The sequence below is a fragment of the Wolffia australiana genome, chromosome 5, assembly GCF_029677425.1.
Source record: "Wolffia australiana isolate 7733 chromosome 5, ASM2967742v1".
In the NCBI taxonomy this organism is placed as follows: Eukaryota; Viridiplantae; Streptophyta; class Magnoliopsida; order Alismatales; family Araceae; genus Wolffia; species Wolffia australiana.
Window position 1 is genome coordinate 1,628,972 of NC_135839.1, and position 72,089 is coordinate 1,701,060.

General features: G+C 39.8%; 2 protein-coding genes across 9 annotated transcripts; both read left to right on the forward strand.

The window, feature by feature from the left end:
• Nucleotides 1-7,683: 7,683 nt before the first annotated feature.
• LOC144702869 (forkhead-associated domain protein) lies at nucleotides 7,684-22,894 on the forward strand. Of its 7 annotated transcripts, none has more exons than XM_078574864.1 (5): nucleotides 7,684-13,048; nucleotides 13,184-13,561; nucleotides 17,666-17,860; nucleotides 19,202-20,316; nucleotides 21,039-21,279. In XM_078574864.1, exons 2-5 carry the CDS (start codon nucleotides 13,448-13,450, stop codon nucleotides 21,136-21,138), a joined length of 1,524 nt encoding a protein of 507 aa, XP_078430990.1. In that variant the 5' UTR covers nucleotides 7,684-13,048; nucleotides 13,184-13,447; the 3' UTR covers nucleotides 21,139-21,279. The 7 variants fall into 7 exon arrangements, with proteins under 7 accessions (XP_078430990.1, XP_078430992.1, XP_078430989.1 ...); XM_078574866.1 differs by having other exon boundaries at nucleotides 7,685-13,048; nucleotides 17,661-17,860; XM_078574863.1 differs by lacking the exons at nucleotides 7,684-13,048; nucleotides 13,184-13,561 and adding exons at nucleotides 14,419-17,378; nucleotides 22,611-22,894 and having other exon boundaries at nucleotides 17,661-17,860; nucleotides 21,039-21,179.
• An 18,007-nt stretch (nucleotides 22,895-40,901) lies between these two features.
• Nucleotides 40,902-48,312, forward strand: LOC144702998 (alpha/beta-Hydrolases superfamily protein). 2 transcript variants are annotated; one of them, XM_078575056.1, is made up of 9 exons: nucleotides 40,902-41,197; nucleotides 41,342-41,494; nucleotides 44,566-44,595; nucleotides 45,226-45,352; nucleotides 45,428-45,574; nucleotides 46,150-46,280; nucleotides 46,368-46,505; nucleotides 47,697-47,795; nucleotides 47,957-48,312. In XM_078575056.1, exons 1-9 carry the CDS (start codon nucleotides 41,006-41,008, stop codon nucleotides 48,182-48,184), a joined length of 1,245 nt encoding a protein of 414 aa, XP_078431182.1. In that variant the 5' UTR covers nucleotides 40,902-41,005; the 3' UTR covers nucleotides 48,185-48,312. The 2 variants fall into 2 exon arrangements, with proteins under 2 accessions (XP_078431182.1, XP_078431183.1); XM_078575057.1 differs by having other exon boundaries at nucleotides 41,064-41,197; nucleotides 41,338-41,494.
• Nucleotides 48,313-72,089: the final 23,777 nt, after the last annotated feature.

Here is a 72,089-nt window from a genome sequence, read left to right on the forward strand (position 1 = left end):
GATGGTAGTCGTCCCGTAGTGGGTGATTTCCATCATGCACCGGGGCTCTATCCACAGGTGGATAGGGATCGTTTCGTGGGGGATGATTCCTATCCTGACCTGGGGTCCTAGGTTCGGGCGGATAGTAATTGTCGCGACGATTTCTATCATGAACCAGAGTGCAAATATCCGGAGGAATAGGATCGTCTCGCTCGAGACGATTCTGATTTCGGCTTCCGGATCTATCTTCGGGTCATATAGGGTCATCAATGTCGCGATGATTCCTATCACGATCTCGAGATCTAGGATCTGGGGGATAGTGGTTCTCGTGATCGCGGCGATGTCAATCAAAACCTCTATTTTCGAGTTGATAAGTCCATTCGCTCACCGCATCGATCGAACTAGTTATACGATTGTCCATATTGGTTTTCGTGTATTGACATCACGAAAACCATTCTGGACAGCGTCTAATACACGATCGATGTCTCCTCGAGAAGAGGTCGGTGGTACGGATGACGACAACTCGTGGACAGGGACAGACACCTCACAACCGTCTTGGGGTTGGTCTGTCATTGGAGCGGCGACTCGCTTGTCGGAACGCAAATGCATGCAAGGAACTGAAAGATGATGATGAATGTAGACATCTACGATGGCGAACAGGTTAGGCTCTGATACCAATTTGACCTAGGACAACTAAGGAAAAAGGTGACTGAGGGGATGGATAGGTTGACGACAGGTATGGGTAATAGGCGGATTATAGGTAGGGATAAAACAGTCCACAGAAATTCACGATCGAATTCGGATTTAAAAACCAATGAAAATCTGGTGGTGCAGCTCCGACCTTTTTCGAGGGCGACAGTACTGTCTTCCCCCACCGCGACGATTCCTAAGCACCGAAATCAATACCTGAATTCACGTCGCAAGGGAATGCTCGAGAAGAGGAGAGAAGAGATAGAATCTCAAACCAAATCTAAATCTAACGGCGGTGGAAACTTCTCGGGAAAACACTGAACGAGGAACACTTCGACACCAAAGAGTTCAGGCGTACCTCGGCACCGTAGTGCGTGAAGAGGTTGCGGGCAATTCTGATCGTGACGAAGCTGGGCGAATCCAGGCGTTAAGCGGCCCACTGGACGAGGACGAGGCTGGCGTTCTGGGCGTTGAACGGCCCTGGTTGAGTGCGGTGGTCGTGGGCGCAACGTCAAGCGTGGGCGAACAGCCACTCGCGTGCAGCGCTGCGGCGAACCGCCCGGCGGCATCCGGACAGGGGCAGCTGAAATGCGGCCTCGGGCGGCCCGGGCAAAGGCTGCCTGGGTAGCATGGGCAGCGCGCAGGCGGCGCACAGTCGATGTGCGGGCGGCGCACGGGCGGCGTGTGGGCGCCGCACAGTCTATGTGCGGGCGGCCCGTGGGCGCCGCGAGCGCGGCGCGCGCGGCGCGGCGAGCGCGGCGCGCGAAGCGCGAGCGCGTAGCGCGCGCGGCGGCGGCGCGCGGCGGCGCGGCGGTGAACAATCGATGTGCGGCGTAGCGTGGGCGCCTGGCGCGAGTGCCTCGCGAAGCGCGCGCGGCGAGCGGGCGGCGCGGCGGCGCGCAGGCGGCGCACGGGCAGCAGCCTTGGCAGGCTTCACGGCACGATCGTGGCGGTGGCGTCGCGGCGAGCGGTGGCGTCGGCGCGGGCGATAACGCAGCGGCGCGGCACCGGCGGCGCAGCGGCAGCGGCACCGGCGGCGGCGGCGGCGGCGGCGGCGGCAGCGGCAGCGGCGGCGGCGGCGACGACGAAGGCTAGGGTTAAGAGGGACAGGGGAGGCTGGGCAGTCCTCCAAGAAGAGTGAACAAAACTTAATTCTTGAATTAATGACTGCCTAATGTTTCTTGAAAACAATGGCCTATAAATAGGGCTTGGAGGAAAGAGAAAATGACGAGAAAATAAAGACGCGAAAATAAAGACGTGCGCCGTGTCACGCCAAAGGGCAGTTGTGGATCTGCCTCTGGCGTCGTGTCATGACGCGCGTAGCAACGTGCGTGGGTGGAGACGTGCTTGTAGACGGTTGCGGCGTGTTGACTTTGGTTGACCGTGGTCCATCGCGGGCGTGTTGACTCCAGTTGACCGTGGTGATGCGTTCGATGCTGAAGTGTTGGCGTCCTCGCCATCACAGAGCTATGCACTCAGCCTTGTAGGCAGAACCACTCTCTTATCACATCAAGAAGAGCTGTGTGCTCAGCTCCCCCGGAGACATGGTCGTTCTGTTCGCTTTGTGCGAATTGGTGCAAATTGTGCGTTCTGTTCTTATTTCCGAACAGAACAAGATCAAAATTTGAACAGACCATCGTACAGACCTGTGTGCGGTTCGCTTTGTGTGAATTGTGCAAACTTGTGCGAATTTTTGTGCGAATTTTGAACACTGTGCGAATTTTGTTCGGATCGTGCAAATTTTGTTCAAATTGTGCAATTTTTTACCCATTGTGCTAATTTTGTTCGAACTGTGTGAATGTACGAATTTGTGCGAATTGTGTTCCAATTGTGTGAATCTGCCAATATGTGCAAATTTTGTTCGGATTGTGCGAATTGTTTGAACATTTGTTCTTATTTTCGCACAAAAAAAGAATAGAACAACAAACAGAGCCTTTTGCAGTTCTTTTGTGCAAATTTTTTGTTCGTTTGAAAAGAACAGAACAGAACAGAATGACCATGTCTACCCGCAGGCAGAACTCCTCTCTAAGCTAGCCGGGCAGAGCCACATGCTCAACCCCGCAGGTAGGTGGAGCTACGAGCTCAGCCTAGTGGACAGAGCCACGCGCTCAGCCTCAGGCCAAGCTGCGCTCTCAGCCCCACAGGCAGGACCTGCTCTCAGCCAGCCAAATAGAGCCGCGCGCTCAGCCCCGTGGGCAGGCCGAGCTGAGCTCACCCCCGTGGGTAGAGCCGAGCCATGCGCTCAGCACCATGGGCGGAAAGAGCCACGTGCTCAACCCCAGGCAACGTCACAATCGCGTGACACCACGTGACATGGTGGTAGCAATTGCGTGATGCGACAACGCTCACTTTTGTGATGGCAGGCATGGCCAGCATCGGTGGCGGCAGTTCTTCCTCCTCTCTTCTACTCTAATTTGTCGTTCTTTTTATTTCTCTCTTCTCTTTCCCATTTTTGTTGGTGGGTCACGTGGCCTAATCTTAGCCAATCGCCCCCAACTTAATAGGATCGGATGGCCAAGAGAGGTCAAAATCACCCTTAACAGGGGCAAACAAGCAGAACCATCTATCTTTCTTTTCTTTAGGGGAAAAAAAACCTTTCTCTAGGGTTTTTTATGGCAATTTTGGAGGGTAAGAGATGGTCATCGATTGTGGCCCCGAGAGTGAGATCCACTGCAAAGGAGCCACGAGTACACATCGATGGTGAGATACAATCAACATGAGAGCACTGGACACCACGTGCCTCAACAAAATTCCAACTTGATCCCCCGAGAGTAAGATTCGTTGAGTCGAGGACTTAACGGTGAGGAACAACTTGATCCAACACCTTTTGATTGACTGATTTGTGCATTCAAGGTTAGTTCCAACATGTTTTGTTGAAAAGCATCACTGAATTTGGTTTAATTTTGTTTCATTATTTTTGCTTATTTTGAAAATCACAAAACCCTTGACATCTAATTCTTACTTTATATACTCGCCATTTCTCATCTGATACTAATCTGATTCTAAGGATTTTGGATCTGTCAGATAGATATTGCATCTTTCTTTGTGTTTTCATCATTTATTTCTAATTCTTCTCCAACATATTTCTTGAAATTTCTATAATTGTCACCCGTGCGTGCAGATCTTATCTGGAAACACCTGTTTCTCTGTGGATTCAACCTGTACTCATCACTATATTGCATTTTATTCATTCATTTATCCAAGTCGTGTTTAGTGACCTCAAATTTTAGTTCTCCGAAATGGCTCCATTGTTGGAGACTAAGACACGTTTTTTATTTGATCTGCAGGCTTTTTCATCACCTCGAGGATTTTGTTGGAGTTGACTTCTACTAATCTTTCTTGAACAAACCATTCAGTGAGTTATTGGGGTTGTGCACGTGGAGAGGAGTCCCTGGTATTCAAATGATAGTAGACTGTAGCCCGCACAATTATAATTTTATTATGTGCGTTAGGTTGGAAATATCTTATATTTGCAGGAAATTCCACAACGTGATTACGACATAGGGTAATTTACCTTTGATTTGGCTCCTTCTTGTTTTAATGGCATTTATCATTGTGTTATCAAATCAGGGGTACGAGGGGTAACCTGGTGTATGCTCTATAAAAAGGGATCAGTTGCATCCAAATAACTCAAACCTCTAGCATTTTTATTCAATAGCCGACATTTATTTTTATATTTTTGTCATCTTACTAACCTGAGGAGCATGGGGCAGCGCAGCTATGGCCCAGGGGCAGCATGATGAAGAAAAATTGAGACTGATTGACTATGTGAGGCCATTGCCTAACAAGACGATTACTAGAGTAAACGTACCTGTGGTCTAACGAGCAAATCTAAAATGGACTCACATACCTTAGCCTCCTACCTTCTTTCCGTGGTCTACCATTTGAGGAGCCATATATGCACATAGAGAAATTACATATCACAGAACTCCTTTACTTTGGCACTGCACCCCTCGAGATCGTACGGATGCATCTCTTTCCATTCATCCTGAAGGATAAGTCCAAGGAATGGTTCCAGAACTTAGCCCATGAGTTCACTTCTTGGGATGAAATGGAAATGAATTTATTAGTGAGTATTATTCTCCAGGGAAGACCACCGCTATAAGGAAGCTCATTAGAGAGTTTACCCAGAGCCCAGGAGAGAAAGTCTATTAGGCATGGGAGCATTTGAGGGACTGTTAGATCATCAAGGCCCATTTAGGGCAGATTGGACTGACTTATGGGCCAAAGGCCATGTACATGTAATAGAATAACCCCAGGGAAATGAATAAAAAACCTAACTAAAATCAATCTAAATAAGGGCCCGTTAAGGGACCATTAAGAGCCCACTAGGGGCCCATTAAGGGCCCAATAGTGAGGGGCCCATTAGGGCCATATATTAGGTCCATTAAGGACCTAATATAAACTGGGCCTGATTTACATCAGGCCCACACTCCAACGGCTAGAAAACTAGCCGTTGGACATCCAGCTGCAAAAAAGCAGCTGGATGTGACAGGTCCCAACGATCATATTTTTTCAAAAAATATGACCATTGGAGGGACTGCTCTTCTCTCTCTCCTCAGCGCACATTTGTATAAAAGGGCAAAGGATTAGTAATGGAAACTCCAACCTTTTGTGCCCTATTTTCTGGTGTCTCTCTGTCCATCCTCCTCTTCATCTCATCATTTCCTCGTCTCTCTCAAGAATTACAGGGACCTCACTAGGCATTGCCCTAACCATAAGATCGCATACCGAGAAATCATACAGAGCTTCTATGATGGCTTAGATGCACCAGACCGGTGCCTGCTTGACGCAGCGAGTGGCAGAACATTAATGAAAAACAATGAAGATACAGTACGCGAACTTATTGAGATAGTGGCAGAAACTAGTAGTCCCCACCTGGAGAAATCTTATGGAGAAATCTTATGGCGTCATGCCTAGACCAGAAGGGATGCTAGATGCCAAGGCATTGGAGTCGGAATTACTGTTGACCAACGGGTTCGGATGGCTGAGGTGCAGAATCTGCTTCTTGATAAATTGAACATCAATACTTCGTGAGGAGCCCACACCCTGTGCTCATTGCTCTGGATGTGAGCACATCGAAATCGATTGCCTAGTGATGGCACTTATTGGAGAGGGGGCGACGTACGGTAATCCAACCCAGCATAGCAGACCCTACTATCCTACACTAGGGCCAACGAATTATAATAACTCTAGATGTTTTAATGCAGTTCCATATCAGGCAGGGGGATACCAATGTGATCCAAATTCCAATCAGCACCAAGGGACGGTAATGATGCAACAACAGTTTAGGTCAGGACATGATAGGACAGGAGGTGCACGAGCACCTACTTCTGCCCCATCACTACATCCAGCTAGGGGCACGTATTAGGGAGCATTTCAATGCCATCAGGTTGCACCACCGCAGTGGTATCAGGGTCCATCCCTAACACACCCTACATGCAACATTTATCATGGAGCACCTTCAGCCCCTATAGGACACAGAACTCCTACTACAGACCCGTTCATGAGTACTGCTCTCGCTCAAATTATAAGCAAATTGACAGAGGTTACTACTAGACTAGACAAGCTCGAGCACTTTCAACCATCATACATTGAGGGGTCTTATGATCAGTTGAAAGGAAAAACGAGTAGGGTTCGACGATTAGCTACCTTCTCAACCAATGATGAACCCTGGAATGCTAGCACGTCCTCGAGTCAAGGACATCAGGTTAATCAGATTGACATCCATGATGATGCATATGCTTGATGATGCATATGCTAGCTATTTCAGGGCTGAGAAGTGGGAAGACACTGCCGGACCCAAACACTGGTGACTCTAGCCATCTCCCTTCTTTTCTAGTGATGACAAGGACGTGAACCCTCATGATCTGAGGATAGCGAGGACGAGGGTAAGGAGGATGATACTCCAAAAGAGAGCTCCGGACTTGTTGACCCAAACCCTGCTTCATATAAACCTCATATTCCTTACACGCACATTCCAGAGAGGCAAAGGAATAAGACCATTGAGAATGAAGATCAATTGTTAGAGGTTTTCACACGCAACAAAAAATGAAGCGGCTCTAGTTGAATGAGACAGCTCGGTCATCTTAGACACACTTCCCACCAAAAAGAGAGATCCAAGAACCCTTATGATCACTATAAAGATTGGAGGCATGATGTTCACCCGATCTCTGTTAGACACGGTTGCAAGTGTAAATATCCTCCATACTGTAATATTTGATCAGTTCCAAGTCGGAGAGCTGCCGCCCCTATTTATAGACTTACGATGGTGGATGGGTCTGTGAAACGTCCTCATGGGATCATGGAAGATGTGATTGTACGAGTTGAGAATTTTTATTTTCCAGGATATTTTATTATCACTGATATGAAAATGACTAAAAGGAGCTTAGTCAAGCTCCCATTATCTTAGGTCTACCATTCTTAGCCACATCAAGAGCAGTTACTGATTGGAGTAAAGGTGAGGTTGACTTGCGAGTTGGGGAACAGGTCGTACAAGTGACCATCAACAAGATTTCAGAGCACCTTTGAAGTTCATATAAGCACATCGGGGCTATCTACTCAGACGATATTAAATCCCAGGTTGAAGAGGTGACGTGATGGAGGACCATCCAGTCAACCACGCCCCGACCCGTCACCAGCCACGTCGTGCAGCTCGTGCGGACATGAAGAATCTACAATTTCGCTACCAAGTTTGAGACGCGTCATCATCTTACCGCTTTGCGTCGTGTATCTTTATGTTTTTTTTTTTCGTTCTTTGTCGTCTTTGGATTATCAGGAGGCCCCTCCTGCATGAGCACCGGCCTCCCCTCGTATGTGTTTTATTTTATTTACGTACATTTAAGTGTCATCTTTAGGGGGAGGAAATCCATGTTGGACTTCTTCTCCCCCTAAAGAATCCACTTAAAGGGAGCCCAATAGGCTCTCCCTAAGAGGAGGGGCCCAAAGGGGCCACCCCTCCACAACTACCACTTCCCCAATATAAAAAGGGAAGAGTGGTCGTGGAGGGGAGAAGAAGTCATGGTGTTCAGAAATCCAGATCTCGTTCTTGTGTTATTGGCAGTTATTTTGTGGATGTTCATGGTGAGTGTCTCCTGAAGAAGAAAGAAGAAAGTTCCTCCCTTAAGAGAGGTGGGGTATATTGTCGATGAAGAAGAGGAGTCGTGAAACTGTTCCAGTCGAGAATTCTCAGTCAACGGCTCCTCAAAGGATAATCTCTGATTTCTGATTGTCAATCGTCAGAAGTTTCCAGGACGGGAAGGCACCCTGGTCCATCATCTCCACCGTCATCGCGTCAGGAAGAAACCATCAAGGAAGAACGGTGGATTTTGATGTCAAGAAGGATAAGTGCAGTGATTAACGCTATCGGGTGAAATTCTGTATCATCCTTAGGATCCAAGGCGAGGGTTCATTATCCTCAAATTGATCTCCGCGGTGTCTCTGAACGGTCATCTCCCACAGAATTTGGCGGACAATTAGAACCGATATCATTCTGCTCTGCTGCGGCTTGGATCCTCCTCTTTTGAGCGGAACTTCTTGTTTTTTTTATCATCATTCTCGCCATAAAATTTTGTCGCTCGTGCGGCCAGTATTACCAACCGTATCCACGGAGAGATTTCCGAACGGTGAAATCCTCTTGTGGACGTACTTGCAATTCCTCTGCTATCTGATATCATTCAAGCTCCGGTCATAAGGTCTTCTCCCCCAAGATCTCCTGGCCCTCAGAAAAAAAGAAGAATTGCTGCTTTGAATCGCTGGATTGTTCCAGACCTCGTATTATCTGTTGATTTATTCATCCGCAAGATCTAGACGGCACCCGAAGACTCAGTCATTTACTTTTGTTGTTGATCACGGTGACCTTTGCTATTTTCTCGGTGAATCCACGCATGAACAGCGGAGGGTCCTGCTGTGCCCCTTGGTTGTGATACGGAGCTACCATCAAACGCATTCTCTTCTGCCTATTCATCGGGTTGTTTTGCTGGTGACCTCGGCGGCCTGCTAACCGTGCAGTTAACCGGCTTCTTTGTCTACGTGCACCTCGATTGCTCCGCCACAAGCAACCTGCCCGCACTCTTCAGGTCGTCTTCTTTCCTCTCCTCTCCCTTTTATTGTACGGTGTTAGTTACTTTCTTCAGTGCCGATATCATGATTGCTCCTCTGCCAAGAGAGGATCTCACTTGAGTATAGGACTAACTTCCCCTGCTCGTGATAGAGAGAGTTATCTTTGTCGGTGTTGGATCCGGTCGTTGAGTTTTGATAGTGTCGACGCTCTAGGACGAGAAATCATTCCCCACCACGTCGCCTGTTTGATCCATTTGAGTTGATTGTCGGAATCCTGATTAAGACGAAACCCGTCCTGTGTCATAAAACTGATCTGTGTCTCAGATCGTCGGCGATTAACGTACTACTCGTTATACTTCTCTCAACTCATCTTAAAATTCCACGTCATTAACTCAGCATTCTGTGTTTGACATATTGACGTAACACGAGGTATCAACACTGATCATCGTATTACATCATGACGACTCTGAATGATGAGCTTGTTGATGGGCAACGACCTCAGGCGCAAATGCGACTCTGAAATTATCCATCACCCGATCCAAACATAGTATTTGATGATCACATCGCTCCTACCAAGGCAGAGAATAGGGAGAATATGTGTTGGGTTAATGCATGAAGGACACCAAAACCTCAAGAGGCCATGAGGGATGATTATAGGACGCTTGCACATATACATCACGATTTCGTCCGAGGGTTTGATCGATCCATGATCTCATTTGGATTTTATGATGGTCAATCGAACAAACCATCATCGTATGTTTTGAATGATAACATCCCATGCTTCTATTGCTCCTGTCTACAACATCACGAGATGGATTGTCCTCACAAGGACAACATAGAGGGCACTACATCCATGCATGACATTTCTATGGATACAAGGCATGATGACCAGGCGAGGAGCTCCAACACTAAGGATTCTTCACAGCCCCATGCGCAAAAGAGGAACACTGACTTACCAGAACATCCTTCAAACTCTTCCCTTGACAAAAAAATTAGTTAGCTTTTGCAATATCATTTTTATCCAATTAGGAAAATTGGTCTAGCAAATGGAGTGATTAGAGAGAGAGTCATAAGTGGCACCCCATGATGCACAAATCCTTTTGCCACTTGTAGATGTGACCGCCCTAGGGTCAGGAGGAGACTTGATATCACTTCATATGATGTCTCCCGGTACTGAATTACAATTTCAGCTTTGATCCCTGATACATAGCTCATAGAGAATGCTTGTACCATAGAACTCATCAGGAGTGGGGATCCACATCACATAGCCGTTGAGGGGTGCCATCGAGAAAGTCAGTAGCCCATAATCCCCATTTTCACCTAAACATCTATACAAGAAACCTTTAAAAAAGAGGAAAACCAAGAAGAAAAAGAAAACTCCAGGAAACGTAAGCATTACTTGCGAAATAAGTGGAACTCGATTCCACAGCGTACATATTGACCTTGGAACGAGCCATACCATCATACCTTTGATGGTGCTTAAATGACAACCGATGGGAAAAATAGTCCCCGCATCCCACATTGTACACTTTGATGACGGAACCCAAACGGTTCCAAGTGGGAAAATCACTAATGCTCATATTGAAGGAAGATCTGATTTCCTCATGCTTGAAGGAAAGACAGAGGAAGCGCCCATAAGACTGGGTCGAACATTCATCAAATCAGCCCATGCTATAATTGATCTAGAGGACGAAGTGACCCTACGGGAACAAGATCAAAGAGTGTCCATCAAGACACTTGGATTCTCCACGCTCATGAGTGAGCATTTTGTGGAGGCTACTGAGGACACTTCCCAGCATACTTCTCCACCCTCAATAGATGTCGTGACAGATTTATTGCCTATTCAACCTCCATGCACACCTCTCTACTCGCCCTCAAAAGTAGGACACTTTGTTTTAAATATATTTAATGAGCAGCTCAAAAGTTATATAAAAGCTTTGAAGGCAGAAAATGGTATCATGAGCGCGAATCTTGGGAAAATTGTGCATGAGATTGAAATCTTACACCAAAAGCAAGTTGATATACCAGTAGCCTCCATGCCAAGCAAGATATATAAATCAAGGAGAAAGAAGAGGGGATCTAGGCATAGAAGGAAGATTAGATATCTTGGCATGATGAAGAGTTGTGAGCATCAAGTGGGATATCCAGATGTGCGAGTACTACCCCAATCTCGGATTAGGCTCACAACTCAACGCAAATATATTAGACTGGCGGTCACATCGGCCCCGAATAATGGGCGTAGGGTTTGGATACCGACATCCATTCTTGAAACCTATCGATTATCGTCATCTCGGGATTTATGGATTCTTAGATCCATCATCGAGCAGTATCTATGATGTCTCCTTTATCCCATTCCTGTCTAGCTGAAGACGTAAAACTTGGCGCTTTTTGGGAGGCAACCTAAAGTACCTTTCTTTCTTGCTTTGGTTTCTGTTTTAAGGGGAATAAAAAGAGGAACCAAGATATGTAGACACGCAAGCCCGCTGCTGCCACCTGATTAAGAAGGAATGCAACATTATTGGTATTCCTTGTGAACTTTTTCGATAAGTTTCAACCCTCATCTTGATATGCATCCATCATTTCATGATCTATCTGCATAAAGGTTTTATTGAGGAAAATAAAATGTTCAAGTTGGGGGGTGTGGGTTTGGAAAACCCTTAAGAAATCTTTGAAGGATGAATATTACAATCTAAGTTGAAAATTGACCAAAGAGTTTTTTAAAAAATCTTAAATGCATTCTTCTTCATATTCTCATGAAATGGAAAAGTCTATAATTCTAATGTCTCTAAAAGCATAAATGATTAAAGGCATAGAATAAATATTATCTATTTCTTACGTCCATGGGTGGACCTGCTGAGAAGCAGCATGTGGCGTGGCACCAAGCTAGAGGGAATCGGATTTAGCGACCTTGGTTCTATGGGGTATTCTCTTGGGGTGAGCCTTCATCTTAGTAAACCGAAACACTGGGATCTCCTTGCTTTTAGATATCTCAAAAAATCTACTTTACCTACTTGTTTGTCTCCTGTTGTGTTGGATCAGCTAGACGGGCTTGTTCTAGGGTAAAAGTCATTTGCATAGGAGCAAGCAAAAGTGTCATCTGCCTTTCGTCTACATCTTCTAATCCCCTCAAACTACACCCTCGGACCCCCATTCTTCTGAATTCCTTGACTTTTTCATGTTTTTTGGGAATAATGGAGCAAGTTTATATTTGTGTGGAAAAGCCTACAAATGTACAACAGCAAAAGTTATTGTATATGCATCAGGGGAAATCCCTATTTAAAGAAGCGGAAGCCAAACCACACCCAAAAGCTGCAAAGTTCAAAAAAAGCCAAAGAAAGCCAAAAATTTCAAAGACAACACAGGTTCATCGTATTGTCTTTCTACAATAAGCTCATTATTCCCCCGTGTAAATCCTTGTGGTAGATGTGACCACACCTGGTCTTATGGGTAGACGTAATAGCCTACGGTGCGGTGGTCTGATCTGGGGGAGACAAATTATTTTCAAATATTTAATTTTGTATTATAGGTGAGCAATGAGATATTAGGAAATTGGACATTAAGGCTGAGGTCCCTGAGGGACGGCCCCAACCCTAAATGCATTAGCTCGGGCTGAGGGTGATGACGCCTCCCATCGCTTCCAGGTAGAATGGGTAACTGGTCCATTAAATTCCTGAAGTGGGGGATCTTTCCATCTATTAACTTTAGGCGGGCCAGCCATCTTTAGATTCATTTGCATTATTGATGAGTCTCCAGGTGGATTTGAGCAATTTGAGTATATCTTCTATCTAATTCAATTGCTAAGGGACCAGCAATGATTTATGTTGGGGGGTGTGATAACGTGCTATCATGATATGCATTAATTCTATTTATAACCAATATTAACATATTATTTGTATGAACTGGATGCATGTTATCCGAAATTTTCATCATTTTAGCATTCATTCCATTTCATCACTTGTTTACGTATTGTCGTGAATTTATCATTAATATGATGTAATTTACAGGTTTGACCGTAATCAAGGTCAAACCTAGATTAATCATTTTTCTTGGAGTTTAATGATTTCAAGGAGCAGGTTAAGTCATTTTACTTCTCTTGGTTGCTATATGTCGAGCGTGACACGATTTCGATACTGGTGTGCCAAGTCATATGATTTTGCTCGAGATGGCACCATGCGAGGAAAGACATTGCGTAAGGCTCCGACAAAGGAATGCCAACGACAAAAGCTCAGTCCCGTAGGCAGAGTCGCATGCTCAGCCCAGCGAGCAGAACCACGTTCTCAGCCCATCGAGCAGAGCTGCACGCTCAGCCCCTACGACGGTGAGCATTGCGCGACAGCGGTCCCTTTTCTGATGGCAAGTGTGGCAGGCGTCAGCGGATCTTCCTCCTCTCTCCTACCCCAATTTTTTTCTCTCTTCAATTTCTCTATCTTCTCTTTCCCCTTTTTGTTGGCAGGTGACATGGCCTAATCTTGCGATCACCTCCCACTTAAGGGCGATTAGATGGCCAGGAGTGGCCACAATAACCCTTAACAGGTGCAAAGAAATAGAACCATCTATCTTTCTTTCTTTAGGGAAAAAAACCTTTCTCTAGGGTTTTTTAAGGCAAGTTATGAGCGTAAGAGAGGCCTCGGTCATCGAATGTGGCGCCGAGAGTGAGATCCACTGCGAAGGAGCCACGAGTACACGTCGACGGTGAGATACATCGCAGAAAATCAACATGAGAGCACCGGACAACGCATGCTCGACAAAATGCCAGGGCTTGAATCGGGGACTTAGCGGTGAGGAACAACTTGATCCAACACTTTCTGATCAACCGATTTGCGCGTTCAAGGTTAGTTCCAATGTGTTTTGTTGAAAAGCATTACTTAATTTGGTTTAATTTTGTTTTACAATTAAAATTTATTTTGAAAATCACAAAACCCTTGAAATCTGATTCCGGCTTTATATGTTCGCCATTTCTCATCCAATACTAACAATTTTTAATCTATCAGATAGATATTGCGTCTTTCTTCGTGTTTTCAACATCTATTTTTCTTTCTTCTCCAACATATTTCTTGAAATTTCTATAATTGTCACCCGTACGTGCTGATCTTATCTGAAAACACCTATTTCCCTGTGGATTCCACCTCAACTCATCACTATATTGTGTTTTATTCATTCATTTATCCAAGTCGCATTTCACTTTATTTGACGCATAAATTTGTGTTTAATGAAGTCAAATTTTAGTCCTGTCAATGCTCTACTAGTAACTTATCATGTTCAAGTGTCATGTCGTACACCTATTTTGGTGTCCTAATTTGCTAGAGGCCTAAATCACACATGATAGGAGTACTAAGACATTTTAAGGCTCTGATTTGTGCTACAATATTTATAATTTTTGTGTACATAGAATAGGGTGAGGGTAAAATCCACATAGAGAAGGTAATGAGAGAGTAAACTATAGTTCAAATATATTTTAAAATATTCTTTTAGATCATGTCTTTTAAGAAATCTTTATGTATTTCTAAAAATGAATGATCAATTAAATGAATGAAAACTAGTTAATACTATTTAAAATAAATGAAATAAATATTTAATTTGTTTTAGATAAGTTATAGTAATTTAATGTGATTTTTTGGAATTCTTCAGAACTTTTTATGGCAATAAATAAGATTTTAGGTCAAAGAGAACCTTTGATCCCCCTTCCTGTGGTGAATTTGGGGGGACGGCGCTCGACCAGGCGGCAAAATAGGGCACCAATGAGTAGTAGATGAAAAATGCTTTGACTTTTGCTAAAATAGAAATTGTAGTGATTTTTATGCATTAGAAAGCTTGCACTCTATGCTATCCTATGGACCTAGACAATTTTTTTTTAAAATTAATCAATCATTTAGGAGATCACACAAACCTTATTGTCACATCCCCCAAAGGCCAAGTGGTGCTCATTCTCCAAGAATCTAGGTCCCCCTTGAACTCTCTCTTCCACACTCTTGTAGAGCAAAAATGGATCAAAGAATCTTCTGATGCACTAGGCCACCAATAACAAGTTGGAAGAAGATGAGATACAAAGAGAAAAGAAGAGATTACGTAGAAGTGTGGTAACTGTCCCAGCCATTAGGTTGGATTCATAGGCTTTGGAGGGCTAGTATTTCCATCTTGGATCCATGTTCCCTCCTTCCCCGATTTAAAACAGGCCTTTAGTTGACTTGGTTATCAAATAGGTATGAATGGGCTTCTAAGTGGGCTTTGTATGTATTGGGCATTTTCTTATTAACTATGAAATGGCTTGGGTTTATCCGTTCATCCCGTTTGTATCCCAAATTTACCAATGTATTTGTGTAAGTCCTGCGTTTTCAAATAGAGCTCCAAGAAGATGTGAGGAATCCAATTGACTCGAAGGAGTCAAGTAGGGTTAGTCTCAAAATTCTATAATATGTATAAAAATATAGCTTAGGAAAATAAATTAAGAATATGTGGATGTTGAGTAAAAACGTTATTGATGTTGTCACCTGTCCAAAACCGTTTCGTGTAGTCTGCAACCTAACATCAGTCCACTCCGTTGATGTATTATGGTGAGCTTTGATTCCCGTGGGATATTCATTGCCATTTGTTGATGAGACATGAGAGTTGGCCTCTGGTAACATATTTTTCTCATAATTTTGATTTTTTTGATTCCCAAGTAATGATAGGTTTCTTATTCATTGTAGTATCACTCCTTGCAAATTCTTCTACAATACTCTATATGGACTTCATAATTTGATATCCGCGAAGCCAAAATATGCATCTATAACACCTTTACAATCATAATACTCTTTAGGGCCTTTTTCTCCATCAACAGATGGGATGTCAACTTTGACGCTCTAGATATCTCGTCCACCTTCTCGACAATCTTCTCACATTGTAGTTGGTCTGCCATAGTGGATAAAAGGCATTGGTTAAGCTCGAGGGAAGGCCTTCTCATCCTTGTTGTACTTAATATGTAATCCCCTCCACATATAGTGCAGGGATGGAGACGGGATGATTTTTTCGTCCCGAGACAAAAAAAACAACCTGTCCGAGGATACGAACGAATTTTGGGAAAAAAACCGTCCCCGGGACCACCGGACGGAACGGTTTTCATCTCGTGGGACAAAAAATTGTCCGCCTGGAGGTCTCTGAATGATGCATGAATGAATCTGGATGGAAAACCGCCAGATTCACATCTGACGGTTGAGATGTTGCCACGTGTCCTAGTCATGACAAGTTGCATACAAGTCCATTTATTTTTGCGTGCGTGCAAATGGAAGCCACTCAGGAATAATTGTACATATGTCCATTTGTGTTCTATCTCCCTAGTAATTCCCTAAAAGAACTTGAAAAAATCTATATTAATATATTAAAAAATATAACTTCTGTTTTTTCGTCTGGGATGAATTTTGAGACAATAATTTATCCCCGGAGGACTGAATGGGACAAAAAACGTCCCGAGATCATTGGACCGGACCTTTTTTTGTCGGTGGACAAAAAACCGTCCCGTCCTTCGTCCCAGAGCTAACATCAAACGTAGGATGGGACAAAATTCGTCCCGTCTCGTCCTTCATCCACGTACGGGAGAAACGAGTGTCTTGCAAAAGAGTGTCTTGCAATAATACCCGTAACAAAAGAGTGTCTTGCAAAAGAGTGTCTTGTAATAATACTTGTAACAAAAGAGTGTCTTGCAAGAACACTATGCCGAGCATTAAATGTCGATACTCATCACAACTTGGCGTGAGCCTAAAGAAATAAAAGTAGACAAAAGAGGGGATATAAGGAGCTGAAGTTCCAGAGGGCAGTAGGATCAGCTGAAGTTCCTTAGGGCAGCAGGGTAGGACATAAGGCACATAAAGACATATATGTTGGCTGGTTGTGGATACGTCCTACTCTCTCTCTCTCTCTCTATCGTTCTCTCTCTCTCTTTCTCTCTCTATCGTTCTCTCTCTCTCTTTCTCTCTCTATCATTCTCTCTCTCTTTCTCTCTCTCTATATTTCACTCTTTATCTTTCTCTCTCCATCGTTCTCTATCTCTCTATCGTTATCTTTCTCTCTCTTTCTCTCTCTCTATCTCTCTCTTTATCTATCTTTCTCTCTTTATCTTTCTCTCTCTATCTCCCACGTCGAGCGTCTCTCATAGCTCATTATTCCTCCATCTACTTCTCTCTCGATATATATTTATCTTTCTATTTATCCATCTCTCCCTCTATCTATTTATCTCTCGCTTTTGTTGCTCATCTCTCTCTTATCTGGCTTCTAGTCTCACTGTTTCTCCTCTCTCGTCTGTGTCGGGCGGTTTTGAGCGGTATCCCAAACCGCCCGGCTCGCCGCGCGATAGCTCTGTTCGTTCGGAAATTCGCCCACATGGCGCGAACTTCCGCGCCGAACCGCGCGACCTTCCTTTATTAGCAATTTCAAATTCGTTTGAAATTTGTTCAAAGCTGAAGAACAATCTAGAGAGAGAGAGAGAGAGAGAGAGATGATGATGTCGAGCCTCGGATGGGGAAGAACAACGAGCTTAATCCCATTTCGAAGAAGCCAAATCGATGAAAAGAGTAGATCGCCGCCGATGATCGTCATCAGAAATTGCGCCGCCAACGATCCGCTCAAATCTCAACTCCGCCTTCTTCGTGAAGAAGCCGACGAAACGAGGTCCAAAGGTCTCCATCATTACCTTCATTAGCATCGCCATAATTGTAATCGTCTTCCGTTTCAAATTTTTCATCTTCGTTTTCATGTAATTTGTGATGAATAAGACTGCGTTGGCAACGTCTCTAACGTTTTGATTTTGACCTTTCGGCTGTTTTAGAGTGACCAAAACCGTTTTCTTGAAGTATTAGTTCTTTTCCTGTAGATTCGTTGAGATTGCAATATGTAATCTGCAATTTCTGAGATTGAAATTTTCGATCAAGGTAATTGCTTATTGTTTTGAGTGGATTCAGCGCAGAGCGCGAGACTTAGACTATTGCGGCTGTCAGAGGCGGCTGAAAATCTCCTGCGGCGTGCCGCCATGGATGTCCAAAATGGAAAGGAAGACGAAGCTCGAGATCTTCTGGTGCAGAAGAAGAAGGTCGTGAGAGCCATGGATCGATCAAAGTTCCGCATCCAGTTGCTCGATGAGCTTTCGTTGAAGATTGACGAGGTACACTTCTCGAAAATATCATCCACTCGATTACACAATCTTGGTGCTGATAATCGAAGATCAACATGGCTCCAACTCAAAATCATATCTCCCTCCAGCTGAATAAACTAAATTCTAATGGAGACATTGTCTTTTTAGATCCCCGATGCATTAACTACGATATATAACCGCGATTAAACTAAGACAGAGACTGAAATTGGGAAAAAAGAGACTTTAAGGCCGCTAAATCCATTTTTATGAAGAAATTTTCCGTATTTGTTTTACGTCTTGCACAACTATAATCTTGTGGTTTCGGATTCCCCCGTGAACTTCGTTGATGCTTTCTATTGTTTCTCCAATTTATGGCATCATTGAAATCATTTCCCTTAGATTCCGTCTTTTTTTGTTTCTGAATTAGGTTTATCCGATTAAACAATCTCAAGGTATATTTTTTTAAAACATTATTTCTTATGACACAGCAATATTGTTTCGTGAGACACAACAACATTGAATTTTCTCGTTTTGGACACTTTCCCGTAGGTTTTGTCTTTGTTTGGTTTATGAATTTGGGTTGTCGGATCAAACAATCTCAAACTATACTGTTTCTACCAGGCACATAGCGAAACTTCTTATGAGGCTGTAATTTTCAGCTCAACCAAATACTAGATTTACGGCCTGCATTTTTATTTGCATAAATTTTTATTTATTTCCTCAGTTTCTCTTTGCCGCTCAAGATATTGTTTCTACCAGGCACATAGCGAAACTTCTTATGAGGCTGTAATTTCCAGTTCAACCAAATACTAGATTTACGGCCTGCATTTTTATTTGCATAATTATTGTTAATGCTCAAGATATTCAAAAAAAAAAAGGCTCAAGATATCATGTGGTTGATTTTGACTCTCTTTTGCTGCCCGAATCCTCGAATGCAATTATTTCCTGCTTTCTTCTGTTTCTATGGTTTAGCATATTGTCGAAATATGAGTTCAAAATCTAATTTATGATGGAAAACATTGCTGCAGAAAGCACCGGAACGTGTAATAATCTCTTATTTAATCTTTTTCCTTTTTGGCTCTTCTTTTTTAACAACTTTGGTCTCTTGGATCAAATTTTCTCAACCCATATGAAATTTTGAACCCGGTCCATCATAAAACTGCATTTAAAATTTATTTCTCAATTTCAACGCTAGATTCAAAGCGTGCATTGTTTCTTTTCTGAATTATTTCTATTTGTTTTCTTCAATTCTCAAAGTCATTTATACTCCTTGAAAAAACCATCGCATCAGCTTTAAACCTTCTCCTTTGCTGCCCTCTTACTTTAAACCGGTTTATCTTTTTTCTGATATGCACTTCTATTTGTGGTCAGGCAATAGCTCTAAAGGAATCAGAGTCAATTAATAATCTTAACAGAATGGAATTTCGATCAGAGACGTCTGATCAGTTGGTTCACATAATGTCCACAAGTCAAACTCCCATGCAAGAAGATTTAAGGGGCGCTGGCTTGGAACCCTCCAAAGAAGAAGATTCAAGTAGAAACGCAGAAATTAATGAAGTACATGAAGAATACCATGTTCTTGATTCTTCATTCCCAAATGGAATACACCTGGAAGAAGGTTCGAATACTGTGGATCTCATCAGTTCAAGCCCTATCCTTGAAGCGTCTGTCGAAGAACTTCGTGAAAATGGACCGGTTACAAGTTTAAGCTCTCAAAATAAAATTTCTGAGGAAGATGATTCCGGAAGAAACGCACGGACTGATGTAGTGGAAGAAAATGAGAAAAACCCAGTTCAAAATTCATCCTCTCCTCGAGGAATATCTCTGGAAGAAGGTTCTTTTAGTTGTGAAGTTATCAGTTCAAGTCCTATCACTGAAGCATCTGTCAAAGAACTTCTTGAAGAGGAATGGCTTACGAGTTTAAGCTCTCAGAATAAAATTTCTGAGGAAGATGATTCCATGAGAAACATCCGGACTGATGTCACCCCAATCTCTTTAGCTGAATCATCTTGCGAAGAAAATGAAGAAAACCCGGTTCATAATCCAGCTTCTCCCCGAGAACTATGGTTGGAAGAAGATTCTTATAGTACTGAACTGATCAGTTCGAGTCCTACTATTGAAGCGTCTGACGAAGAACTTCATGAAAAAAGACGGGTTTGTAATTTAAGCGACCCAAACGAAGATTCTGATGAAGAAGATTCCTATCAGAGTAAAATATCTGAAGTGAGCCCGGCCCTTGAAATATCTGAAGAAGATTTCAATGTTGGTAATTTGATAGGTTCAGGCTTTATTGAGGAGGCAGAAGGGAGTTTCTTGAAGGGGATTAGCAGTTTGGATGAGTTAATGCAGAGTATTGATCGTCGTCTGCAAGAGATTGAAGGTGATCTGGGCTTGATTTTGAGGTCTTCAACTTCGATGATCGGAGAGGATTTGAAGGCTGAGCACGTGTTCGAGGTTCTGGGAGATATTCAGAGGACCAGGAAAAGGTAACTCACGAATTTTTTTTATTTTAATTTCATATGCTTTAATCTTAATTGGAGTCTTATTTCCTCATCTGGGAATACTGGAAAATATAAGGGTGTTTAGAGAGAGAAGCGAGGGAGAAATGAGATATTGAGGGATTGAGAGAGAGAGAGGAGAGAGAGATGTGGGAGTGTGGCTTTGAGGAAAGATAGATGAATGGATGTGCTTGGGAATGGAGATAGAGAGAGAGGAGATACCATGTGGGAGAGGCGGGTGAAATAAACGATGGGGGGAAGAGAGAGAGATGAGAAATAGTGAAAAACGGCAATGGCTGATTGGAAAGGATGGATCAGGTAGAGAAAAAAGATGTGGATATGTGTCTATGGAGAGAGAGATATGGAACAGATGTACTGAAGAGATTTGGATGTGTTTATGTATGCATCTGAGAGTTGGAGAGAGAGAGATGAATTGGATAGAGCAACGAGGGATGTCTCTCTCTGTGAGAAAGCAGCGAGAGATGGATAATACCCTGCAAGGAGATGTGGATGTCTGTTGGGATGGTAAGTGGAGAGAGAGATAACATATATAGGATGTGATGAGTAGAGATGGTTGTGTGTGTTGGATAGAATAGAGATGGTTGTGTGTGATGAGTAGAGAGAGAGAGATGGATGAGGTAGATATTATGCTTCCTTTTAATCATACCTGTTACATTGCACTTTATTCATTGTTTGTTTTTCATCTACAGAATCGCAAGCATCATCAAGACCAAATCAGAGGAATCCTTGCTAGACCAGTCAAGTAAAGAAAAGCCCACAGAGCAAGAAAATGTTCATCCACACAATTAATTTATCCAAGAAAAAAAAACAATTCTTCACAGCAAAAGAAGGTACACATCACAATCTCTTATAGTTTTTTTTACCTTTCCTTTTTTCTCTTGATTTCTGTGTGCATTGATTTATATATAGAGGTTCATTGGAACTAACAAACTGCATGCAGTAGTTATTGAATAAGCGGGGAAAGTATTTCAATAAATGAGATAATGTCAGAAGATTCTGTTAAAATACCATAAGATCCAGAAACTTCTTAAATTTATCTTAGAAATCTCATAATTTATTAGAAGCTTTTATAACATTCATTGATGATCATTTTAGTGAAAAATAAGCACACAAAGTACATGAAATAACAATAAAAGTAGGATGTTACTTGTGTTTATGAATGGGGGAGAGATAGAGAGGGAAAGGGATAACAATAAGCCGTAGAGGAAGAAATTTGGAGAGAAGGGCAAAGAAGGAAGATAATTGGTAATTGGTAGGGAAGATAGATAAGGGAGAGAAGAGCAAAGAAGGAAGATAATTGGTAGGGAAATAGGGAGATAATTGGCAGGGGGGAGAAGAGAGGGAGAATATAGAGAAAGGGCAGAGAGATAGGAAAAAAGGGAGTATTCTGAGAGAGAGTGAAACTTAATAATTTCTAATTTTATTCATGTTTAACTTTGTCATTATTATGAGCAATTTGATAAGCCTAAAATTGGTGTGGAAATATGTCGATGTTTGGTCTTTTAGACTTGAGCAATAAAATTTGTAAATTTCCCTTAATCACTAAATACTAGGTATAGAGCAAGCAAGGAGTCGAACCACAGGGAGGCAATCTGCAAGAATTTTTATCCAATTTAAAATTAATTAATTCAAGAATGAATAATTTTGTATTTAATGGACTTTAATTATGTTTAGTTCTGCTTACAATTAAACAAAGTTAGGCAGAAACTTAATTTTGATATTAATATTTTCGATCAAGACACTCAAGATAGTATAATTTTGATTATAATATCAGATTAATTCGGATTACCAATTTCCCAATCAAGGCAATTTTTTAAGACAAATTTTATGTCTTAAAATTGAGAATTAAAGTCAAGAAAGGTATTTTTGAAATTGGACTTGAAGATGGACGATTTCTTGGATAAAATTTTGGATTTAGGTTTTTGAAATATTGAATTAAATTTCTAAACAATCAATTTTGAATCTAGAGAGAGAAAATAGGTGATCTAATTTAGAGAGAGAAAGTAGACGAATTTGGCGGAAAATGGATTAGAGAAGAAATTTGACCCTGATTTAAAGATCTAAAATTGCAAAATGGATCCAAATCAATGTAGAACTAAAGATTAAAAATCAGATTTGGAATCAAAATCAAAATGCAATGCTAATTTCATTTCAAATCAACTTCAAGGGCATGTCCATTTTGCCCATGCCATGACATTTTAGAATCTTTCAAGAAGATCAAAAAGCAAATTAGAAACTTACAACTTTCAATGATGAATCAGGATCTATCGACTTCCAAAGCAACTCATGTGTCCTTGGCCAAATCATTGGGGAGAGCCTCAAAAACTGAATTTCTCTTTTTCCCCGACCTCTATCTAAAAATCCAACTGTATGGATCGTAGAGGGGGAAAAAGACAAACATGCCCTCAAAATTTCAGTTCAATCAGACAGCTAGATCTCAAGGTATCACCATTTTATTGGCGTTTAATCTCAACAGTTGGATCGTTTTATCTCTACTCCATGCAATGTAAAAATCGCATTTTCTAATTGAAGGAAACTTTTTTTCCTTGTTTTATCCACCTCGAATCGCGTTCTCACATGTATTTGTGCGCTTCCACAAGCTGCAATCATTCCTCTATAATGCTGCATGTAAATGGTCAAGAAAAAGCCACGTTGCCTTGTCAACACCTTTTTAAATAAATAAAAGAATAAAAAGGTAAGCTTACCTCGTATTAAACGCACGCAATGTCGGTTGTCGCGTGCGTTAAATGCACGCGGCTAACCAACTGTGCGTACGAGGTATCTTTTTAATGCACGCAGAGTCGATTGCCGCGTGCATTAAATGCACGCGGCGAATCAATTCTGCGTATGTGTAATACGAGAAGTCATCATAAATGCACGTGGAGATCAGTCTCCGCATGCACTTATTGCATGAAAAAAAAGTAAAAAATCATACGTTTTCTTCGCCGTCCGTGCCACATTACTCCTTTTGAGGCAATCATTCTCTCATTATGGCATCGCGCATTGCGATGCCATAATGAGCCAATAATGCTCTCTCTCTATCTTTATTTTTTAAAAAAATGCATCCACTCATTCGCCCGAATTTTGGGCGAATGACGTGAATGCCACGAAAATTTAGAAGCAAAATTATTTAAAATACTAAATAAATTATTAAAAAATATTCTTTTAATTCTAAAATTCATTTCTTGGCTATAGAATGGTCAAAAAATTATATAAAAAAACATAGAAAAATTCCGTAAAATTAGTAAAGCCTTTACCAACCTCTAGCCAAGTATTATTTTCCCTGTAAAAAATATTTTTTCAATGCACTGAGGTTAAATACCATGTAAAAATACTTTAAAAATTAGAAACAATAATAAAATCAAAGTGTAAGTCATTTATCTCCATTTATATATGATGACATGAAAATATGGCATTTAAAACACATAAATGTAATGTATTATACATCAAATTAACATTATAATTAGCAAGTTATCACAATTCAAGTTGATGTGATCCAAACAAGACAGTTTGAATCTAATTGGTTGGTGTTATTTGATCCAAACATTGGGCCAGATTGTCAATCCTTGGAACTTCCAATCCTGCTGTCCACAGGATGCCACTTAGGGGGATTTTATACATGAGAAAAATAATGTTTATAATATTTTTTGGTGAAGAGCAATCGTAAGTATCCTAATTACAAAAAAACCCACTTGTTCATGCCCACCATAAGAAGGCACTCAACTGACTTTGACACTAAATTAATCTTTAAAGCTTGGAACTTTCATGGCAATTTAATGGGTTTAAATTTACTTCTCTCCCTGCTATATCCAGTTACTTGCAAAAGTTTGTAGGAAAGGAGGATCCGTAAATATCCCAATTACATACCAACACCACTCATCCATGTCTGAAATAGGAGGGCACTAAAAAACATTGACACTAAATTGATCTTCAAAACTTGCAACATTTGTAGTTTTCTTTCTCTATGTGCTCCATTTTGACAAAAGACCCATACCCAAGTTCCATAGCTTTCTTCTAAACTCAAGTCGCGTCTTCCTTTTTGAGCCGGTTGTGGGCGAGGAGGGATTCGAACACCCGACACCGTAGTTTGTAGCCACAATCTTCCACCAAGACATTCACTTCGGAAGCAGAAGCCCTTTTGAAAGAGGTTATTCAGGAATGCATGGAATTGTTTCTACAACAGGAGCAAAACTAAGCGGCATACAATAAAGGGGTCCTGACAAATACAATAAAGGGGTTTCCTTTACTCAGTAGATCAAAAAAAATTGTATTGTATTTTTTTTCTCCTAAATCTAAGTTAAATTTGAAATACTAGACTCAATATTAAATAAAGGTAACTAGAAATGAAAACCCCTTTATTGTATTTGTTCTCTATTGACTTGGTTCAAAAAAAATATTTGATTTTGTAATCAAAGAAAGAGATTGAAAATTTTATTAGAGAAATAAAGTTTTATTTTTAGGGAAAAGGAGTATCTGCTGATTTACCTTATGGTTGGATAGATAAATGTTTATATTTTTTGATTTTTTTTAACAGGAATTGATGAATATGAAAAACTTATTACACGAAATCCCATTTTTTTGGAACGAGTGGAAGGTCAGGTATTATTAGTGGAGAAGAAGCAATAAATTGGGGTTTTTCAGGACCCATGTTACAAGGTTCCGGAGTCTCCTGGGGTTTACGTAAAGTTGATCAATATGAATGTTATAATGAATTTGATTGGGAAGTCCAATGGCAAAAAGAAGGAGATTCTTTAGCTCATGATTTAGTACGAATGAGTGAAATGGGGGAATCAATAAAAATTATTAAACAGGCTTTAGAAGGAATTTCAGGCGAACCTTATGAAAATTTAGAAGTCCGATATTTGATAGAACAAAGGATTCCGAATGGAATGATTTTGAATATATTTCATTAGTAAAAAACTTTCGCCCAATTTTGAATTGTCAAAACAAGAACTTTATGTAAGTGTAGAAGGTCCAAAAGGAGAATTGGGCATTTTTCTGATAGGAGATAAGAAAGTTTTCCCTTGGAGATGGAAAATTTGTCCTCCAGGTTTTAGCAATTTACAAATTTTGCCTCAGCTAGTTAAAAAGATGGAATTGGCTGATATCATGACGATACTAGGTAGTATAGATATTATTATGGGAGAAGTCGATCGTTGAAATGATAATTGATATAAGAGAAGTGAAAACTATCAATTCTTTTTTTGTATCGGAATTTTTAAAAGAAATTTATGAACTTATATGGCTCTTTGTCCCTATTTTTTTCTGATAGTAGGGATTGTCATAGGTGTTCTAGTAATTGTATGGATAGAAAGAGAAATATCTGCGGCGATACAACAGCGTGTTGGACCTTAATATGTGGGGCCATTAGGAATTCTTAAAGCTCTAGCAGACGGAACCAAACTGCTTTTTAAAGAGGATGTTCTTCCATCAAGAGGGGATAGACTTTTATTCAGTGTCGGGCCTGCAATAGCAGGCGTAGCCATTTTACGAAGTTATATCTAGTTAGTTTCAAGAGTTTTTAGGCCAGGAGGGTGCGTAAATACCCAAATTACACTCCGACACCACTCAAACATACTGAATTTACACTAATTAATCTTAAAAAATGGCAGCTTTAATGATGATTAAATGGGTATAAAGTTCCTTCTCTTCCGGCCACAGCTACTTAAGGAGTTTGTAGGCAAGAAGGGAGTATAAATATCCCAATTCCACATATATCTGGAAAAAAATCATGGGGTCATTTTAACACATGATTCAGAAATGAAAGAATTAAAACACTGAACTCACTCAAATCTGTAAACTCCAGTATGAGAATGAGTGTAGGTCAAATGCACAGAGAACAAGGGTCGATTTTTTTAAAAAATGATTGACTCTATCAACGTAGCTCAAGTTGGATAAAAAGAGAGGTAGAAAAAGATTAGGATATTTAGAAAATATTTATCTAACTAAATTTAGGAAATATTGTAATTCAATTAAGTCAATGCAGATCAAAATCGGATTAAAAATCAATGATCTTGTCAACTCATGCCAAAGCGATGACCATGTCAACTCATTAAAGTTAAAGGGAGAATCATGAAATTTTATAATTTCAAACAGAAGATTATTTATTAATTTTGAGAATATTTTATATAACTTTATAATTTTTAATAAGAAGAGAATCAATGGACAGTTCAAAGCATTCAGTTTGACAAATTATTTTGAGTTTAAATGAATTGATGGTCAAAATAGTAATGTAATTTGAAGGAACTATGTTTTCATAAACTAGAGATATAAAGGATAATTATGATATAGTCTGACTAATGACCCAATTAATGACATCCAGTCATATTCAAGGAATTGACCAAGAAGTTGATTTCATAATTGGATGAATGAGGTTATGGATGGAAGGCTGATGAACAAAGGATTCCAAAGACATAAAAATGATTTAATTCGTACATTTGATTACCAAGATATGGATCAACACCCAAAAATTGAGACTTGCGGAAGGGTGTAGGGGTCAAATGAAGATTTTGGGGGCTCATATCTGAATATAATTGTCGTTATTATATATCAATAAAAATATTACTGGATGATGAAGGAAAACTGCAGTGTTCATTTTAGTGTCGTTGAAAATTTAATTTGACAAAATCAAAGGAATTTATTTATAAAAAACTCACTCAAATATGTATAGTAGGAGTGAGGTTGTCTCCACAGGGACTGGCATTTGAAAATAGATCTAAAGATTGAGTTAGAGTTAGGGGAAATAAGATCGAGTTAGAGTTAGAGTTAGGATAATAAAAGAGATCAGTTATAAGTTGAGTAAGAGAAGCAAGAATATTAAGGAGGACTGTGAAAGGGATGGAATATAAGTAATTATTAAGAGGGAATTATTTGTAAGCGATATAAATAAATATAGAAGGGAGAGTTAATGTGTTTACAAGATAAAGTATAAATTATGTTAATTGTTAGAATTAATAGTTGTATGTACATTAGAGAAAGTCAGTAAGTAGAGAATCAAGTTCATTCATGTTATTAGAATGAAATAAGATAGATAGTTGAAAATTTATGTTTAGGGTGTTAATTAAGATGTAGCCTATATTTAAGACAGGAGATAGAAATAGTAATGAAGGATTATTTATTTCTACTTAGACTAATGATGTAAGAAAATTTATACATGATAAACACTGAAAATAGATAGACAAGAAATTAGCTATTGTCTAATTTTATAAAAATTGATTAATTAGATGGGGGAGGATATAGTTTAATATTTAAACTAGTTTAATTCACTGTGTCAAGAGAGAGAGAGAGAAAATTAAGAGGAGTGTAAGAAAATCTTTATATCATTTATATTTATGCTATGTGTATATTTGAATAATAAAATTACAGTTTATATAAGTACATACATTAATAATAATTTTTAACATTTTTTTGCTGAATAAAATTTAAAGAAAAAACCTGATAAATCTATAGGCAACAGGTAGGTGTTTTACATAATGTCTCAAATAGGCCACATTGTGAAATCACAATGAAACTAACATTGACAGATGATTAGAACCAAATCTATTAAAATAGTCATAAAAATTACCTAAATATGCATAGAATTTGACTTAGAAATAGACTTAGATTTCCCTGATTGGGATGAGTCGAGGATAGGAGTGTCGATTGCTGCCCCCTAACCTCAGTATTCATCCACCCTTGTCTTGCTCTATGTTGGTCCATATCTTGTGTGTTCTAGACCTTCTTCGGTTGTACATATCTTCAGCCCATTCCTAAGTGAGCCAAGCTGTCTTGGAGTTTTCAGGAACTCAAATTTGGTTGGACAAGCTCCTAACGGGGCTCTCGCCAGCGCCTTGGGCCAGATAAAAAGATAGAACATTTAGAAGTTTTAGACTCCTTTTTTAAAACTCCCCAATGGCCTCCAAATGCTGTAGAGGGTTTGGATCGGCCCTTGGGGGCCTCCGAGCCCATTGGATTGCCTGTGGCAGGCCACATCAGTAGGAAACTGCCATCCAACCTTTGGAGGGTGATGGCTGATGACGGAGATGGATTGATCTGCCCTTAACCATTGGATCTCCTTCATATAGGATCCAGTGTATGCAATTAAATAACAGCGGTGGATGTCTACAAGTAATGGTGCACCCTCCGGCCATCAATAGCCATATTAACAACTCTGTCAACCTATTTATCACTTCCAACTTGTCAATAATATGCCCCCCCCAGATCAACAGCCACGGCCAATCAGGAAAATTAATTAAAAAACAAATATATAAAATGAATAATATTATGTTTTCTAAAATCTTGCCATCCAATCTTTAGTATATAAAACATCCAAGATTATATTGACAGCTTGAAACCAAAGCCTATTATGACAGGGGTTTCGGGCTGCGTTGGCTCAAAGCCCGGTCATCTTTGTTTCTATTTTTGTTAAGATCATGGCCCAACAGGCCAGGATCGTCACAAAAACATTTTAAATGGATATCCCATGTCAAAAAATGTTTGAAAATTAATTCCTATATAAATGCCAAGCAAAGTAATAAAACGAATTAATGTGCCATCTGATAACACCCTAAATTCGGTCTTTATTTCATGCTATTACCACAATTTTATGCATTTAAAGAGCTTAAGATGGGGTCGTTATCATCTATTTACAGGAAAATACAGTTTTCAAGTGATTTCTATTTTTCCCTAATTTTCTGTTAATTCAATGAATTTTAAGGGATTTATTTGAGCTTGAAATAATTATTTTTGAATGAAAATGGCAAGTTTAATATTTAATTTCGAGATTTATCAGTACGGGAATGAATCGATGAATTTTCTAGAATTTTCTAGGATTTTTCTGAGATTTATTTGAAGAAGAAATGCATTTTTTCTAAGGAAACAAGATATATTTATACGAAAAAAATGAGTATTAAGATTATTTTCAAACTTTGAAGGGCCTTTTTGTAAAATTTCGTTGCAATGATACCCCCAAAATAGCTTTCGGTCGTGGTTGCAGGTGTAAAGATATCATTTAAAATATTCTAGGGTTTTATTGCAATTATATAATATTTTTTAAAATGTTTTTAGGAAAAAAAACCAGAGGAGAGAGAATGCGCAAGGGGTATATACGCAATTATTTTTGGGCGACGTCGGGCGGCAATTTTTTGTTTTAAAGAGGATTGATGTGTAAAATGACAGGCGACCCTCGTGGCGACGACGTGGCCTCATCACAGCCGTTGGATGAGAATCCGACGGCGGACAGTGATAGCGGCCACTGGGCGGGGGTACATGGCGCAACGAGAACCCACCAGCCTGAAGAAGTTGAAAAGTCGCTGCCAATGGGAGGACGACACCTCAGTGAGCGGTTAAAAGAAAAATATTATGAATCAATGATTTAAATCCAATGGCTAATATTGGTTTAAATTCATTTATTCATAACTTTTGATCTAGAAGTCCGATTGAGATGATTTTTTTATGGATTTGCTCGTCTTGATCCCCTCTTTATATCTGTATAAGTTGAATCATTGATATCAAGCCCACATTGATAGATAAAATTAATTACTAACTAGGGGTAAAATGGTAATTTTTACCATTTACCTAGGTATAAAAGCCGAATTTCGAGAGGAGGGGGTCATTCTTGATGGTTCTCTATCACAGGTGCATGACAGAGAGGAGCCCCAGCCTGGATCAACCTGTTTGGTAACTCTCCTTTCATTGTATTTGAATTTAAGGTGCATTTTGGATAAAGTTATTTAATTTCTTGATTCTTCTTCTTGACTCTGGTCTGAATCTCTAAATCGCTTGGCTTGAGCGGCATGTACAAGCCCTGATTTGGATTGAGAGGAGTAATTGAGAGATTTAACTAGGTATTCAAATGCATTTCAAAAGAAAACTATAAAAAAAAACTTTTAGTTCTAGGGTATTAAAATTTATCATTCATTATTATCTAATAGTGTAGTTAGTTCTGAACTATCAAACCTACAAAAAAAACCAACCAACACAATTAAAATTGTCTTATTAATCCCTCTAATTGAATTCTTTGATCCTTTCATTTGGGTCAACTAATTCAACTTAGAGCCCCCTTACTTCTTCTACTCTTCTCATCTCTTCTACCTCCCTCTCCAAGTTCCTTGTTTAATTAGGTTAATTTAATCTTCATTGAAGATCAAATTAATCCTGATTAAGGTTGATTTATCAAGAAAAAAATCATCAAATTGAGCTCCTTACTAGCCTCCCTTGGACCATACCTCTACTCATCATTGTGCATTTTAAGTGAGGTCTTATAAATTTTATTGTATAAGCTAAATTGACAATGACAAGGGTTAAAAATTGCATAAAATTACCCCTATTTTTGGCTTATCACCATCTCTCTCATGTGTTTGCACATGCTATCTCAGTACTTGGTCTCTTCGGGTACCATGGGGCACGCCTTGTGAGCTGCTTTGGGCTTGGCCTTGTGTGTGCGCTGTTGTTGAGCATTGAGCTTGGGCATCGAAGCTTGCTAGCATTGGGTGGGCTTGAGAGCCCTGCACTCTCTAGCATGTTGTTGGCTTAAGAGCTGGCACAGCTTGCTTAGCAACATGTGCCTCACTTAAAACCTTTTTTTATGTTTTCTAATTATTCTATCCGTCTCTTTTATTTCTTTCTTCAAATTTAGTTCATATTAAAAATATAAACTAACACACTAGAAAGAATAATAAATGATTTAAATTTAATTATGCTTTAAACATGTTTTCAATGAGAATTATTGGCCTCTAAATGATAAAAAGTACAATACAAGGTGTTGTTTTGAAAAAAATGGCCCCTTTAATGGATGAAATGAGAACTCATATCAAAATTAATATGATATAAGTAAAATGATGCCTAAACAACCATACAATTTAATGCCTAGTTTTGGGTTCATCACTCAACATCGCATTTACTACCACCAAATTGTGAGGTTTGTTGAGTAATGAGGGAGAAAAAAGTCACTTCAGCATCGAACGCGTCACCACGGTCAACCGGAGTCAACACGCCCGCTATGGACCATGGTCAACCGGAGTCAACCGAAGTCAACACACCGCAACTGTCGACAAGCACGTCTCCACCCACGCACGTCCCTACGCGCGTCATGACACGACGCCAGAGGCACATCCACAACTGCCCTTTGGCGTGACACGACGCACGTCTTTATTTTCTCGTCATTTTCTCTTCCTCCAAGGCCTATATATAGGCCATTGTTTTCAAGAAACATTAGGCAGTCATTAATTCAAGAATTGAGTTTTGTTAACTCTTCTTGGAGGACTGCCCGGCCTCCCCTATCCTTCTTAACCCTAGCCGTCGTCGCCGCCGCCGCCGTTATTGCCACCGTTGCCGCCACCGCTGCCGCCTCGCGACGTCGGCCTCCCACCTCCCCTCCATTCGCTCTCTCTCTCTCTCTCTCTCTCTCTCTCTTCGTTCGCCCAGCCTTGGCCGCCCAAGCAGCCCCGCCAGGGCCGCTCATGCAGCCTCGACCAGGCAGCCCTGCCAAGGCCGCCCAGACAACCCCGCCGAGGCCGCCCAGGCAGCCCAGGCAGCCCCGCCAAGGCCGCCAAGGCAGCCCCGACCAGGCCGCCCAGGCAGCCCCGACCAGGCCGCCCAGGCAGCCCCGACCAAGCCGCCCAGGCCGCCCCGCCAGAGCCGCCCAAGGCAACCCCGCTAGGGCCGCCCAGGCTGCCCTCCAAGGCTGCCCTAGGCAGCCCTGCCAAGGCACCAAGCAGGCCCGCTAGGGCCGCCCTAGACAGCCCCGCCAAGGCCGCCCAAGGCAGCCCCTCCAAGGCCACCAGGCAGACCCGCTAGGGCCGCCCAGGCAGCCCTGCCAAGGCCACCCAGGCAGCCCTCGCCAGAGCCGCCCAAGAGCGCCCAAGCCACCCAAACCGGGCCGCCCGAGACCGCGTTCAGGCTGCCCCTGTCCGGACGCCGTCGGCGCTTCAAGCTGCGCGCGCTGCGCGCGCCCGGGTGTGCTCTGCCGCACTTCGCGCACTCTGCACTCGGGTGTGCTCCGCGCGCGGGTGTTTGCCCACGCTTGACTCTGCACCCACTGCACTCAACCAGGGCCGTTCAATGCCCAGAACGTCCAGCCTCGTCCTCATCCACTGGGCAGCTCAACGCCCGGATTTGTCCAGTCGCATCACGATCAGAATTTCCTGCTCCCTCTTCAAGACTACGGTGCAGAGGTACGCCTAAACCCTCTGGTGTCGAAGTGTTCTCCGTCCAGTGTTTTCTCGAGAAGTTTCCACCGCCGTCAGAATCTGAATTGGTTTTGAGTTTCTGCTTCCTCTACCTCCCTCTCGAGTGTTTCCTCGCGACGCGAATCCAACGTATTGATTTCAGTGCTTAGGCATCGTCGCGGTGGGGGAAGACAGTACTTCCACCCTCGATAAGGGTCGGAGCTGCACCACCAGATTTTTCATCGGTTTTAAAGTCCGGATCCGACCGTGTGGATTTCTGTGGATTGTTTTATCCCTCCTTATAAACCCAATTCCCTTCGTCAACCTGTCTGTCATCCTTTCCCCTTTGTCATCCCTCACACATCCATCCTACCCTTACCCATATACCCAGTCGTTCCGCCCTTCCTCGTCTACCCCGTAGTCGTCCTACGTCAAGTTATTGTAAACAAAATGCAGCAAACTTGAGGAAAATTTATGATGATTCCTATGTTTTTCAGTTAAATTAAAACTTTAGCTCATTCTAAATCAAAACCAACAAAGAGTAAATCTTTCCAATACATAACCCCTAAAATTAGTCCTAAATCATGTTCAAAGCTCGTTAAATGCCTCATTCTTTGCTTTTGGAGTATTCTGGCATGTTGGGAATGAATTTCCCTCTTCTTTTGATGAATTAACAAGATTTTTGAACCAAGAAAAATGTCCTAAAGTCAACAGTAAAAATCACCCTATTCTTGACCAAAGAAATACAGCTATACACTCAATGGATCAACGGTTTTTGAGGTAGCTTTCTTGTGAAGAGAAGAAAAACTTAAATAGACTCATATGAATGTGAGAGATCTCATCTTTCCATTGTTTTTAATAAACTTAGATGGCCAAGATGATGCCTCGTGGTACCATGGGAGAGGCCATGTCTTGCAGGTCTTGGAGTCTATAATGATGTCCCAGTCATGATTGTTAGATTGTCATTCAATGACTCATGTTATTCCACCTATAGCTGCATAAACCTCATAGTAGTAATTCCATATGGAAATATTTAAAGCTAATGAAGAGTATAAAAGCTCTTGGGCTCCTATTGGCCACAATATGTCATGTACTCAGTCCGCTGGGCCCATGTAGTTATGATGACTGCTTGAAACACATTCTCATTGCTTCATGTACATCAGCTACTGCTGTATGCCCATATCTATAACTTATTTTTGCCTTTTAGGCCCTAAAAAGTAATTCTAAAATAAATAATAAGACATTTTTAATGAAATCTTCTAAATTGGTTTTTAATTTTCATCTTTTACATCGATCGTGGCAGCCACGGCTGGTCGCAATGACTGCGGCTGTCTGCCGTGGTCGCGGCCGGTGGATGCGGCCGTCGTGGCTGGTCGCTACGGCTGCGACTTGTTTCTGGGAGGCCACGGCGGTAGTGTCAGCGGCCCCAGGAGTGACGGTTACAAGGGGGATGCCCGGCGGCGGCAGCAACTGGAGCTCTGGCTGCGGCGGCAATAGCGGCAGCAACTCTAGGGTTTTTTTACTTCAAATGCATAGTGGCATTTTGGTAATTATTTCAAAAACCTAAAATAACTAAAAAAACCTAAATTGAAGGAAATAACCAGAAAAAGTCACATTTTTTCAACCAAATCTTCTCCTCTCTTCCTATGGGTGCGCCTCCCTCTTATAGGGGTAAATATGGGCCTTGCCCCTTAGAAATAAAGGGGAGAAGGCCCAAGGAACGGGTCCTAGGGCCCCCTAATGGGAGAGAGACCCACTAACACGCCCACACACGGGCTCACACGCGCACAAATGTGTAGTTCCTCACAGCAGCCCAAACACATGCGAACAAACAAACATAAACACATACGCGGCCGACATACAATGCCTACTAAGCAAGGAAAGAAATAAGTGAAAGATAACATAGAAACTCTGTGGCCCGCTGACAAGGCAGAGTACTTTTAAATGCCAGATCTCACGCGTCAGCCCTCACTCAACAAAGTGGTTGAGACCGGGTTTTCAAAGTTAGATGGTCCTCCATCACATCAGCTACTATTGTCTACCCATATCTATAACTTCTTTTTTTGCATTTTAGGCCCTAAATAGAATTCTAAAATAAATAATAAGACATTTTTAATGAAATCTGCCACATTGGTTTTTAATTTTCATTTTATTGAAACCCATGCCACTTGAAATACATAATTAGACACAAAAATGATTATTTTAAATGAATCACTACTTTTACTTGAAAAATCAAACTAGGCCAACTTTGAGTCTTCTAATCTTTGCCTTTGTCCCTTCATTGTTCATTCCCTTAAGTCCTATACAAATCTAACTCAATAAATGTGGTTAATTTCAAATGTTTTGATCGTGAGAAAGGTAAAACATGAATAAAAGATATAATTAAACTTCAATTTATGTAAAAAAGTATGATTTAGAGGAATGTCATAGTAATGGTAAACATATCATAAAATAATTATATCATGCGTAATCATCATGAGAATTAGGAACTAAATATAATAATGAATGATATAAATGAATGCACAAGATGCATGTTATCATCTACTTGTCCATACTGATAGCAGGGTACCCTCAATTGACTTTGACTCTATGGTAGTCTTCATAACTCGCAACTTCATGGCAGTATAATGTGTTTAAGGCTCCTTCTCTCCCTTTTTTATCCAGTTACTTTAAAAAGCTTTTAGGAGAAGAGCACACGTAAATATCCCAGTTACACTTTGACTCCACACATCCATGCTGACAATAAGAATGCCCTCATCTTTGCTTGACACTAACTAGTCTTAAACAGTAGCTACTTTCATTGAGATTAAATGGGTTTAAAGATCCTTCTCGCCCTGTTGTATCCAGTTACTTGTAAGAGTTTTTAGGAGAGGTGAAATTTTAAATAACTTAATTAAATAATCAACCAACACATCCACATTGATAGCACGAATACCCTCAATGGACTTTGACACTAAATATCCTGCTCATACAAGAGGCGGCACTCATCCACACCAACATACCACTTAATTGGTGATTGGTCCAAACTATGGGGTAAATTTTGATCTTAAGTCGTTTGTAAGGATAGTTAAGTACCAATCAACAATTTTATTTCCTTACTAGTATTTTAGTAAGGGTCGATCCCTCAGGAAGCTAGGTAGCTTGTTAGGATGAATTTCAATTAGTATTGCAAGTTCAAGATTCATATAAACCTTTTTTGTAATGTTTTTAGTGATTAGGAAGGTTAATGTTCCATTAATAAGGATGATATGAATTTTACCAAGTGTGAAAAAATTTCCGTAGAAAGTTTAGATTGAGAATGATTTTTGAGATTTTTTTTAGAATTGTTTGTCGTCTCTAGAGAGAGATAAAAAATTCTGAATTTAATTGAGTGAGAAAAGGAGAGGAAGAGAGAGATAGCGCACAAGCTTGGGCGCTTCCACCGCTGTTTGTGCGCTGGGCTTCGCTGCTCCGCCGCTGGTCGCACGCGCGGAGGTCCTCTCACGTGCGGTGGACCAAAACAACGATATCTGGAGTTCCAGATATCGGTTTGACACGTGTGAGTAGGCGTTGGAAAGCGTGAGACGTTGGCTATATGCCTAATGATATCCAAGAAGCTTAAGAGAATTATAAAAGGAGATAGGGTGAGAAGAAGCACGTAACCTTTTTGTCACACCCCAAAGGGCCCAAGGTTGTTGCTCCAGCTCCCTACCAACTGGCTTCAAGATCCAGGACACTTCTAGAAGACTCCTTGCACCTTCTGAATGAAGATGGACCCAGGAACAAGCTCAAGAAAGAAGGAAAGTGAACAAAGCAATACTCAATTCTTGGATGCCCTCAAGGAGGTTGAGGGGGTCCCTTTTATAGGGGTACATGTGTTAGTTTCAGCCATTCTTGGTGGTTGGATTATGAATGAACGTCCAGGATTGAGTTCTTGAGGCATCAATCCAGGTGATCAGACCCCAACCAACCAGATTCTTTCCCTCCAGGTCAAATTTGGAGGGAAAAGAACAAGTTGGTTAGAGTTAGTTTCAAGTCATCTCTAGCCCTTGGATTTGGGCTAGAATGGATGGGTGGATGCATTCCACCTCATGGATCCTGGGCTGGATCTCGACCCTGGGCTCTCCTCCAACCAGGATCTGCCAGCTGGAGTCACCCTCATGTGCCTTGATCAACCTGCAAGCCTCCAAGGACGTTCTAGAAGGTCTCCTTCAAGCTCCTTTATACCAAGCCTATCGATTGAGTCAACTCCGCTGGTTAGCATGCATCTTTTTCTTGATTTCTCCTTTTGACTTGAAATTTTGTCCCAAGCCTCAAGATTTCTGTCTTGTCTTCCCCATAAAATTTCATAATTTTATGACCATCAAAAGTCAACCTTGACCTGAAGAGTCAACACACTAGGGAATTCGTTTGATTCATATCCCACTTGACTCAATGAGTCAAGTGGGAGTTAGAAATATCCCTCAAATCCTCTTTATAAGTAAATCCCAAACTGTGTAACTTGTGAAATGCATGTCAAAGCATTGATGGAAACATTAATTAAGTACAAAATGTAAGCTTTTTAATCTTTGGGAAAGTGAAATGGCATGATCTCATTCATGCAAAATAAGCATTTTTGGCAATGTTGTACTTACTTTTAGGAGATTTAAGATGAATAATGCATGGAAATGACTACCCTTATTTGAGTTTATCAATTGGCTCATAATCTCTCTCATGGCACTATGAGGGGTTGGGCATGTGATATTCCATGGATCTTGTAAAGCTTAAAATTCAGTTTTACCTTGTCTTTGGGAGCACTTGCAGCTTCTTGTAAGCGAGTGATTTATATATCTTTTTATACATCACCATCTATTTTATAACTTTGCAAAAATACCAAAAGTTTGGTTGAAAAAATTGTGTAAAAAGAAAGGTTTGAAAACCCTTATACAAATATTAATTATAAAAATTACATTAAGACAATATATGGAATGCAAATGAATGAATATAATCTAATATGTATAATATTCACCAAAGGTCAAAATTAAAGTTTCTTGAATCAATGCTCAAAGATTACAAAAATATAAATTTGAAATATGAGTTCGTGATTGAAATATTTTTTAAGGTAGTTTTGAATATTGTACACAATTAACTTAATAATTAACATCATATATTTACCAGCCTAATTATTTCACCTATGAGTTCAGTCACTGATTAGAGTCAAAAATTACTTACTTACATGCATTTTTTTATTTTTTTATGTTCAGATATACCAATTAAAAAGTTATGTTGCACCTGTGAATATTCATTAAAAAATACACCATCAAACTTACAGACATTCTAACCGATGTCAGTGATGCACTGTAACACCTAATTGATGGAACTAAGCTCCATCAATTAACGTCTCCTCTTGATTACGGGACTTCATTTATGGTAGGTAAATTAAGCTGATATATATTTTAAATACCTTCCCATACTGAAATATCAAGACCAGCTGTGAATTTTTAATTACTAATGCTAAAGTTATGTATAAATAAATTACGCTTTCATTATTTTGTGGTGGTGCTTTTTACTGCAAAGGAGCATACGACAGAGTTTTTACGACTTTCTCTTTATCTCTCATCCATATAATTTTGGCTATACAAGTGCTTAGAAAACATGTGAACAGTTTGAATCGTGTGCCTTCAAGGTGATGGATTTTGTTGTATGTTTAAGTTTGCATTGAGGAAAATAAGGGAACCCTTCTCCAAATTGGTCTAATAGTATGTTACAAAATCTGGAATATGTTTGGACACAAAATTCAACCTATAATTTTAATAGCTTGTCCCTTTCTTAAAGAATAATGTTTCATGATGTAATCTTCTTGGGCCTCGTATTGTTAACTCTAAATTACATGTAGATCAGGTAGATTACATAGATATAATTTGTCAAGGTTTAATCTCATTAAAAAACTATTTTGACCTCAACTTAATTTCTCAGTCTCTTTATCATATGGTTTTCATGATCACCTTTTTCAATATAAGACTAAAAAATTGATGATCATCTTAATCTTATCATCTAATCATGCATGAGTTCAAATAAAAACATTATATATGAAAACTATGTGATTTGAATTGACTTCCCTCTTGATATTTAGTTCATTTTCATGAAATTTTCTTTTTTAAAAGCCATTAATATTACTTATCCTATAAATCTTCTAGCCTTCTGATCAACTGGGCAACAAATTAAATAATTCTTAAGGGAATCTTCGTGGGATTTACTTTATTTCCTGACCTGTATTGAATTATTTTAGAGATTTTTTTGGTGATGAATCAAAATTAGAAATCTGCATTGATTTACCAAGTAAAAAATATAAAAAAAAGTAATATTTAAATGTCGAAGATATCCATCATAGGGATCTGAGAGTATATTGTTAATGAAATTAAAACAAGGGAACCCTTGTGATTAATTACAAAGTATCCACACTGCATTTTTTAATTTAGTTGAAAATTTATCCAAAATATGGTTTAACATCTGAACAGCAAGTATTATGTCTTAAATTCAAAAAGAATGCATGCCCTAGCTTTACATGTTTATATTTACATTTTAAGTTATAAAGCTTTCATAAATAAAATGTATCTATCATTTGTCAATATATAAGGCATATAAGATTCCACAGAACTCAAGAATTTCTAAAAATGAAACTAAAAAGAATAAAACAGTTCTTACCTTTATTAGGTGTATATGTTTATATGTGTGTTTGTGTATGCATGCAAGTACGTATCCATGCAATATGTATGTCTTTCTACCCATTTATCTTTATACTAGACTATATATGAGTAATAAAAAGATTATCACACCTTCATGGATCCATTCATACGTAGGCCAATTGTTTTCAGCATGCCTATCTTCCAAACATGATCATTCTTTTTTACTCAACTCCACCCTCAGCTGACTTCATTCTTGCTTGCATCTAAGAATCTATTAGGTTATACCTTTTTTACGGGGGGGGACAAAATGTCTTAATATGAAAGCCTTCCAAACATGATACTTTCTTGTTTCTTCTTCTCAACCATCAGCTCAACTTACCTTTTTTTGGCAAAAACATAATACTGCTGCCCGATACAACTAACCTACAGCCTGTGCTCATAAAGCTATCTAGCTGTCCCCTCGACGTCATCTTAGGGGGTTTTATATATTAAAAATGTTGTGTTTAGAATATTTTTTGGGTTAGGAGTGATCATAAATATCCCAACTACCCACCGACCATAGTTGTCCACGCTGACGATAAGCGGCTCTCAGCTGACTTCAACATTAATTAATCTTTAAAGTGGCAGCTTCGTGGAAATTAAATGGGCTTAAAGTTACTTCTCTCTTAGGGTATACCTTGTTCTACACGTGGGCCAAATTTTTTTAATACGACAGTCTTCCAAACATGATATTTTATTCTTTCTTCTACTGCACCCTCAGCTGAATTTACCTCATAAACCTATCCAGTCATCCACTAGATGCCACCTACCAAGGTTTTATATATTAAAATCTTTTGTGTTTACACTAGTTTCTAGGCGATGAGCGATCATAAAAATCCTAATTACCCACCGACCATAGTTGTCCATGCTGACGACAAGAGGCCCTCAGCTGACTTCAACAATAATTCATATTTAAGAGTGGCAGCTTTCATGGGGATTAAATGGGCTTAAAGTTACTTCTCTCTGGTCGCATCAAGCATCCTAATCCAATTACATACCAATGATGAGAAGACTCTCACATAACTTTGATACTAAGTAATCTTCAAAAACATAAAACTTAGTTGTGATCTAATGGGTTAAAAGCTCCTTCTCTTGCTGCCGCACCCAATTACTCAAAGATTTTGGAAGCGAGGATCGATCATAAAAATTCCAATGATACACCCATGGTAGTAAGATGCTCAACTAACTTTAAGATTAATTAATTTTCAAAACTTGCAACTTTAATGGCGACTTAATGGGTTGAAAATTCCTTCCCCTGTCGTTTTCAGTTACTTTCAAGAGTGTGTAAGCGAAGAATGCCCTCACAACACTTTGATGCCAATTAATCTTCAAAAATGGTTACTTCAATGGCGATTGAATGTGTTGAAAGTTCCTTCTTCACCCGTCATTTTCAGTTATGTTCAAGAGTGTGTAAGCGAAGAATGAGCGTAAATATCCCAATTACAAACACACCAAGACACCGCCCTCACCCGACTTTGATACTAATTAATTGATCTTCAAAAATGGCAACTTTCTTGGAGATTTAAATGGGTATAAAGTTCGTTCTTCCTCCGTCATTTTCAGTTAATTTCAAGAGTGTGTAAGCGAAGAACGAGCGTAGATATCCCACTTACACACGCACCACGAAACCACCCTCACCCAACTTTGATACTATTTAATTGATTTTCAAAAATAGCGACTTTCTTGGAGATTTAAATGGGTATAAATTTCTTTTTCTCTCGGTCTATCCAGTTACTTTCAATCAACCACCACCACCCGCCAATGGAGAATCCATCTCCTCTCCAACTCTCACTCTCTCCCTTTCTCTCTCTTCTCTCTCTCTAGCCCATGTTCACAATTCCGAGGTTAGATTGGTTCAATCACTGTAGAATTCTGCCAACAATCGGTAAAAAATTCAGGGTTTGTCTTCCCAAGATCGTCTCCGCGCTCATCTCCGATTGCCCGAGTTCTTGGCGAGTGCGATGCGTTCTTCAGCCTCGTTTGCATCAATCCATCGAAGAACACCCACAATTTCTGCGGGTGCGATTTCTCTCTCTAACCCATTTGCGCGATTTCTCGATCTGTCTCTATCGGAGCTGTAATGGGTCAATCAATCCTCATAATTGGGGTGGTGGGTGAGTAGATTTCAAGGCTAAATTTGGGATCTTTGGTTGTGAGAGGAAGGGTGGCTTCTCGGCGGAGATGAGGTTGGAAGGCGTGGAAGAAGGGCTCGCCAGAATGGCGAGGACGATGAACTTGGACCAGGCGCCGGAGAGGAGAAGGCTGCGCAGCGCGTTTAAGGAAATTCAGCTGGGGATCGATCACTGCCTCTTCAATGTAAGATTACTCTTTCTCTCTTGTTTATAACGTTTCTGGATTGATCTATTGTTTGTTTTTTGAACCCAAAACCTTCTCACTATGGTGAATTGCGTTGTTGCTTATCTTCTTCGCAAATTATGGATATTTCTTCGTATTTTACTTGTTCTTCGCTTGAGTTAAGCCTAAGGAACGATTCACAAGGTGGAGATCGATCACTGGCTCTTCGAATCTCTCTGTCTGCGAATCAGTCTTCGTTTGAAAGAAAAAAGAACAGCTGGAGAAATTCTTCTCTGGAAATCCATCTTTCTGCTTTTACGGTTGTGGATGATCTTCCCAGATTATCTGCAGTTTGTATGTTGCATCTAAAACCTTCTCCTCGTGGGTGAATTGCTTCGTTGTTTCCTTTGTTGGCTCTGTTCTTTCCAAATTATGTATGTTTCGTCACTTTTCCTCGTTCTTCACTTAAATTGGGGCTTCCTAACTGTTCTCTAGGTAATTACTTTTATTTTAATCTCAAAAGTCCACCTCTAATTTTCCCATTTAATTACCGATGGTTTTAAAAAATTCCCAAAGTTCTTATCATCCTTTGGACATAATTGAGGTTACTGCTTGGATTTCTTACTCGCTTCTTCTTGTTCCCCTTTCTAACTGCTTCTAATAACCTATCATTCACCTTGAATCATAATTAATGCATGTTTAGTGCCATAATGGGCCCAAGAGTCTATAGATCAAGGCTCGAGTACAAATGGCCCCGCTGGACCATATTATTAGGATATCTGATTAGATAATTCATCAGACCAGAAAATGAGACATTTTAGATGTGCTAGCGCTCACTTTTTCTCTTTGAAATTGACTTAATATCGCCCTGTGTTATATCATTTGTGAATTCTGAATTTCAAAGCCTTTGTAAGTAGAGTTTGTCATCCCTGATGAAGATGATCGGAAGATGATGACGAGCTGTCTTCCTCCTCATCATTTGTCTGATCCAGGATGACATTGATGATGACGAGGTTGTCATCATTGTTTTCACTCATTTGTGAATAGGATGACGATGGGGAAATTGTCGTCATTTTCATCTTATTTATGTGATGCTAACCTCCCCAAGCGGTACACGAGGAAGTCATATATCAAGAATGGTGCGCGTGCAGGGCCCTATTAAGCACTGGCACCATTCCTCTATAAATAAAAGGGTTACCCCTTGTTCTGGATAGCTCCTGGGTGAGTGCCAAGCCAATCCGGCAACATCCTGCTAGACGTCATTCTCTTCAGGGAGGAGGGTGCCGATCAGGCGATGCCCTGCAACATGGCATTCTCGGATGTTCATTGATTTATCTCTTCCTACCAATCTCAGTTCCGTTCCTGGATTTTCTTTGGGGTAGAGACTACAATAATTTGTTTTTCTCAAGATCTGTCATTATTGGATCGATCTTGGGAGATCCGCATCATCATCATCATCATCCTTAAATCTCCACTTTCTGTCTGTCTCTCTCTTCACTCATTTCTGCCAAACAAGCTTGTGATGATGATTTCTTGATGGTGATGACAACTTCGACCTTGGACAACAAGCTCTACTCTTAAGGCCCCCAATTTACTTCTAATGGATCCATCCAATACCTAAATTTATTTTGTTGTGATTTTTGTTCTTCCTTGAGTTAATTTTGTTTTTTCTTCGGCAGAATGCTCTAGTTCTCTCGGTTACATGTGAAACTCTATTTTGTTTATTCATAGATTTCATTATGCGCCTTTGGACTCAAGAGTAAACCTTGTTGACTAGTGGGATCAAGTAGCTTGTTCAGTTGCCTCAAAAGTTTAGCTCCTTTAGCATCACAATGTGTTGTGGCTCAAGGATAATACTGATAGAGAAAAAAGGATTCATTTTGGCATAGAGGATTGATATATCTTGGAAGATAGAGAGAAGATGGTGAAGAGGGGCCGAAAGATGCAGGGCAGTGAAAGGATCCTGCTGCACTTGCAGCCAATTAAAACTCTCTCCGGAGACACTGGGTTTATCTATCTTTTTATAGGTGGGCAAGCTCTAGAACAAATTACCAATATATCCAAAACAAGAGAATATGTACAATGATCCCCTTTGTCGGCTTATTCACTGAGAGCGAGAGAATAGTTCTCTAGTTTTTTGTCATGTTATTCAGTTTCCTCTCTTTCGAAAGCATTTCAACTAGTTAATATCTTGTTTCCAAGACAACTAGTTAATATCTCTAGTTTTGGATTTTCTCTGGCTTTTTAATTCGATCAAGCGATCGACAGCCAAATCCTATGTTCTTGAAAAGAAAGTCCATGTCTGAACCAAAACCTTGTTTCTCCAATCCAGGTGGGTTGTTTGGTGACTACTATGTCTCACTTGAACTGCACAAATTCCTGGTTTTCTCTTCCTGAAAAAATGTATAACTATATTAAGAAAAATCATATTCTGCTATCTGGAGCAATTAAGTTAAATACAAAAATTGGAGCTCCAAAATTTTTCGTTAAACTGAACCTTATTTGTTACTCTGGGGCCAATATTTTTCAAAAATGATAATTTTATGGGTAATAATTTGATATGTTCTTTTTTTTAAGAACGTATCACAGAAAACAGAAGAGAAAATCCATCAGTTAGACGCATGTGCACTGGTTCGCACTTGTGGAAAGCAGTTAAATAACTCTCTGGCGTGAAAGGAAGGGATACAAACTTTTTCAGGAAAGTCAGCAGATGTCAGTCCAGTTCGACCAATTGACAGGAGCAGTGGCAGGAGCTCCGGACATTAGGGAGGACTCCATAGGGAGATCCTCAGACTATCTCTCATTTCCTACTCTTATGTTTCCCCTTCTTAGCTGTAGTTCTGTTGACAGTGATATTCTGCTGGTGATTATACAAACTATTTAGAAGAATGTTTCCTATTACTCCCTAGAGAAGGGCTTTGGGGGGAATCCTGCTATTATTGTGACAAAAAAATCTTTTTACAGTGAAGCCGCATACAAAATAATCTTGCATACTGAAATCTATTGCTATTTGTGCTGTCATGATTCTACACTTCAGGCCATTCTTCAATTTACTTAAATTCCTGACATCTTTTCCTATTGCTATTTTTCAGAAGCAGCATGAGGAAATAACATCAGAAGAGGTGAAAGCTGTGCCCCATCCTTTATTTTTTTTGAATTTCTTAAGATTTGTTCTGTTACGCTCCATTCCAATTATGAATCACATAATTTTACATAAAGAAATCATGAATCAAATGTAAATGCCTCCTGAAGAGATCCAAGAATGATGGACGAATAAGCGTTCCAGAATGATCAAATTACACAGCAGATTTGGATAGAAGGTGGATGACTGTTTAAAGGAGTCGGCAGACTTCTCTCCCTCTGGTCGTAGGTCTCTCCTGCGGCCCAGCCCTTGGACAATCTTGGCTTCCAAGTTGGGTAATGACTGTCATGAAACAAGATTCAATGCCACCCCTTTCTGACCTTCCCTCATTTAAAGGATCTCTGCACGTGCATCCAGCTGTCAGGCTTCTGCAATGCGCTCTTGGAAAGAATGTATCTCAGTATTAAAGGTTTATATTCAGATTAAGATGGGAGGATTGATGTAAATTTGGTCTGTTTATCTTAAAAAAATAAAAAAATAACTTAAGGACACAAAAATTCAAAATGCAGTAACTTATGTAAAACAATTCATTCGTTTCTCTTCATTTCATGCAAAAAACTTATTGATGCTGGTTATTGTAGTTCTAACCCTTGGATAAGGTTCCTTGCAGTCGTATGATGTAAACTCCAGAGGGTTAGTTATTTTCTCGAAGACCTGGCTTCCGGAAGAATCTAGATTAACAGCTCTTGTATTTTTCTGCCATGGGTATGGAGACACTTGCACGTTTTTCTTTGAAGGTATATTTCCCTTGCTTTTTTGATTCAACATTTAAATCAATGTTCAAGGTTTGAATGAAACATATTTATGATCAGGGATTGCAAGAAAATTGGCATCTTCAGGGTTTGGTGTCTTTGCAATGGACTATCCGGGATTTGGTCTCTCGGATGGGCTGCATGGTTATATTGAAAGTTTTGACACTCTTGTTGAGGATGTTATCGAGCATTTCTCCAAAGTAAAAGGTTAGTCCTTGTTGATTTTTGTAAATGAAAGCTGACTTTTCCTATTTTAATACCTGTGAAATAGTTAGAGGTATTTTGAAACCAAGTATCTTTTATGATTTTGGAATTATTTTATTCCTATTCTGTTCTTCTGCCTGTCTGTTTCTTTTAATTTTAAGAATTTATTATGTTGCATGTAATTTCACTTTAGGTGGCTAGAAAATTCTCAATTCGAAGGTTCTAGTGTCTTATCGAAATATGAATTTATATTTAAAAGGGCCCGGGAAGAATTATCACTAATTTGGGTTAGATAAAGGCTTCTTGTGGTCTCTTATTAGAAGGCTTGATATAAATAGTGGATTTTTTTGGACAGGCTCTCTCTAGATTTTTTTTCAGTAGTTCATGAACCTTGATTCTTGGTCCATCTATTTTTCTTTGCATCCTATTATTGATATCGTTCATGCTTTTCACGTTCATATAGATTAATCGTTAGTTTCTAAGTAATATTTTATATACAATGCTGATACCCAATAACTAGGGACACTGAAGCAGTTACTAGGAAAGCTTTTCAGATTGATTTTTCTTGCAAATGACAGAAAACCCAAAGTACAAGGGCATCCCAAGCTTCCTTTTTGGTCAATCAATGGGCGGTGCGGTAGCCTTGAAGATCCACCTGAAGAAGGCTATCCCATGGGATGGCGCTATCCTTGTTGCCCCAATGTGCAAGGTCCGGCCTTTTTTATGCCATCAAATTCAACTACTTTTAAGCTGAAAACCCATAAAAAATTGATCCTTTTCTGGGTATGTTTGTCAGATTGCTGATGATTTGGTTCCACCCTGGCCATTGGTGTTTATTCTAATCCTCCTTGCAAGAATTGTTCCAAGGAAAAAGCTGGTTCCTCAGAAGGACTTGGCAGAGATGGCCTTCAAAGACTTGAAGAAGAGAGATCAGGTTGGCCTGAACCAAAAATTGTGTTTAGCATTTAGGCACTGATGAGTGAATGATGACAATGATGAATCAATTTTGTCATCAGTATCTTCATTATCTCCTATAACCATCATCTTCATTATCTCCTTCATCCATCAATAGGTGATGATTTGACATTTCCACCGTTATTTGATTTCCAAGATATATCATCATTATCATCCATTGGTTTTTAAATTAAGATACAACTTTTGATCATTCCGTCATCATCCATCTGTTGAATTTGTCATCTTCAAAGACATCCGTGATTAAACATTCCAGTAGGGAGTCCAGTCTTTACTCTTCTGAGTGGTATTCGTGTCTTTTGGCTCTTGCAATCATATCCACTTGGAACATGTTGCAAAATCCAACCATTTCATCTACTTCATTCCCCCAACTGTTTTCCCTATTTCTATTGAAACAGAATGGTTTCATGTTGAAACCACTCATACCTGTTGATGATAGAGATTAAATTTAAGGGTGAAGATGAAAAAAATTCCATGTCAGCCAGCACTGCTATTCCTAGGGATTTGATACCTCTGGTTCGTTGGAGCTGTACAGTCGTTTGATTACTTCATAAAGAATAATCATAATGGATATTTTTACATAAAATGCTTGGAATCATAAAAGCTTTAAACTCTAACTTTGGACACTGTTATAAGTTAGGGTATTGTTTCCATTTCTCTTTCATAAGGTTCCTATCCAGATATTAGGGTGGAGAATCTTCTAGTTGACTGAGTTTGGTTTTCTCTTCATCATCTATCCAATGTTCAAGACGCCAAGTTCCTCAAGCATATATGCATGTGTTTTACCTTTTGAACTCAATATCTGGACTTTCCTAAAGTCATTATCCCCATATACGGATAGGAACCCTATAGTAAAGTTTATTTTATTTTCATCATCTGCCCACTCTCTGGGTGGTGGGGTTCTTCGCGTGGACCGCTCTATACTCTCTCCTATTTCTTCTCTGTTTCATCTTCTCAATCTTAACATTCAACCAACACAGCATTCTTAGGAAACTATATCAATTTCGATAGACTTTTTTACCACCTCAATTTCATTTGCGCATTTTTTTGTCCAAAAATCATTTCAGTATTAGTATTACTTGCGTCTCGCTCAATGTGAAATTTATTTGTAATTATTTCATTCTAGAAATATCTTTCTTATTGTTTTATGCAGACTTCGTTTAATGTCATCTGCTACAAGGATAAGCCTCGTTTAAGGACTGCAGTTGAACTTCTACGAACCACTCAGGAGCTAGAACCTAGACTTGAAGAGGTATTACCTGGTAACATATGGTTATTTCAACTAAATATTTTCATGAAACATGACTATTCTCGGCACATCATTTGCCCATCTGTCTTAAAATTGATGAAAATTTTGTTCAATTCCCATCAATAACCGTTAAGATTTAAAATATCATTTTTTTTCTATTCCAGGTATCTCTTCCACTTCTAATCCTGCATGGGGAAGCTGATGTTGTAACAGATACATCAATAAGCAAAGCATTGTATGAGAAGGCGGCAAGTTCTGATAAGCGGCTCCAACTTTACAAGGATGCCTATCATGCTCTTCTTGAAGGGGAATCGGATGAAATGATATTTAAAGTGCTTGATGATATCATCGATTGGTTGAACAGCCATTCCAAAGAGACATCTAGATCATGATGGAAGCCAACATCGCCAATCCATGTTGGAGTAAATGTTCAAAATTGGTTATGTTTATATGTATTTTTTGTGGGTTATTTCCACAACTCATTGTTAATTATTTCGAGTAATAATTAATTTCCAAATCATAGCATGCATAACTGATTTCGGTGTGATTTTTATTTCCAATGTACTTTAGCTTCAACGTGGGTTTTTTTTTGGTGGCTTTTCAAGCAATGCAGTTTAATCCAAGCTCAGGAAGGTAAAAAAGGTATGAGATATCGTTGAATGTTCTATGGATATTGAAAGTTTTTACTAAGTACCTTGTATTTTTTTTCAGGCTTATAAACCATCAATCATAATGTATAAATATAAGAATATACAAGAATAAATTTCTTGGATGTTATAACATACAAATGTTATGGGGAGCCCCCCATGTAAGAGAGCTTTAAAAAATCTGATATAAGGATCAGAGTTGAGACACTAGACCCTTTTCTTGCATGCATGATATATATATCATGATTGTAAAGTTAGCAATAGAGATATGTAAGAAATCCAAATTATGATCTATAAATATTTGAAATATAATGTCTTGTAGATGATCAATATGTAAAGCATTCATAAACAATGTCAAGAATTGAGTATATCACATCTGCAAATAAAACTACTGTATTTTAGACTGTGTTTATAAAAATTGAGAAATTTTACATAGTATATATGTGAGAAGCCTAAGATAATCATATAATTTAGTTTTCAGAATAATATTTCACAGTTAACTAAACATATAGCAGTATATGTGCTCCTCTTGGCTATATCTCAGTTGCCAACATGAGGTAGTGAACTGGCTCCAGCAATTTATATCTAGACCAATTATGACTCATGAAAAACAGAAATCGATCAATAAAACTCAAAATCAAAACACCATTGAGCATAACATAAGGTTATGAACCATTTAATTATGGGTTTTATTCATTCATACCTAGTTGTTTTGTGAATAATGATATTTGTCCTTAGTTCCAATCAAGCAAAAATGTCTGAAATCTGTTTTAAGACTCCATGAAGCTCAAATAAATCACTTTTCTTCATCCCTCATGAAAATAAACTGATCCGAATAAGTTTTGTGATATAAAAGTGTTCCCTTATGCTAAATTTGGGGAACATATACTTTCATTAACTTCATAAATATTTATTCTGTAGATCTCTTTACAGTGTTTGTGTACAGAATTTCATTCTACATAATTTAATGAATTAATTGATTAAACTTTATCAGTCGATAGGATGTTGGGGTTTTATTTATTATTACTCCTTGACCGCTCAAAATACCAATTTATAAATTCACTAGTTTGAATGAAAACTTAAAGCATCAGATGAACATCGTGGAAAACATAAAAAAACATATTCACCATCATAGACAATACAATTTTCTCCCTGATGATTACTAGATAATATTCCAGACCTAAATTCTTACACATGAATATTGACTCTTAAGGGACCAGATGAGTAGAAAATCAAGATCAGCACCATAGCTTGCTGATGAAATTAAGATTTCATAATTACAATTAAAATGAAATTTCCCTTAAAAGATATTTATGTTCTGTTAGTTCACTGGTCATTGTTATTTTTACGCAATAACCACCGTGCTAACATATATTGCACATGACATAGAATTAATAGGCAAGTCTTGGGAATCTGTCCAACATTATTTTACAAAAAATACGACTGTCTTGCCCTTACTATAATTGGCATAATCCAAACAAAAAAGGACGCCAACTCAAGACAAGCATGCTTATACCCATCATATTTGGCCCAATGAACAGCATGTTCTGGGGATTCAAACCCCATAACCTGATTTTTAATATAAATGATTAGGATCAATAAAAAACATCTTTTCAAAGATATAATTGATATACATGATAATATTTAATTTTTTAACATAGTTGGGCATCCAAGCTCACATGGAAGTGTTGGGAATCTGTCCGATATTATATTTTGGGTATTACTCCACTACTCACTAACAGTAATCATACGTGAAGTTTGAAGAATAATAAAATAAAGAGATACATAATAAACCGCCTTATTAAATCTTATGTTGTGGATGAAGGGAAATAGAATTCAAAGTAAAATGCTGTTATATATAATTATTTGCTATAAATTTACTAATTGTATTGAGATTCAAAGGTTAATGAACTAGACTTCGCAATATCATGCGTATCTTAATGAATAATTCACATGAAAAATTGTTCTCTCTCATAAATGTAGAATATCATGATGATACAAAAAAATGACAAGTTTAAATGCATATACCATTAACCAATGTCCATTTTTCTTATATACAACTGTCATAGAGGTTTTTACAAACTCACAGCTTCACCTAGACATATATATATATATATATATATATATATATATATATATATATGCCCGCGCCTTCGTTGCTCCCGCTTTCACGCCTCAGAACCTTCTAACACTTGACTTCTGATTTAAATCCCCGATCATAAACTCCCACCTTAGGCACTTAGGAGTGATTTATGAGCAGAGGCGACGGCGCGAGCGAAGGGACGAAGCGAATAAACATTCTTCCAGAAGTAAATACATAAGTTCTATATATATATATGAAAGGAAGTGAGTTAAAATTAGATTGTAGGTATGTATCTGATTTAATAAAATTAAATTTAACCTCACATACATGTTCCATAATGATGAAAATTTTCATATAGGAGATTGTTATAAATTAGTAAACTTTTTGGGAGTGTTTACGATACTTTTATGGTATGAGAGACTTAATATAATGATTGACAGGGAATCCCATAATCTGTAAAAAAATTATTTAATTCAGTATGCACAATATTTGAAGAGAATGTGGTACTGATAGGCATAAACACACACACACACACACACATTTTAATATTTTGAGGGATTAATGAAAAAATATATCGTGTAGCTACACATTTCATATTTTCTGAAATTTTATACCGTACTTCTTTTGTCAGTAGGGAGAGTATCCTTTATTGATGGTAAAATTACATTATACTTTAACATTATGTATATGCTAAATACTTAATTGAATAAGTGACCCAAGATATCATTTTGACTGCTATCAAAAACATAGTCTGAGTCCTCATCGAGGGTTGGCTGAAGCTCTGGTGGTCACCAATAATGACACCAAGAGTATGTGCGGTTGTAGAACTCACACATGTAATGGTTGGTTTAGTAGGAAAGAAGAGGTTGGGATCAACTCTTCCTATGCCAGCAGCAATGATGTCATCAATAATTGTGGCCTTGATAGCCATGTGAACAATAATTTAGCCAATGTTGTCCATGTGTATAATACTGGTCACCACATCATTCATAGGACCAGTGGTGATATTACTGGTATCCATGGCCATGTAAGACATATTCACATGGATCCCATCAGATTCAATGAATTTAATATTAACAAGGTCAACACAGGTCACATCAGTGTTATCTTGTCTAATATCTAAGTTAATCTAATCTAAGGAGGTCAAACGAGGTGGATCGACTAAGGTGATCCATAAAGGGTTGGTCAGGTGGAATAGAGCGACTAGGCAGGAGTAGGAAGGTTGACTAGACCATGGGAGGTGGAGTCAAGTAGGGAACTTGACTATGGGTTATATGGTCAGGTCTACCGACATGACCTAAAACAAGCTGTTAAGTTATGTGGAATAAGGCTAGGTATGTTTGACTGTGGTCTGTTAGGTCCATCGATTTAGGTAGCTGTATGTGAATGTGATCAATCAATTCCGGTAGGATTTCATCAGACAGATCTATCGATTTAATCTGATCAAGACCAATATAGCCATATTCAATTGGGTCATGTAGGTAAACCTGACCATAATCGATCAGATTGGATGAGCCAACCTGATTGTAAATGATCAGGTCAAGATATTCTATCTGATTTGGGGAGACCAGATTGATTTGATCATTGATCGGATCAATGGGTCGACCAAATCAATCCAGTCCAGGTCAACTGTATCGATCCAATTTGGGTCAACCGAATTGATCCAAACCGAGTCAATCCAATAAGATCCTTGAGGGGATGAGATCGAGTGAATCAGTGTACTGATGTTGACGCGGCAGGTGGCCTGACAGAGGGTTTTCAGCTATGGCCCTTTAAGTGGTCAGTAAAGATAATGAAAAACTATCATCCATGGGGCTAGGTGTCAAACATTGGATCTTATGAGGCATTATAAAAGTCTAAACATGTGGATGGTGCGAGGGTTAGAGAGAGAAGTTAAAATATTTAGTATCTAAATATTTATAAAATATTTAGAGCACTCGCCCTCTCGCCATGCACCTCAACGTTGACATCTATTGAAGGGGCAAAAAGCTCTAGACACTCCATGCACCATCACCGCTGCGGGGGACCTTGCGCAATGCCGGTGCGAGAGACCTTCTCTGAGCACCTCCAAGGTACACTCATGTATGTTTTCTGATGGGGGACAATCCAGGAGACACCACGATGGGACGACGTCAGCCTCGCCGAGCTGCTCGCGCCGATGCTCGCCACCCGGGGTTTAAGTACCCCGCGTAAGCATCCTATCTTTACTTGTTTTTGTTTGTGTTTTTATTTTTGGATTTCGTGGACTGGGCCAGTGTTGGGCCTCGTCCTTGTCTTTACTTTTATTTTCAGTTTTTATTTTCAAATTGTAAGGAGAGGCCGAACCACGTCTCGCGACGGTTCGTCCTCCCCCACGTTCACTTGGCACCTATCCTCACTATATAAGGGGATAGCATGCCCAAGTGAACATTTGAGTCAATTGTTGAAGGAATTTTACAACTCTTGTCTCCACCTATCGTAGTGAGTAGAGTGTAGAGGGAATTGGCAATTCCCGTCCACGTCAAGATCACTCTGTGGTTAGAGCCCGCGCCGTCACGTCGAGAGCACTCCGTGATGATGTGTCTAACTGCTTCGTCGAGATTACTCCAGAGTGCGTAAAGATTCAAGAAGGTGGCAATTCTTGGAGCCGGAGACCCTTTCGTCGAGATCACTCCGAAGGGGATTGAATATCTAAGAAGCGTCGTCGCCATCGTCCACCAAGATTCCACCACCACGCCAGACCTCTCCAAGAAGATCAAGAATCCCTTTATTTCAAGAGGTTCTTGGGTGGTTGCGCCTCAAGAAACTCCCTTCTTGAACCAAGGACACCGCCACCACACCATCACCGCCTCCGCCTCTCCTGCGTCGCCACCTCCCCACCGGTGGCCAACCCTGCATCGACCGTCGCCTGCCTCCACCTCGCCCACGGTTCCTGCCCGAGCCCGCGCGCGGCTCATCGCTCGGCGCCCGCGCCCTTGCCGCGTCCACGCCAGCCCGCCTGCCCGCGCTCGCCAGGCCGCTCACCCTCCTGCCTCTGCGCATCCGACAGCGCCCCCGCGCCGTGCGCCCATCTGCCCGTCCATGCCAGCGCCTGCGTGTCCGCCCTCTACTGCGCGCCGTTCGCCCGCCTGCAACCACACGGAACGCGGCCACCCGCACTCCCGCGTAGCGCGGCCATCCGCGCTCTCGCGCCATGTGCCCACTCGTGCCCGCGCGACGCACGCCGCCCCCGCCCGCACGCGCGCCCGTGCCCGCGCGCCACGCAACCGCCTACGCCTCCACGCCCCGCTCTCGCTCGTGCCTGCAAGCTACCACTGCGCACGGCCTCAGTCGACTCGCCACCCTCCCGTCGTCCACCGGCCACACGTTTGTTAATTCAGACCATCGCCCGCCGTCGGCTCAGTCCTCGACATTGAATTGAACACGTCTTCGCCGTGGACTAATGACATATCAGGTACCCACTCGTCTCCCTTCCGCTAAATTCCAGTATTATTACCTGTTTCAGTCTCGTCTCCCGCTATCTCGTCCTCTGCCCTTTCACACCATCTTCTTGATAGGATAGCTACCTTCGTCGAGGGGTAGGATCTTCTTTGTGGTAGAGGGTTAATTGCCGACCTAGGCGTCGAACTCCTTTGGGCCGTCAAACACCCCTCGCGACTTAGTCGTCGTAGTCGGTCCGACAGGTCATTAGGAGTCTGATTTGGAGATGAATATCTCAGTCATTGATCGACGTTGATTTTCCTCCCTAACCGTGGACGCCCATCTATTGCTCATTAACGGGGTTTTATCTTGCACAATATCATTCTTCACATACATTACATATACATCATTGAATTCCTGTGACGTAATACGAGCCGATCGATCCCGGCCATCGTCGTATTACATCATTTTCTTTTCCTGTACCATGGGCGTGGATGATTAGGATCCAAGTATAATTGGGATATTTATGCTCGCTCCACGCTTATAAACGCTGATAAACAATCCACTTCATAAATAAAATTCCCCCTTGGGTGGCATCCAGGGCACGGCTGGATTGATCAACATACACAACTGCAAGGTTGGATGTTCCCGACACCGTGTATTTTGCCAAAAAAAAAAGTATCAAATCCTGGCCATCATTGCAACCAGACATTGAGGCATGTGGGGTTTGGATGGAACCACTTGGTCCCTATTTCCAATAAAATTCAATGTTGTTAAGATACCCTTTTTAGAGTCTTTTAATTGATCTTTTGGGGAAGGTGTTTTGACTGTCTATCTAGTTCCACGAGGAACCATGAGCAATCAAGATATTCATGCTATGGCTCTCATCCTTGATAGTATTAAATGTGTTATGGTCAGGATTTCTCCATTGTAGTTAAAGTCAGCCATTGGGATGGTGTATCTAGTGCCCAAGGTGCAATTCTCAATGATGTGGATGCCACCTATCCATCTGACACCTTTGTAGCATCAAATGGATGTTGTTTCATCCGGTCAAAGGTTACACTCCCCATTGGCTAGTCCACTGAATTGTTGACATGTCAGGCAGATGGCCTTGGGTTATGTTTGACGCTACAACTCGCATCGGATTACAAACCGCAAGATTGATTAAAAAATGAAGAAGTGAAATCATCTTGCAGACGCAAATGTCAGATTTGAGAGAGAACCTCAACAGAACCGTCTCATTGAGACAAAAACTTAACCCCAAATTTTAAGCCAAAAAAAGACAAAAAAGTGTCTCAGACTACAAACGTGCTAGCTGATAACACACATCATTAATATGCTACTATGATGATAGTTACATATTTATTTGCATTAAATTGGTTATATATGTGTGCTATCAATCTCAAAATGATGAAATCCATTTTTAGAATGATGTTTTGAATTTTGAGTCTTAAAGTATTTAGGGATTTTTCTGACCCCACACTCTGAAACAAAATAATTCTTGAAGTCAGGATATGATATTTTCCTGAATTGTTAAACATTATATTCATAATGATATGAGTTTTCTAGCTAGGAATATATTTTTATTTTCGGCTTTATATTTGATTTTATTTGAATCATTAAAGTATTTCATGTTTGAAATTTGCCATCACATGTGTCCTTGTTTAACTCATCAAAAAGCAACAAGTAACTATCATCATAGTAACCTATCATCAAAAAACAATTAGATTATTCCTTTTAATGATTTACATCAGCTAATTATTAAATCTTTTAATGGCAGCCAATCATTAAAATGATATTGTTATAATGGCGTTAAGCGATGCCATAATGGCGTTAAATATTAACTTTTTATTATTATTTTATTGTGTGCGATGACATGGATGGATGAAAAAATGGATGGAAGTTTTGTACAAAAATGTGTACATGGACTAAGGCTTGCACAACTTTAGAAAATAAACTTTAATAACTTTTGTCTGGCCAAAAAATATGGCACCAATGATGTATCACGAAACAAATGGCTCAATGTGTACAATAATTTTAAAAGCATTATCAAATGCATGTTGACAAGGTTCACGCTGATGTGGAGCCACAACACACACACTTTGTCTTATTTTAATATTAATACATAATATACCATAAGCCTTTGTTTCTGTTTCCTGTAGGGACTTGTGACATGATGTGAGCCATCGATTGAGGTTGACGTGGTTGAATGCCAATAGTTTAATACAATCCTTAAGAAAAAACCCTAGAAAGTGATGTGACGGCACTAACAAGGATGAAGAGAAAGAAATCTTTGTATTAAATAGATGAATAGGAATCCTAGAACTTTAGGAATCCACAAGGCTGATCGAATTAAAATTTTTGGTGTAGCTTTGTGTTTCTCTCCTCTATACATCCATATACTTGGATCTATAAATTTAATCCCCTATCTTTGTAGAAACACATTTAAGCTCACTTTCTTTTAGAGATGCAGGTTAAAAGAGAGTGAAGTTTTGAAGGTGCATGAAGCATTTTCTTGGTGTCTTGAGTGCTTGGAGAAGGTTAGTGGAGAAGAGTAAAGGTTGAACCCATCAGTAAATTGCCTTGAGCTCGACAGAATGTAGGGATCTAAGGTTAGTGTCTTGCCTTATATTGATATTTCTCCATCACATCCACTAGTTAAATCAGTACTATATTTTTCGTTACCATCCACTTTGATCGATCATAAAAAATCATCTATGATCTGCATCACACATAGTCTCCTCTTTCTAGAAAGGTCCAAATATCCTGATAAATCAGAACTTATCTATACAGCCCACATCATCAATTGATGATAATTCTTCTGGAGTATTCATTAACTTGTGGAATCACTGGAAGGAAGGGAATCACATTTGTGGGCCGGCAAAAATTTTTGGATCGGTCGAATAATTAGAATTAAAATGGAAAATAAATAGCTAGTGGCATCAAACAAACTAGTAGACTGATCACTAATAGATACAAATAGGTGTAAATTCTGATATTACCACAGCCCACTTCATTCTTTGACACTACTCGTGGCACTCCCTTTCGGCAGAGCTTCACTCTGCCTAAAGGCATAAATGAAATATCAATGGAAGTTGAGTTCCTGTTGGTTTCCACATGAATAAATGGAAACAATCAGTCGACCTGGGAACAGATGACATCATCTGGAAATGCTAATCTGAAACCATAAACCAATAATTCATCCACACCTATGGATCAGTCAACATTTATGTTAAAACATAAACCATAAACCAATATCTTCTTCCATATAACTCATCACTCATCTTTGACATGCACCATATTCCCCTATCTCACTCCCTCATTTCAACTTATTTTAATCATGTCCTCTCATCTACATCTCTTCTGACGTATCATCACACCCTAGTTAAGTACTTGATACCTCCCCTCATTTCAACTTATTTTAATCATGTAATCGCATCTACGTCTCTTCCTACGTATCATCACAGCCTAGTTTCCATTGCATCATTACCTCCTACCTTATATGAATCCCTTCTCATCCAACTTGAATCACTATCTAGAGATAGGTAATCCCTAAGATTCATTCTCTGTAGAGATGACTCATACTGGTGGAGACCGATGTCAACATTTCTGCTAAGGACACGCCGCCACAGTTACCCGACTGAGTCAACGCGCCAACATCAAGCACGTCTCCACCAAAGCACGCCCCTTCACGCGTCATGACACATCGCTAGCGACAGATCAAGAACTTCCCCTTAACGTGACACAAAACCACATCGTCCGTCTTTATTTTTATTTTATTAACTGCATCTTTCTCTTTCCTCCAAGGCCTATATGTATAGGCCAATGTTCTAAGAAATAGTTAGGCAAGTCATAATTCAGGAATTGAGTTTTTGTTAACTCTTCTTGGAGGACTTGCCCTAGCCTCCCCAATCCTCCTCTGTTCCACTAATCGTCGCCACCGTCGTCGCCGCCTCGCATCATCGGCCGCCATCTTCTCTTCCTCTCTCTCTTTCTCTCTATCTCTTCTCTCTTCTTATCTGCCCAGCGCCCACACACCAGGCCGCCCAGCGCCAAAGCACCAGGCCCCCCAACGCCCAAGTGCAAGGCCGCCCAGCTCCTACGCACCAGGCCACCTCGCGCCTTAGAGACAGGCCGCCTCATGCCTTAGCGCTAGGCCGACCAGCGCCCAGGTGCAAGTCCACCCAGTGCCCAAGCGCAAGGCCGCCAGCGCCCTAGCGCCAGGCTGACCAGCGCCCAGGCGCAAGGCCACCCAACGCCCAGGCGCACGGTTGCCCACGCCCTAGCGCCAGGCCACCCAACGCCCACATGCCAGGCCGCCCCGTACCCGTGCGCTAGGCTGCCTAGCGCCAAGCGCAAGGCCGCCCAGTGCCAATGCGCCAGGCTGCCTCATGCCCTAGCGCAAGGTTTCCCAGTGCCCAAGCACAAGGCCACCCAGCGCCGCAGCGCACAGCCACCCAACGCCCTAGCGCCAGGCCACCCCGCGCCCTAGCGCCAGGTCACCTTGCGCCAAGGCGCAAGGTCACCTAGCGCCTAGGCGCCCCAGCACCCGGCCACCTGCGCGCCCTACACACCGGTTGCCAGCACCTGCTGCGTGCTTGTCCGCGCCCCTTGATGGAGGACCATCGGGAAGAAGACACCACGGGACGCCAGCAACTACATCGAGTGGCTCAAGTCGACGCGCGCCACCCGGGGTTTAAGTACCCCACGTAAGTACTTTCTTTTTCTTATGTTTATTTCTTGTTCGTTTGTGTTTCTGGATTTTATGGATTGGGCTAATGTTGGGCCCCGTCCTTCGTCTTTCCCTTTTCGTTTCATTTGTATTTCAAATTTTTAAGGAGAGGTCGAACCACGTCTCGCGACGGTTCGTCCTCTCCCCACGTTCACTTGGCACCCATCCTCACTATATAAGGGGATGGCATGTCCAAGGAACTCTTTGGAGTCATTTGTCGAAAAGTTTCAAGCTTGTGTCTCCCCTACCATAGAAAGTAGCGTAGGAGACTTGGCTAGTCTCAACCACGTTGAGATCACTCTGTGGCGTAGAGCCCTCATTCCCACGTTGAGATCATTCCGTGGGAACGTGCGTAATCGTTCCGTCGAGATCACTCCGGACGAAAGATTTCAAGACCCAAGAAGTTGTAACCGCCGGGAGTCTAGGAGGTCCTCGTCGGGATCACTCCAAGGTCGTCTAAACGCTGCCGGTCCGTCTTCGACATCGCCTTCCATGGGATCGCCGAAGTTCCCATTCCAGGCCACCCCAGGTACCCCGGAGCTCCATCTTCTTGAAGGGTTCTTGGGTTGTTACTGCCCAAAGAACCCCGTTCTTGGTATCATCCTCCCACCTCCACCATCCCTCCCTTCTCCTTCCTCACTGCCCTCACCCTGCCTTCCTCGTTATCGTCCTTCCATCTTTACCTTCCTTACCCTGCCATCCTTGTCCCTGTCCCTTCCCTTTTGCCTTTCTTGTTCGGCCATCCCTTACCCATCTTTTCTTCCGATTCTTGGTCTGCGCCCGAACCCCTCCCCTCGCTCCTTCCCTGCCCTGCCACCTACGACCTTCCCCGCGCCCTTCCCCACCTCCCGCGATCATCCTCGCCCTACCACCCTCGCCGTCCATCCCCCTCGTCCCCCTCTCGGTCGCCCGTATTCCTTCTTCCCCCGCCCTTCTGCCCTGCTTCCATCACCCACCCATCCATTGACTCCATTTCCCCCTCGCCCTCTCTACCTCGCTGTCCACCCGCCGCCTCCGCTCGCCTACGCACGAGCCTCTCCCCCTCCCTCGTGCACGCGTGTGCTCCGCCCACGACCTTTCCGCGCGTGCGCTCGCACGGATACCTGCCGACCCGCCCATCACGTGCGCCCACGTCACGCACCCGCGTCCTGCCTACCGCGCGCATTTGACGCGTCTGCCCGCTCAGCGCTTAGGCGCCATCTTCCTCGAGCACCGACCGCGCGCCTGCTGCGCGCTCAGTCAGTCGATCTCTCTAAGCGTGCCCCATGTTCACCTGCCAGCGCGCGCGTCGTGCTCCCTTGCTAGAAGTCATCTGTTTGGGCGCCATCGACCCGGGGAGTCTCTCTCGTTCGAACAGTCGTCTCCGACGACGCCGTCTGCACTACATCTACGATTCGGAAGGAATCTTTTATGCCGTGGACTAGTGTTTATCCAGGTACTCTCTCGTCTCCCCTCCATCTTGCCAGTATTATTACTTTTTTGCAGTCTCGTTGTCCACTATCAGGTCCTCTGCTTGATTATTCAAACCGAACAGATAGGTTAACCACCTTCTTGAGTGTAGGATTTCTTGTGGTGGAACGGATAACCATTGTCTTAGACGCCGAACACTCCAGGGCCGTCAAAAGCCTCTCTCTACGTAGACGTCTAGTAGTTCTCGCTGGTCATTGGGAGTTTGATCTTAGGATCATTCTCTCCTCACCGACCGGCACGGCTTGGATCTTTATCCGTTGACCCTTCCACTGCTCTTTACTATCATCTGATCATTCGACTCGCATTTCATGACATCGCATCATATTCCTGTGACGTAATACGAGCCGCTCGATCCCGGCCGATCGTATTACATCACCCCTTCCGCCGAGCAACCAGGCCAATCCGGTCATCTCATCGCTAGGGCCATTCAATGCGTGTAACGCTAAGCTTTATCATCCAAGCGGGGCCGCTTAACGCGTGGATCACCAAGCCACGTTACGACCAGAATTCCCCCCAGCCTCATCACACACTCCGGTGCTGAGGTACGCCTGAACTCTTTGGTGTCGTGTGTTCTCTGTCCAGTATTCCCCGAGGATTCATCCACCGCCGTCGGATTGCTTTGAACTTCTTGGAATTTCAACAATTAGTGGATTAGGACTTTCGTGAGTTTTCTCGCGAACTCGAATGCAAGGTATTGAATTTGGTGCTTAGGCATCGTCGCGGTGGTTGAAGACAGTACTCCCCCCCTCGACGAGGAAAGGGGCTGCACCACCATTATTTCATCAGATTTGAGTTTTCGAAACCGATCGTGTGGATTTGTGGTCTGATTTATCCTTCCCATTCCTAAACCAATTCGTCCCTCCACCCCATATACATTGTCATTCATCATGTCTCCTTTAGTCGTCAGTATCAATCCCTGTAGTTGTCCTACATCACTTACTCATCCATTATATAATATATTCAGGTGAGTATTGGTTTACAAAATTTATTGATTAAACTAAAAAAACAAAGAATCATTTTAAACCCTAGTTTTACACTCACTCTCTTGTCCACTTGGTTGGAATTACCTCAGGAATCATTAGGCAGCTATTACATTAGGACTCTCATCATGATGAGTATTTCCATTTGACACTTCCTCAACCATCATGTGCCCTGCAAGTTGTGCATAGAATAAGGCAGTAAATGTGAGTGTGCATGACACTCTACTTGGGATGTATCTAATGCCAACTCTGCGACCTACTATGGTATGACGGTTATATGCCTTTTATTTCTGTCATGGGTTTGGATGAGTGAGGTCTGTGTGTAAATTGGGATACATATGATACATATTATGTGGTCTTCAAGCCAATCACAGTAACATTTTTTATTTAAATTCATTGAGTGAAATATTTCTTCATTATTATTCATATGTGATGTTAATAATGAAGTCCATGAATACCTGCAATGAACTAGGGATTTATGATGAGATCATGATATAACGATCAATAATTTTAAAATATGTATTCTAAATATTTCTATTCGATGGATAGTCGAGATGGACATCAAATTATCTTGATAGAATAGCACTATCTGATCCTACTTACATGATAAGTATGGTTGATTTTAGGGCCATTAGTGTGGAGATACTAATGGCAAGTTTTAGGTGCTCTTCAGAGAAAGAGTTTCTCTGAATTCATGCGTACGAATTGCTGAATGGTATAATACCAAAAGCTCAATCAGGTTGAGTCATGTCACACTTATATGATCCGTTGACTTGAGACACCAATGACATGTCATGGATGGATGACAATGTTTACACTATGACTTACATGTGTCTAACCATGGGATTCAAATGAGTCTTAGCTTGAATAAAAGAGCAAGCACACGTAGATGATTGAAAGGTATAGATAGGATCATCCCCCCTTGGTAAGAGGAGATTGGCTCATGGGAAATCATGCTGCTAGATCCCTGGCCAGTATAGTGAGGATATTGGAGAAGGCATTCTCCAATGGTCCCCGTAATGCATTAGTACTAATCCATTGATAGATTAGGGTTAGATGACTAATGATACCCTATGTCATTCAAGAGTCTCACGTAGATGAAGGATTATTGATAAAGGTCAATTGCGTATGTTAATTGTATGGGTCATTGTACTTTCATGCTGCCTAAATCAAATAAATTTTTAAATCATAGAAAACTCACTCAAATGTATAGGGGAACAGAGGTTGTCTCCACATGGACTGGCCTTTAGAGGTAACTTTAATAGTTGATTTATAGTTAAAGAAAAGTAATAGTAATAGTAAGATAGTGAATATAGTATAAGATAAGTAATTAGTAGATTGGAAGAAATATTTAATGGACGAGAGGACTCAGATAATATGTAATATCAGTGAATAGTAAATAATGTGAGAGAGAACTAGAGAAAGAGAGATACTAGAGAATAGGGGTCAGATCACCACTGATAACACCCTAAATTCATTATTTAATTCAAGAAATTAGCATAATTTTATGCATTTAAAGGGTTTAAAATAGGGTTGTTATCATATATTTACATGTTAAATTATTTTTTCCAAGTGACTTCTGATTTTCCCCTAATTTTCTGTTAATTTAAGAACTTTATGCAATTTATTTAAGCTTGGAATAACTCTATTTAAATGGAAATGACATGTTTAAAATTTAATTTTAATGTTAATTAATGTGGGAAAAAATTACAGAATTTTCTAATTTTTCTAGAATTTTATAGGATTTTTTGGGAATTTATTCGAGAAAGAAATGAATTTTTAAATAGCAAAATGATATATTTATAAGGAAAATAATAGTTTTAATGCAATTTCTAACGTCGGAGGGGATTTTTTTGGATTTGCATTGCAATTATGGCCTTAAACCAGCTCTCGGTCGTCCACTACAGGCCTAAAGATACAATTAAAATAGTTAGAGGGTTCAGTATATTAATCGGAATATTTCTAAGATTTTTTATGTTTTTAAAGGAAATATGGAGGGAGAAAGCAGAGGGGCATATACATAAATACTTTTGGGCGGCGTCAATTGTGTATGCAAACTTTACGAGGGACTTAAGCGCAAAACTCCAATACAAATTTTCGGGTGGCTACATGGCCAGATCTCAACCGTCAGATGCCCATCCGACGGTTTAAATGCTACCCGAATTTATGTATGTTGAGGATGATAAGTTCACGGCCCTTGACACACATACAAAATGCTTGCACGGAGGGTGACGTGGATGATACTGATTGGGTAGTGGTTTTCAAAACACACAGGTCAGTGCATTTGATATGTATTTTTGTATTTTTAGTACTTTCTGATTTCCAGGGGGGTACGTGGCAAGCCAAGAGAGAAGGCGCCAAATGAAGTTAAAACTTTTTCCAGCCAATCAGCAGTCAACAAGTCATTGTGTGTAATAAAAACAATTAATTAATTAAATGATTATTGATCCAATGGCTGTGATCGGTCAAAATTCATTCATTAATAACGTTGGATCCTAAAGTTTGATTCAGATATTTTTTATGAATTTTCTTATCTCAAACTCCTCTTTCTATCTTTATAGCTGGATCATTCAGATCAAGCCTACATCGATGGCTAAAAATTAATCACTAATTGGGGGTAAAAATAGTAATTTTTACCATGTAACCTAAGTATAAAATCAGATTTTTGAGTTGAGGAGGTCATTCTGGAGGGGGATCTTTCACAACTGCAAGTCAGAGAGGAGAACCAGCCTGGATCAAGCCTATTTGGTACTTTATATGTCATTGTATTTGAATTTTTAGTGTAATTTGTATGATTTATTAGTGAATTTCTTTATCGTTCTTCTCAATCTTGGTCTGAATTTCTAAATCGCTAGGCTTGCACGGAATGTACAAGCCCGTACTAGGATTGAGAGGAGAGATTGTGAAATTTACCTAGCTATTCCATTTGAACATTAACAAATTTATAAAAAGTTTAATTTCTAGGAGATATTAGATTGTCTTTATGATCTAGTAGTTAGTAATTTTTCATGCCAAATTTCCCAAAATCAAACTAAAACCAAATCAAATTTTCTTCTTATCCCCTCTGATTAATCCCTTTGGTCCTTTTATTGGATCAAAGAAGTCAATCTAGAGCTCCTGACTAATTTAACTCTAATTAGAGTTGATTTAATCTTCAATGAAGATCAAATCACCCTAATTAGATGAAAAGTTTAGAGAGGGGGCTAGAAGAGATGGGAAGAGGATCATTCTTGCACAACATTTTACTTCCAATTTTTGATCTCACATCTTCTCGCACTAAATTTTATTTCTGATAAGGGACAGTCACTATTAATCTAATTTTTAAAAATTTATCTTGTGGCTAACGACTACCGGGTGCTTGTCTTATAACTTAATGATTTTGTATGAAGATTAGGCAAGGGTTTGAATCAAAGAACAAGAAATGAACTAGTAGCAAACTCCGACTCAACCCAATTACGTCCCATTTCACCCGCACTCATAGAAGCGACCATCACTAGAATCCCACCAATGGACCCTACAAGAAACAGAGCAGGAAATCCTGAAGTAATCAATGAAGGAAGAAGGAGAATTAGAGAATACTCAATCCCAGCTGAAACTCGTATCTTGACCAGGATATATGCCCCCATTGGAGATGATATGATGTTTAGGATAGATCCCCACCAATTCCAATTACTACCATCCTATTTAGGGAAAGCAAATGAGGAACCATATGACTTCCTAGAAAGATTTCATGAAGCATGTGATAGTTGTAGCTACCCCAGAATTTCAAAAGAGGCGGTGAGAATGAAATTATCCCCTCGTGCCCTAAAGGATAGAGCCAAAAGTTGGTTTAAAACATTGGAAACAAACTTTGAATCATGGAGTGAGATGGAAAAATGTTTCTTGAAGAGGTACTATGCAGTAGCAAGGACGAACTCATTTAGAAGAGAAATCAGGAACTTTCAGCAGGGAAATGATGGCTTTAGTGAAGCTTGGAAAAGATTGATGGGGCTCATAAGAAAATGCCCGGACCATGGCATTCTCACATGGGAGTCGGTTCAAATATTTTGTGAAGGATCAAATGATGTTGAAAAGGGAAGAGTTGATATTTCTAGTGGAGGTGCAATAGGAGATATGTATGAAGATGAAGCTATGGCCCTCCTCCAGAAAATGTCAGACAACTTAGCCAACCACCAATATGCTTCCGATCATGTAAGGGTCACTCCTCGAAAAGGTGGATTGCTGGATGTTAGAGGAGTTTAACCTCATATTACTATGGACAGAATTGAAAAAAAACAGATTGGGTTCAAGATGGGAAAATATATGGAAAAGATGAATGAAAAAATGATTTCCCTATGGCAAGGACATAGTGGAGGATCACACAACCCAGGTTTGAGTAACCAAATAAGTCAATGTGAAATATGCAAAAGTGATGACCACACTGGAGAAGTCTGCCCAATGATCTCAGAAGTTAATGCAATAGGTAGGCAGGAGATGAACAATGCTCAATGGGCTCCTAGAGGAAATTTAGGAGGACAGGGATGGAACCATCACAATCGCCCAACACAATCACAATTTCAACCAAGAGCGAACCACCCACCTCAACAACAGCCTTATCAACCTTACATGAACTTTTCAGATCCAACCAATGCAACTCTCACGAAGGTGATTGAAGAACTCCAAGAGGACAACAAGAGGATGCTAAAGATTATTAAAGAAATGGAGGAAAGGCATCGACAAGAGATGGACAAGCTCAAGGCGGAGACGGGGCATCACACAAGCCAACCAATCATGCACGGTGGAGTGCCACAAAATACTCATGACAACTCTACAAAAATAGGCGCGAGACCAGGTGATAACACCCTAATTTCGGTCTTTATTTCATGTTATTAGCATGATTTATGCATTTAAAAGGCTTAAATTTGGGTTGTTATCATATATTTACACAAAAATAATGCTTCCAAGTAATTTCTGATTTTTCCCTAATTTTCTGTTAATTATATGAATTTTTAAGGATTTATTGAAGCTCGAAATAATTATTTTTGGATGAAAATGGCACATTAAAAAGTTTATTTCGACATTTATCAACATGGGAATTAATCAGGGAATTTTCTAGAATTTTCTAGAATTTTTTACGAATTTTTAGGAATTTTCTGGGATTTATTTCAAGAAGAAATGCATTTATTCTATGAAAAAAGGGCATATTTATAAGAGAAAAAAATGTATTTATGCAATTTCTAGACTTTTCGGGGCAACGTTGCAAAAAGACCCTGAAAACAGCTCTCGGTCGCCACGGCAGGCGTAAAGATCCTATTTAAAATCATTCAGGGTTTTATTGCAATTTTTGATATATATTTTTAATGTTTTAGGAGAAATCGGAGGAGAGAGAGTGCTCCAGGGGCATATACGCAATTACTTTTGGGCGGCGTCCAAAAGCAATTCCAGGCTTTTTAAGGACTTTTCTGCAAAAAGGAGGATTCAAAATGCGCCAGCCAATGAGAGAGCGACACGTCATTGCGTGTTTAAAAACGAAACTAATAAATAAATCAATTTTAAATCCAATGGATTAAATTGGTTTAAAATTGATTTATTAATAACTTTTGATCCTGAAGTCCGATTGAGATGATTTTTTTATGGATTTGTTTGTCTTGATCCCCTCTTTCTATCTGTACGGTTAGATCATTCAGATCTAGCCTACATTGATAGATAAATATTAAGTACTAAATGGGGGTAAAATGGTGCTTTTTACCCTATAACCTAAGTATAAAAGCTAAATTTCGAGAGGGGGAGCTCATTCTGGAGGGTGCTTCATCACAGCTGCAAGAAAGAGAGGAGTCCCAGCCTGGATCAACAGTTTTGGTATTTTTTTCTTTCATTGTATTCAAACTTTTGTGCATTTTGAATGAAATAGGTTAAGTTGTTTGTTTCTTCATCTCCATTTTAGTCTGAACTTCTAAATCGCTTGGCTTGAGCGGCATGTACAATCCCTGATTAGGATTGAGAGGAGAAATTGAGGAATTTTACCTGGGCATTCAATTGCATTACAAAAGAAAATTATAAAAAATTTAGTTTTAATTTTTAGAAGTCTCAATTTACCCCATTTTAGTTCTGAATTATCAATCTGAAAAATCAACCCAACTCATTTTAAGAACCCTCTTTCAACCTCTCTAAATGATTTCTTGGATCCTTTAATTAGGATCAAATAAGGAAATTTAGAGCTCTTAATTCTTCTAATCTTCCCATCTCTCCTACCCCCCTTTCTAAATTCTCACCTAATTAGGGTGACTTGATCCTCATTGAAGATCAAATTCACTCTAATTAGGATCTAAAACACCAAAAATTAAATCAAATTGAAATTCCTACTTGCCTCCCTTGGACGACACTCATACTTATCACTATACATATTAAGTAGAGTTTTATAAATTTTATTGCATAAGCCAAAAATTCACAACGACAAGGGCTAAAAATTTGCGTAATTTTCACCCCTATTTTCGGCTTATCACCAGGTAAAATCCCTACCCGAGCTTGTGTTAATCCCACTAATTTACTTTATATTAATAATATGTGTAGCATAGATAGTGAACATACCTATAATGTGAACGCCACTTTAGAGGATGATGAAGAAAGAAATATAAATGATGTGTCCAAACTTAGGAATGGGAGAGAACTACCTGATCCGTATATGGCTATAGAAAAATAAAAAGTAGTTGGGGGAAACCCAGATGAGCAAGAAAACCACGATGAGCTTGGTAGGGAGGCAAATCATGAAAAGGAACCTGAGAAAGAAAAATCGAAGGAGAGCCCGCTTCTTGAATATTTGGAGGATGCCACTATTGAAATCTCGGTGTTAGATGCAATACAATATATTCCTGATTATTCTAAATTTGTGAAAAACCTCTATACATCTCCTAGTGAACAAAAGAGGATTCAACTTTCAGAGAACATTTGTTCAATTTTTTGAATGAATTACCTCAAAAGCGCAAAGACCTAGGGGCATTGATAATCAATTGTGAAATTAAAGGTGAAATATTTAGCAAAGCTTTGCTTGATTCAGGAGCACATGTCAATATTATGCCGAAAGCCTTATTTGAAACTTTTAAGTTTGGAGAATTGCAACCGGTGAATTTAGAATTGCAATTAGCGGATGGATCAATTCGAAGACATATGTGCAGTTAGTGGACGTAGTTATGAAAGTCAAGAAATGTTCATTTAAAGTGGATTTTATAGTGGTAGATTTAAACTTTTCAGGAAAAATTAGTCATGCACCTATTATTGTGGGACACCCATTTTTTTGCTACAGCAAGAGTGAACACCAATTGGAATGAAGGAAAAATTAAATTGAGAATGAGAGAAGAAGAGATTGAATTACCAATTTCCTAGTTGATTAAATGTCTTGATAGTAGCCAAGAGGATGTTTATACATGTTCTTTAAATGATGAAGATGATGATGGCGAACTTAGGGAAATACAATTTATGACGTGTTAGCCGTAGAGGATAGTACTTTTGAAGAGGAAGAGGATGAAGGAAATGGAAAGGAGCATGCTAGCATGCATGATCACATATCTATGCCCACAGAGGAATTACAGTTGAAACCCCTGCCTTCCAATCTGAAATATGCCTTTTTAGGTCCAAGGAAAACATACCCAGTTAACATCTCATCTACACTTACAATAGAGCAAGAAACTAATCTTTTAGAGGTGTTATTGAAACATAAAAGTTCCATTGGATGGGCCATCGAAGATATAAAGGGAATTAGTCCTGATATTTGCCAACATAGAATTTATATTGAAGAGGGTTCAAAGCCATTGGTACAACATCAACGATGCCTAAATCCCTATCTACATGATGTTGTTTCCAAAGAGATTACCAAGTGACTCAAAGCTTGCTTGATTTACCCTATTTCAGATAGTAAGTGGGTTAGTCCAATTCATGTAGTGCCCAAAAAGACAGGAATCACTGTCCCAAAAAACCAAGATGGTGAAGCGATCCAAACTAGGGTAGCTTCAAGTTGGAGGGTGTGCATTGATTACAGAAAGTTAAATTTAGCAACCAAAAAAGATCACTACCCTTTGCCTTTCATTGATCAAAACCCGTAAAAGTTAGCTGGGCAGAGTTTTTATTGTTTTTTGGATGGTTATTCAGGTTACAAACAAATTGGGATCCATGAAAACGATCGGGATAAGTTGTTATTGACCATGGGTCTACCACCGTTCTCCTTCTCCTTCGGTAAGATAGATATTAGGGCCTTTAAAATCACCCTTTAAAGGGTTAAGTTTGATCCTCTTATGGGTTAGAATTATCCAACGGCTCCTAGGTTTGCAATCCCCTCATCACTAGCCTCCGACCACCAGCCGACAAGAATGGTGGAAGGGGGTGGAGAAAGATGATTCTACCCCCCAGCCATTTGATCTCCCTTGAATAGATTCAATGGCTGCAATTAAATTGCACACATGGACCCATTCCTTAATGATGTACTTCTTCATTGCTGCATCAGTGGCTCTGTCAGCTACCCTCTCAAAAACTCGTGCTTCGATTCATTTTGCACTTGGCCCCACCATCCATGTCATTGTTCATAGCCAATCAGGACCCTGGACATAAAAATAAATAGAACTAAATAATATAAAACAGATCTAACCATCTGATCTTCCTTAAGAAGATTAGACAGCTGAGATCAAGTCCGTTCACTTAAAAAGGACCCTCTATGATCTGAGCTTAGGGCCAGGTCAGCTTGAAGCCCAATCATGGCTTCTTTGTGATTTCATAAAGGCAAGGTCCATGAGCTCATGATTGGCTTTTCTAATTGAGAGCCTGGCCCATTGATTGGCTTATGGTGAGAAAATTAATGCCTTTAGAGATAATAATTCCAAAACATATTCAAAATGAATTAGGTAGATAAAAAAGGCCACAAAAAATTAGGTAGAATTTTATTAAAAGAAATGATGATTTTATGCTTTTACACAACAAATGTATGGCATGGGAATTTCTAGTAAAATAAATATAAGATTCATAAAACGATGCATAGAAGGGCTCTAAAATGTGTATATTTTAACAACTCAAAATTACTTCATCAATTAAACATTTGTGGTAAGCAATGACGGTAAAGGTTCAATGAGAGAGTTCAAGTACTACTTTGTATCTTTTAGACCACGAGATGTAGCTTGGCACCCATGGGCTGGAAACTTAACCTATCGATTGGGTTAGACCGATCCTTAGGTAATTAATCATGTTTTGATATAGTTAATTAATAAGGTTTGTTAATAATTATCATTTTTGGCCACTAGCATTATTAACTAAAATGATTCATGGGCCTAGAGAGCCATATGCATGATATTACATGGGCATTGGTGGATATATCTTTACTGAATTAACTTTTATGGAAAATTGGACATCAGTGTATGATGTTTTAAAGATCAAAATCAATTGCAATTTATATTCTAAAAAAATAGTTGATCTACCTTTCAATCAAGGCACCAAAACCCAATAACATAGGCTCACTCCACCCCTACAATATCTTGCAAAAATTAAAGCTTAAAATATTTTAAACCCCCCATTGGTGGTATCTAGAGCATGGTTACACCCAGCACCATGTTTTTGACAATAAAAAATGAGTCCTCCACTTAAAAAAAATTCAATCATCTGATTAAATGCTACCTTTTGACATTATATGCATCCTTAAAATATTCAAATAAGAAAATAGACCTCGATATAAATTACACTTTAAAGGGATATTCTTATCGATAGAATTTTAAGCTTAAATCATTGATATGATTTTGATTGGGTTTAAAATCGGAGAAAGGGGTCTTTATCAAAACATCATTCAGCAAGTTTCCTCCTCTTTGAAGAGGTACTATTATGATTATATTAATGATGAAATATGAAGGCATAGATTCACTTTTCAGTAGTTTTAAAATGAGATGAATTAAGTTCCAAATGAAATAAAACATGTCACTTTTTAATATTAAAATTTAAAGAGGCAAACTTCTAGAAAAGTCTACAGAGGTGATGCCCGATTTCTCCTTGGGATAATTTCATGATGGTGTACCGGAGATAATTTGGACCAAAAAATATAGACTTTAATTAAGATATATCTAAAGAGGTTGTAAAAAAAGGAGATTTCATTGACTTACACTTATCAGAGGGAATATTTTGTAATAGTGGCTTATAGAAAACCATATCACTTTTTGAAAATGTATCAAATTATCAAGCTGTGAAAACTAATGAATGAATCTTATACTAAGCATGAGAATTGATTTAGGGATAACTCATGAGAATATAAAATATGTTACAATGAGGTTTGAATTAATAATGGTTAAAAAATGATCTAGTATTAAGAGTACTTATAACATTTAGAATGATTATATCACAACTAGAGAGAATCCATTGCGACTAAGATTTTATTTCATAATAATTAAATTTTACATTTTGTAATAAATCAAAAATATTTTATATTAGAATGTAATTTTATTTTCTAAAGCAAAGATTTATTCAACTAGAAGCCACATGGTCGCAATCATAACATTATTTTTTTCTGTTTTCTTTGAATGGTCTAAATATGATGAAAATACCAATGAATATAAATTTTTCTACTGATGTGAAAGTCTCCCATTCGGAGACGTTTACCATTATAATTTTAAAAAACAATAAAATAATGTTTTTTCCATTGTGAAAATATTTAATTTCGATGAATCCCATTTAGTTATTTAATTTTATCATTGAGGCAAATATAAAATATATTAACAAATTCAGGTCAAGACTACACAACATTATTGGATGAAGAGTCAATCTTTAACTATTTTAGAAAAGTATGTACAAAATGATAGAAATCTATGTGGTCAGAAAGCCAATGGCACATCACACGTTGGAAATATTCATTGAGACAATATATTCAATTAATGTGATGCTTATAATAAATTCTATGAAACATGGTATGGTTAAGTGAATTATTAGGAGATCATACAACAAAAATCATCAGGATTTAGGGATGTTTTAAATATTTCATTTTTGAAG

Coding starts and splice junctions, on each gene's coding strand:
- LOC144702998 (XM_078575056.1), top strand. CDS start 41,006: ATGTTCACAATTCCGAGGTTAGATTGGTTCAATCACTGTAGAATTCTG. Junction 46,281..46,367: donor TTGTTGCCCCAATGTGCAAG/GTCCGGCCTTTT, acceptor TATGTTTGTCAG/ATTGCTGATGATTTGGTTCC. Junction 47,796..47,956: donor TAGAACCTAGACTTGAAGAG/GTATTACCTGGT, acceptor TTTCTATTCCAG/GTATCTCTTCCACTTCTAAT.
- LOC144702869 (XM_078574863.1), top strand. CDS start 17,198: ATGATGATGTCGAGCCTCGGATGGGGAAGAACAACGAGCTTAATCCCA. Junction 17,861..19,201: donor TTTCGTTGAAGATTGACGAG/GTACACTTCTCG, acceptor ATTTGTGGTCAG/GCAATAGCTCTAAAGGAATC. Junction 20,317..21,038: donor ATTCAGAGGACCAGGAAAAG/GTAACTCACGAA, acceptor TTTCATCTACAG/AATCGCAAGCATCATCAAGA.